Source organism: Mesocricetus auratus, unplaced genomic scaffold (genome assembly GCF_017639785.1).
Source record: "Mesocricetus auratus isolate SY011 unplaced genomic scaffold, BCM_Maur_2.0 Super-Scaffold_100676, whole genome shotgun sequence".
NCBI lineage: Eukaryota > Metazoa > Chordata > Mammalia > Rodentia > Cricetidae > Mesocricetus > Mesocricetus auratus.
The window spans coordinates 110,400,660-110,472,748 of record NW_024429266.1 but is presented as its reverse complement, the minus strand read 5'-3'; the positions used below and the strand labels follow the sequence as shown (position 1 = coordinate 110,472,748).

The 72,089-nt window shown below is 47.3% G+C and overlaps 1 long non-coding RNA gene across 1 annotated transcript; it reads left to right on the top strand.

Annotated features, from left to right (window-relative positions):
• The first annotated feature begins 23,656 nt into the window (after positions 1-23,656).
• Positions 23,657-36,963, top strand: LOC121137232. The gene is made up of 3 exons (XR_005874470.1): positions 23,657-23,763; positions 33,713-33,917; positions 35,741-36,963. It is a non-coding gene; the product is annotated as an uncharacterized LOC121137232 (long non-coding RNA).
• Positions 36,964-72,089: the final 35,126 nt, after the last annotated feature.

Genomic DNA, 72,089 nt, shown 5'->3' with positions numbered 1-72,089 from the left:
AGCTGTGAGAGTCTTTTGTAAGCAGGCCTAGTGAATTTCTGAAGATAGCAGTTGTTTGGCTGGGACAACAGGCACTAATGAAGCATACTAATCTAAATTTCCATGTGTGAGTCTCCATGGGGATATTTGCATTCATTTATCTCAGGTAAATGCCTGGAGTGAGACTCTGCAGTGTGTGTTCAATTTGACACGAGACAGTGTTAGCTCATTTCTAAAGTAGAGCCACCGTGTCCGTGCCCCAGGGAGCAGTGGGAGCTTCCACATGTCAGCAGTTCCACTCGCTAGTGATAGTGGTGACGCCTCAGTATGGGTGAGCTGCAGTTTCTGAATGGGGACTGGCAGTGAGCACTTCCTCGTGGCTAACTGTCTATCTCTATTCTCTTTGGTGAAGTGTCTCTTCAAATCCTTTGTACATCCCTTCTCTTTAAAAAATCAGCTTGTCTTTTATTATATTCTAAGAGTTCTTTATAGATTCTGGCCCAAGCTTCCATCAGATCTGTGTTGTCCAAGAACCTTTTCCCAGTTGGTGGCTGCCCTTTTTATTTTCCTTAATAGCATTTTTTATTTTTTTGAGGAGCAGCAGTTAACGTGAAGTTCAGTGGCCATCTACCCATTGATTCAGTTTTTCACTATTTTCTTGGCACGGGTTCTTTTACAAAAGTTGAGAGTAGCAACAGTCCAGTTTCCTCACTTGCTTGGCATGGTGCAGTATTGTTATTGAACTGAGTACAGTCTCATGGCTTTATTGTCGTTATAACAATACCAACTTAGAACTGTCACTTGGCCCTTTCTCCTCTCCTCTCCCCCCAGTTCACAATGCTTGCAACTTCTAACAGCCAGTCTTCTCTGTAGTTTTAGTCTTTGCTTTGGAAAGAGGCTTAGTCTGTTCACTGTAGCCACTGCTTCCTGTGGTAACCCTGCTCTCCCTGGGCAGGTGAGAACCCTTGCCTTCCCATGCTGTGCCACTTGGAGGGCTTAATGCTACTTTTCTTACAGGAACTCTGGTGGGCTTTAGAATATTCCTCATGTTTTCAGCAGCCCTATTGCATAGAAAAGACTATATATATATTATATAGATATATCCGTATAATAGACAGACACCACCACATTATCTTACTGTGCGCTGTTACTGGAGTCAGCAAGGTGGAGTGTGTGCCTTGCACTCTGGCCACCTGTCTTTCTCCAGGAAATTCCTTGTTTCTGCCCTGATCTGACAGAATTTTCTGTCAGGATCTCTAAAGTTTTTGTTGTTGTTACTGTTTTTTAAAATTGTTTTTTCTTATTGACTTGAATAGAACTGCCAATGAAGTTTTGACTGATAATGATGGTGATGGGCATGGATAATAGTTCTAAAATTAGATGGAGGCACCAGTGAGAGCCTGAAAGTCTGGAAAGGGGCCCTGTGAGACAGCGGAGCTGATGAGTGTGTGCTTTCTCCTTCAGAGTCAGACAGATGCAAGGGCGTGCTTTCTGCTCTACATTGAACTTATTATTGCAACTAAAGTATATATACAGAAAGTTAATGACAATAATTAATAAAATGATACACATAGGGTATAAAGGGTAAATCAGCTTTTCATATTGGCATGATCACCAATGTAAAAAATCCAAAACAATTCCTTAAAATGGATGAGAATTTCTAATGTTTATCAAGTGAGAGTTGGCTACAAGAGCATCCTGTAGGTGTATATTGGTGAGAAGCGTCTGGAAACTGAGGTTAGGATAATGCGACTGGTCAGTCTGTAAGGTACTCACTGTGAAAGAATGAGGACCTGAGTTTGATCCCCAGGAACCGTGTGAAAGAGTTGGGTGTGGTGGCACGGATTTCCAACCCTGGGGTGTGGAGACAGGTGGACACCAGGGCCTTGCTGAGCAGCCGGCCTAGCCTACTTGGTGGTTTACAGGCCAGTAAGAGACCATCTCAGAACAAAGCAAAGAGATGGGTGGAGCCTAAGGTTGTCTTCTGACCTCCACACACACAAGCAAAAATATACATATGCATGCCCCCATCACACATAGACATACCCATGTACTCACACATGCACATGCACATATATATAAACAATGCTGTTTGCATCGGCCAGAACCAGGGTTACACCTAACAGGGTGCATGCATGAATTACATGCATAAACTAGCAAACATACACGAGTTACACCTAGAGTACTCCTACAATAACAATCCCTGCCTATTAAACCATCAAAACCACAGCAAGAAAGAGGTCAGACTGGATTGGTATAACTTTTTTGGAAAATTGATTTTGCAGCTTGTCTCAAGAGCCCTGAAAGAATTCCCACAGCAAGTCTGGAATCATCACTTACACTAGCAAGTGTAACTGGAGTATGCATTCCATGACTGTGGAGACAGGCAGTGTGTGTTTTGACCATGATTGTTAGGCATCATGAAAAGACCCATGCTTGGGCTGACCACTCTGACCCACCTGATCAGGTATCCATAGCCTGTTCCCAGCTCTGCCTTGCCATCAGGTGCTGCCCCAGCCACCGGGCATGTCCTCACAGGCTGCAGCTTCCCCACCTCCCTGTCTTCCCTGTGTGTCTTGAAGATCTCCACAGGCTCCAGCTCCCTGCTGACTAGGCTGGGGTTCTGTGACCTCTGCCTCATACCTGTGCCTGGTAATGCTCCCTCCTGTCCCAGTGCCAGGGAGCCACCCCTGGCCTTTCAAAGGGACACTGTGAACAGCATTAGCCCTTGGGAAACTCAACCCATCCATGAGACCCCTGTTCCCAGACCTGGTGTCTTAGGCAGCTTTCCCAAGGGCTCTTCAGCTGCAGCCTCTGTCTGTACCCAGACCCCTGGCACTATCATTTTCACCACAAAAATGGCAATGTGGATAGAAGGCTGGTGTGAACCACTCCTGCAGCTTTAAATTCCACAGCAGGCACTGTAAATAGTTTCCCACAAAAGTGAAAATTGTTTTGATAACGCAGCCGCCCCCCCCCCCCCCGCCTCCAGGGACCCCCCCAACTCATAACCCAGGACATTACCACCTTGGTGTCCATCTCTACGGAAAGTTAGTACACTTTTTTCTACAGCTCCATCACTCAGGCATGCCCCGCTTCAGCCTGAACTCTCTCAGAAGATCCAAGTTCAGTACTCATCAGTTGCTCCAGAAGGAGCTATTCAAGACAGGCCATGCTGCCCAACCTTTACATCTCAAAGAAGACATGGAGGGCTTTGAGTGTAAACACAGTGTATGGAAGACACAAGCACAGCCCTGTGGCTTGAGAGTGGGATCTGGGGAAGCAGGAGAACATGAGAAAATAGTGAGTTAGAAGAAGAGGAGGCCTAGCAGGGAAGACAAAACAGGAAGTGAAGACACTGCTGGAATGCAGTGGAGAACTCCAGGATGGGTCTCTGTAGAGCAAGGATTCGTGGCATTTAAAACAGTGTCCATCATTTACAAGACTGGGGCTCACTGGGGCCTAGCAGGCAGCTGCAGGTCTGATTTGCACTGTCCCTTCCTTGCCAGCAATGCTTGCCTGCCACTCTGACCCAGAAAACCAAAGGCCACATGGTTTTTGCCTGCAATGGGTGTATTTGTTTCTGCGGACATTCTGCACCCCAGGTCTTGGTCATGTCCCCAGCAGAGGGGTAGACACAGCATTGTGTTTGGTCCCCGTGGCTGCAATGGCAGTGTACACTGTATGACACATGCCTCAGGATATTTTGAAAATATTAAATCAGTTTATGTACAGGGTTTAGACTTGCCAACCTGTAACTCATAAACTATTACCCTATAACGCACATGTAAACTGTCAACATATAACTATGCTCTGAATAAATGTGATTGTTGTCATCACATAGAAACAGCGCTGGAGTCGCTGGAGCCTAGAACAATGCTCTAAAGTCTATGTGCCACAGACTAGAAGAGGCTAGACAAGCCATGGATCTGTTCTCTCAGAGACCCCACTCCCGTAGGTAGATGGTGATAGGGCACAACCAGGGTGACATATGTCTAGAGACTCTTAGAGCTACAGAGACCACGGTAGGGTAAGTCTCCCTGCTCCATGGCTTCGGGGGCCAATCTTTCTCCAGCTTCAGAGTATTGGCTTCCAAACTAGATGCTAGACTCCAGTGCTAGATCTGAGTCCCAGCCCACAGCTCTAGCATGCTCGTAGTCTGAGTATGTCTACAATAAAGCCATTGCAGGCAAGAATACTTTCTGTCTCCAGCTGCTCTGGGTGTAGACACATGGCACCTGTCCTCAGCTGGTGGTGACAATTCAGTGTCTCCTGAACATCTCTCTGTTGCGTGATGCTATTCCTGGGGATATATAAATGAATGCTTACTCACTGCAGATAGAAAACCAAGGACAGACCAAAGTATCAATGGCATCAAATCCAGTTTATGAACTGAGACTTACTTAGCCAACTTTCTTGAAATCCAAAGAGAACTCCGGCCCCCACATGTTAGAATAGCAAGTCATGAGGTTTCATAATATTTTCAAAAAAGTAACTCTGAGCTTGAAGCTCTATGTGTCAGATTCCACCTCTGGGACCTTTTGACCCCAGCCAGTGTGATCCAAGCATGCTCAGGGGCTTGCCTTCCCACCAAGGGATGCCTCTGTCAGCCAGTGGCTTGGGAATCACAGCCACAAATAAGTCTCTCAGTTGTAGAAAAGTCACATTTCAAAATTATGATATAATATGAACACCAAGCTCACATTTCTCCTTTGATTGGTTAAAGGTCAACTGAGGGCTGTCTTTCTTGGGTTAAAGATGAAGGCTGTGGGTTTTCTCTTTAAGGGAAAGAGTTCTGAGCAGGTCACATCCTGGTGTGGGGGGAGTGGGCAGCATCCTTCGGCAGGCTGGCAGCTGCCTTGGCTGCCCGTGGCTGCCCGTGGCTGCCCGTGGCTGCCCGTGGCTGCCTGTGGCCTTTGTTTCCATACCTGTCTGGTGAAGTGACAAGTGATGCAACCTTCCTCTGTGGTGCCTGTGACAGGTGTCCATGCTGGATGCCTTTGGGGCTTTCTAAGCACAGAGTAGCTGTCTGGCAGTCATGGAGACCATTTGTGACTATCTCTTCATTGAGTTCCTGAGTGGGGCTCCCCCTTCGTGTCTTTGCAGTCTCAAAGATGGCCAGGGCTTCCTCACTGAACCTGCTCATACTGTAGTACAGACGCTGGTTTCCTGAGAAACCTGAAAGCCCCTGGACTTCCCAAGCAGCTCACTGGATGGCAGAGAAGTTCCCTGGAGCTGAAGACAGTGAACGAGTATTCAGAACTCTGGCGAACTGTAGGGTTAGGGTTTGAACGTGCTTATCTATACCCAAAGATGTCTGTACCAAGTCCAGGTCAGGATATTGCAGTCCAAATAGGCCGGTATCAGCGGTAGGACTGTGCAGATGACTCAACTTTAAGACTTGGGGATGCCCTTTCCTAAGGCAAATGGTTGAACCCCTGCCTCAAGCCTGTATACAGTAGGGACGCCTGGGCTCTTGTGATGGGAGGGTATAATGAAAGGTCTAAGCTCAGAAGACAGAAGGTCATGGCTGATTGGAATAGCATCCCATCCCATCCTTTGTGCTGGCATTGAACAGTGCTGCTCATGGAAGAACTTGGGGACGGCTACAGTTGGTCATGATGCCACTCTGCCTCAATGACACCCTTCCATGCAGCTCTTCAGAGGTGTGAGCTGTGCCTTGTGTGATAAAGGACCTCACACCCTCCTCCCTGGAAATGTCTCTGCTTGATGTAGATTCTTAGAAGCATGCTCCTTCATTTATGTCTGTGACTGTGACAGCGTTCACTTTTCTTTTTCTTATTCTGGCCATGCTCCTTAGTTTCAGAACACATACAGCATACTAGGCCAGCAGCACAGATTTTACTAATGGTGGAATTTTTTGTTGTTTTTGCTATGGTTAGGCAGAGGCAAGGAAGCCTTCCCCCCATCCTGTTAATTGCTGCGGACAGTTAAAAACAAGCCGGCTCTGGAAGCCGACAAGTCTTCCACCGGTTTCCACATTCCCTGTGATCTGACTTGTGGAAGGCAAGCATTGGTTTAGAGAAGCGGCCCAGCCTCAAAAGGCTTTTCTTCCCATCCTTCACTGTGTCCTGAAAGGCCAGAACAGCTCCCAGGCCCATCAAAGTGTCTGCAAGTATTTCTCCAATTTGCTTTCTGCTTTCAAGACATTAAAGAACACTTTCAAGTTAGGCCTCTCGCAGGACTGTGTGAAAGGAGTCGCCAAAGTGCCATCCTCACTAAGTTGACCGAAGGGATTGTGTGGAAAAGCTTCGTGTTTTCCTTTTCAGTCTGAAAGGGGTTGCAGGGATCTCGGCTGAGGAGTGAGGGGTGGGTCCCTCCCCAATCCAGCTTTCATCATGTGCCCCTTCCCCCACCTCCCTGTTTGTGCTCCTCCCCAGTCCAGGGAGGCCCTGGAATTTTTCTTTAGCTTTTGTTTGCTAAAGGGAGATTCAGGGCTTATGTAAAAATCGGCACCTAAGTCTGACATAGTTTTCTTCAGCCTGAGCAAGAGCGCATGGCCTCTGAGGAGCGAGGTCAGCTTTCAGGCCCGGCCTTAATTGTTGCTCTTGTAATCCCAAGATGTTGAATGCTTTTTTTATTGCAGACACAGGCTGCATAGAGGAGCCTTTTTACAAACTAAGTGCCCTGCTAAGCCGCTGAGTGTTTTCATAAGACACCTCCGGGAATGCTGAACAAGGGTACCTGGAGCCCTTGGTGGCTTCGGAAAATTTGGCTTTGTAAAGACCTTTCCTCTGGCATGAGTCTGTAGACTAGCTGATGGGGATTAACTTTACAACAGAACCCTTTAATACAGGTGACCCCTAGAACATTCTGCTGGAACCTGACACAGCAGTGTTTCCAGAGGGGCAGCTGGCTCCAAAGCGAGCCTTTTAGTGGACAAGGGCAGCATGTCCTGAATCTTATTCTCCACGACCAGCAGACTGGCCAGCTCTGCAGTAAAGAGCAGTGCTGAGCACTATGGTATGGACAGTGAATTATCTTGCAAAATCCTAGGCTGCTACTTGTCCTGGAAGGGCAGCCAGGACAAACCTCCACAGAGAAGGAACTGAAGGGGCAGCTTCAGGGTGAACTCTTTGATTAGGCAACACTGGCCTTGAGTAAAAACTTGGTGATGGCATCTTGTCTGATGGTATCTCAAAGAGTTTTATGGTATGCTGTGGTGTTTCATAGTATCTGATGGTGGCTTGTAGTATCCACTGGTGTGTTGTAGTATCTGATGGTATCTCACAGTGACTCATGGTATCTGTTGGTATCTTATGGTGTCTCATAATGTATATTGGTGTCTGGTGGTATCCCATGTACAGTATGTGATAGTATTGAATGGGTTCCATTCTTACTTTGATATCTCATAATAAGTGTTGGAATCTGACGGCATATCATAGTGTCACCTGATAACATGTTAGTATTTCTTGGTGTCTATTAGTAAGAGGCCTTTTCTGTTGCTCTGATAAAACACCTTGAAAAAAAAGTCAGTTTAAAGAAGAAAGGGCATTATTCTGCCTCATAGGTCAAGGTTCACAGTCCATAATGACAGGAAATCGAAGGCAGTAGGAAGTTGAATCCGTTGGTCATGCTGTGCCCTCAGTCAGGAAGGAGAGAGCAATGGATGACTATGCCCACTTAGCTTCAACCTTTCCATGTCGTCCAGGATGCAAGCTTAGGGGAAAGCACCACCCTGCTTTTTTGTTAGGTTTTCCCACTTTAATTAACTTAATCAAAATAATTCCTCATTGGCACGCCCAGAGACCGAGCTAGCCTATATAACTCCTCACAGGAGTGCCAGGAAGCCAGTCTCTTAGGTAAGCCCAGATGTTTGGTCAAGATGGCCATCAACACCAATGAAGCTGGCTGAGCATGTCACATGCAGCATTGTACTTGAGGAGGAGCTGTCACTATGTGCATCTCTACAGAGGCTTCTGGACCTCCATGTAAACTGATAACTGACATAATGGGAAGTTTTGGCTGTTGAACATTTAGCCAACTATGTAGATGGGGTTATTTTATGACAGGAAATATCACTGTGCTTCCAAGGAGATCTAAGTTCTAATACTAGCTTTTATACAGTTCTGGTTTCTTGAATGTGCAGTTTAGAAAATGCCTTTGTAGCACCTGCTTTGTGAGATGCTTTCTTATTTACTGGGAGAAACAAAACTGTGGGAAAGTCAGTCCAGTTGGATATAGAAACTGCTAATAAGCACAGACAATGAGTAGCTGCCTAAGAAACATGCTTACAAAGCCACATGGTCGGTTACAGGGCAGAGGAAGCTTGCATCTGATCAAGGCCAGAAATGTTTGGGGTCAAGCTGCCTGTTGTTAATTCTGACCAGAAGGCTTGTAGACAGCCTCACAGAGGGTAACCTTTTGAACTGGGCCTTAGAGAGAGAACCCTAAATGGCTCATGACAGCAGAGTGACTGGGATGCCCAGGTGGAGGAAAGTGTGTTGCAAGCATCTCTTCTATGGCTCCAAGCTTCAACTTTCTTTAGGCTTAGTGCTTCCCTAATGGGAGGAACAGACGCTCTGTGATGCAAGGGCATCTGGACTGTAGGGGCAAACATGGAGGGTAACACAGAGGCTAAACCAAATGCTGCTTTTTATAAGAAAATCAGAAACTTGACGGATGGTTTTGGTGGATCTATGTGAGTTTGAGACCAGCCTGGTCTACAAGAGCTAGTTCCAGGACAACCTCCAAAGCCACAGAGAAACCCTGTCTCGAACACTGCCCCCCCAAAAAAGAAAAGTAAATCAGAAACTGGTAAGACTGTTCATGAAGATTCTGCCACTGTGCTGATTCAGAAGTGGTGGTCATGGGCTCATCTGGACAAGTGCCAAGGTCCCACCAGATCTTTGGAATGCAGCCCTCACTTCAAATTCTTAGTCTATTCTTTGAACCACGGGTTACTATGCATAGTCAATTTTAAAATTTGAAAGTGTGTGTGTGCATATGAATAAGTGTGTGTGTGTGAACTTAACTTGAAAATACAACAATTGTCTTTATATTGTGGACAATTGCATTTAGAATCCATGACATAACTGTAGAAGCCCATGGATGAAGAGGGACTCCGTCCCAGTTCACTCTCTGTCACTGTGATAAAACACTCTGAGAAAAAGCATTTTAGGGAGGAAAGGGCTTATCTAAGCTTACCCTTCCAAGTCACAGTTACCCTTGAAGCAGAAACCATGGAAAAATGTTTCCTGCTGACTTTTTCATAGGCTTATGCTTAGATAGTTTCCTTACACAGCCCAGGACCTCCTGCCCAAATGACATATGGCTGTTTTGTTTTGTTCTTGTTTTTTTGGTCAACTTGACATAAGCTAGGGTCATTTGGGAAGAGGAAACCTCAACTGAGAATATCCCTCCATCAGATTGGCCTATGGGGAAGGCACAACCCACTGTTAATGTTGACACCCTAGGTGGCTCTGCGAGGTATGAGAAAGCAGGCTTAGCGTGTCATGGGGAGCAAGCCAGTAAGCAGCATTTCTCCACGGCCAATGCTTCAGATCCTGCCCCCAGGTTCCTGCTTGAGTTCCTGTCCTGCCTTCCCTCAATGATGGAGCGTGACCTGACAATTGTTAGAAGAAATAAATCCTTTCCTCCCCAAGTTGTAACATGTTACAGTAACAAAAGTCAAACTAGAACAAACAGTGTCATCCACTGTGGGCTGAACCTTCGTATCTATTAATAGTCAGTAGTAGTCACAGACATGCCCGTGGACCAATGCGATCTAGGCAGTCCCTCATTTGAGATTCCTTTCTCAAGTGACTCTAGCAAATGAGTTAGGTTAACAGCTAAATCTGACTAGGACAGGGCTTTTCCAAGGTTCTCAAGGTATTTTTTGTGTGTTTACACAGTGACCACTAAATTTGATAATCTGAGTCCCAATCCCCAGTCACATTTTTTGAAATATGTTCAGAAAGCTTCTTTTCATCGGCACGAACTATTTGGTAGCACCCCACCCAGGGCTCTGAAAGTAGCTTGGGCTACCTAGACCCTATCTCAAATACAATGAAAAGCAAATGACTACACATGGAATAGTCCTTTACACTGTGTGAATATGTCACTGTGATTAGTTTAATAGGCAAGTTGACTGATCAATAGCTGAACAGGATAAAGTTAGATGGAAAAACCAAACAGAGAATGCTGGGATGAGAAAGGGCAGAGTCAGGCATCACCAGCCACCTGCAGAAGGACCAGGAGATGAATGTGCCATAATAATAAAGGTACTTACACATGGCAGAGTATAACTAAGTAATATGGGTTAGCTTAAAATGTAAGAGCTAGTTAGTAATAAGCCTGAGCTATTGACCAAGCATCTCCAATTAATATAAGCCTCTGGGTGGTTATTTGGAAGTGGTCCCTGGGACAGGAAAACTCTGCCTACAACTACACGTCAGGGATCAATTGTTTATGGTCCTCTGAAAGGTCACTGAGTCCCCCTTCCTCAGTAGCTATCAAAGCTCTGAGATAAGGTCAAGAGTTAGGGAAGATCTTTAGTGGGAGGAGCCTTCTCACACTGACAGCTGAGAAACAGCCAGATATCATGTGTGAATGGCTTACCCTCCTGATGATGGCATGGCTGGTGGGCTGCTGCTCTCTGCTTTGGTTCAACAATGAGAGATATTGCCAGCCAGAACAATGGCACATTTAGAACTCAGAGTGTGGAACTACAAATTCTTATCACTTTCCTTACCATCATTAAAAAGTTTAAAAAACCGTCACAGGTGGAAGCTGATCTGCCCAAGAGGTGCAGTCCGCCCTGAGCCCCTCCCCCTGGCTAAGGGGAGAATCCGGCACTTCCCTTAAACCAGACACAAAAGAGGTTTGTAAAAGTGCCAAACAATGCTGTTCTCCACAGAAAATTATATATTTTTCAGAGAACATACTATTTTCCAAAAGATACAGTATTTTAAAAATTCACTGGATGTAGTGGTGGGTCTCATAAGTACAATCTACTGAAGTGTCTCAAGTGCCTTAACTGTATTCATTCCCCCTCCTCCTTCCCTTTAACAATCAATTCCCCAGATAGTCCCCACTCTAGTTTCACAACACACGCGTCTGCACACACAGAGACACACCATGTCATCACATGATCTTAGGTATAAAATTTATGACCTGTGTTTGAGAGAATACAATGATAGTTGTCTGACTTGTTTTGCTTAATATAGTACACAGAACAACCCACTAAGCCACTGAGCAGATAGGCAAATGAAATGTCACTCTCTCAAAAGAAGCACAAATGGCCAATGAACATATGAAGAATTCTCAACACCTTTAGCCACCAGAGAAACACAAATCAAAACTACACTGACACTCCATCTCAAACCATGGGAAAGACTATCATGAAAAGCAAAGAGTGCTATTTTAAAATATGTGTAAGTAGCATGTACAGACAACTGATTGGTTCTAGGGGAGGGAAGGTGTCTTAGTTATTTTTCAATTGCTGTGGTAAGACACTATGACCAAGGCATCTTATAGAAAAGATAGTCTATTGGAAGCTTGCAGTTTCAGGGGTGAGTCCATGACCATCGTAGCAGGGAGCATGGCAGAAACAGGTAGGCATGATTCTGGAGCAGTAGCTGTGAGCTTACATCCTAATCCACAAGCCCAAGGCAGAGAAAACTAACTGGGAATGGTGAGAGTTTCCCAGTGGCATGCATCCTCCCATAAGGCCACACCTCCTAATCCTTCCCAAACATTTCCACCAGCTGTGGACCAAACATTCAAATATGTGAGCAATGGGGGCTGTTCTGCCACAGAGAGTCAGTTTTCTTTAAGGGTGTGGCTCCTGGTAGACCCATCCTGCTCTAGTAGATGCATCCATACTCAGGGGTATGTAGACAGCACTGGAATGTGTTATTTTTAAAAAAGACACAAAGTCTAGGGTTATGGTGGATCTGAGAGGTGCTTAAGAAAAGGAGTTCGGGTGAATATGATCAAGATTCACTGAATGAAATTCTCAAAGAAATATGCTAAAAAATACTTGTTTAATTAAAATGTCTCCTTTAGATGGTAAGTTTTAATACCGTGAATGCCAGTCTAGTAACCCCCTTACACACAAACAATGGGGAGGTCCTTGTAGTTTTCCAGACCAGAAAGGAACTGAAACCCAAGTGTTGAAGTAATGCTCGGAGGGTAACCTGTCTGGGACACTTAGCTTAGATTCCAGCCACTCCCGCTACCTCCCCCCCCCGCACCTGACTCTGAATTCTATGTACTTTCCACACTGGCCCTTTCAATTGTATTAATGAAATATTCAAGACAGCAGAGGCCTCAAGGCTCTATCAGGCAGTGCCTTCTCTATGCCCCTTTCTCTCAGCCCGCCTTTGGCTCCCAGGCTGCCTCACAGGCCGTGACAGAACAGGCTTAGGCTGTTGCAGCAGCATCCTGGCAGACACGCTCCATGTCTAGGTCCTTCTAGAGTGTTCATGGGATCTACTCCAACCCTTTGCCACTGCTTTCCTGGGGCTTCAGCGGTCTGTAGAAAGTCACAGTGTCACAGTGCCCTGTGTACCCCGTGCCCCACGTGCTTGGCTTTCATCCTTACAAATGGGGGCAGAGTAAAGTTTGCCCTAGGCAAAGCCCTCCCTTCCTGTGGAAAGCAACGCACTGCCCTGAGCTTTCTCTCTGACACAGACATGTACTTTGCCTCAGCCTCTTTATAAAAGGGCCTGCGAGATCAAAGATCTCCACGCAACACCTGTTCTAACACTCTCCTCAGTGGCTACTGCCCATTCTTTGAGATTTTTATTTTGTGCAGGTGTTTTTCCCCCCTAGTGAGATTATAGCATTAAACCAAACAAAACTATGAGTGTATGTGTTCACGTGGCTCTCCATGTTCACTTACAGTTATATAGCTTTTCCCAGCACGTTTTCAGAGACAGCGGAGTTAAGTCCCCAGCTGCCACCCTACTGACTTACAAATGGTCTTTTTGATAGTCTTTTATTAACAGTAAACTGAATGACTCTAAGGGATTAATGCAAAAAAGGAAGCAAGCGTATTAAGAGACGTCTGTGTCACAAGTGGAGCACACCTGGCACCAGCCCCTGTGCCTGATGGTGCCCTCACACATGGTCAAAGAAAACGTGCAACTTGAATGGATTTCCAAGGCTGAAACGTATCCTAACTGCTATATGAAACATAAAAGTTATACATATGAATGAATACTCCTGGTGCTTCAATACATGTTTTCACTGCACAATGCTTAGACCACATTAAACAGATCACTCTCCTCACAGTGGTCGTTTCTTATTGATAAACACTTACAAATACTTTTTAAAGTTTTTGGAAAGATCAGCCAGGCAGTGGTGGTGTAAGCCTTTAATTCCGGCACTCAGAAGGCAGAAGCAGGAGGATCTCTGTGAGTTTGAGGCCAGCCTGGCCTACACAGAAAAACCCTGTCTTCATGTCTTCAAAAACCATAAAAAAGAAACAGAGAGAGAGAGAGAGAGAGAGACAGAGACAGAGACAGAGAGACAGAGAGACAGAGAGACAGAGACAGAGACAGAGACAGAGAGAGAGAAGTAGTTTTGGAAAGACCCGAACACTAGCGACATCTGCCACAGTACTGCTGGGTTAGGGTTATGGTGCCAGGACTTCTCGCTGTCAGCTCTTTGTAACCCATTGTCACCTTTCTCACACCCTGCTCCCCAGCCTCTGATAACCACCATCTCTCTCTCTACTTCTGTGCCACTGTTTATAGGCTGCACACATAGAGCCTGCCATGCTCCTCTGCCTGTGCCTGGCTTATTCACTTAGCTCAAGGGTCTCTATTTTGTGAACGACAGGATTCTATTTTCTTTTTATGGCTGAACAGTGTTCCATGGCACACATGTACAATGTTGTCTGTGTCCATTTAGCGGCAGATAGACATGGTTTCCATTTCTTTGTTGTTGTGCCACAATAGACATGTCTCTTTGATATAGCATGATCCTTTCCATATATACCTAGCATATATGTATATGCTGGATCATATGATAGCAGTTTTTCCTTTTCCTTTAACCATTATGTTAAGCAGGACCACAGTGAGATACCATTTCACCCCCTTAAGAATGACATTGTCAAAATGACACAAGATATGTCCTGGTGAGCTCTGTACACTGTGGGAAGGGATGTAAATAAGCCTCTATGGAAGCAATCTGGAGGTTCAGAATTCTGAGGCCCTCCAAAGATCCTTGACTAGAGAAAAGTGTAGCAGACTAAATCCAAGGCAAAGGAGGGAGAAGTCACCACGTAAGTATCCCAGCACATAACCCACAAATCAGTGCCTACAACTGTGAGAACAGAAATAAAACATGTGGGTTTTCCAGGTCTGTTTCCATGTTTGTCTCTGCCTGGCTGCCTGGCCAATGGCATCTTTGAGAGGTAGTAAGGGAGCCCTGAATGTCACAGGGAGACACCAAAGACCTGGATAGCCAAAATGACTCTGAATAAAATCAATTCTGGAGACACTTTATTGTCTGCCTTTAAAGTATATTACAAAATGACAGCAATCAAAACAACATATTACCAGTGTTATAGCAGACATAAGGACAAATGGGACAGAATAGGGAGCCCACAAGTCAACCCCCAAACAAGTGTCTTTGGAAAACATGCTGTGTATGTACACAGGAAAATGATAGGCTTCCTAGCAAGCAGTATTTGCAAAACTGACTATCCACATGTTGAATGAAAATAGACCTTCACCTAACATGATACAAAAGTCAATTCAAATTGAAGAGAAGGCTTAGATGTTAGACTTGGATTATAAAATGACCAGATGAAAATGTAGAGACAAAGCCCTTTTGGCATTAGTCTGAGAAGTGACTTTTTAAGTTTGAGCCCCATAGCATTGAAAAATGCACTGTAAGCAACACTTTATTGTGTCTGTACTACCAAAGAAACTTGGAACAGAGTGAAGGTATGACCTGAGGAAATGGGAGATATTTACAAGCCATGCATCTGAGAAGTGTTACCATCCAAAAAAAAAAAAAGTAACCAATGAAGAGCAAAATACAAAGACAAACAAACCCATAACCCAATTAGATGATGGGAAAAGGTCTTGAATACATGTTGCTCCAAAGAAGAGATACAAGTAGTCAACAGGTCTAAGAAACAATGCTCAGTGCCACTAGTCATCCTTGAAATGCAAGCCAGACCATAGGGGAATGTTGTCTCACTGCTATCACCAAGAGGGTGGCTGTCACCAAGAGTGTGCAAGATAAGACATGTTGCCCAGGGTGTGGACAAGAAGGAGAAGCCTTGGCACTATCTTGGCAACAATAGCAGTTAGCTCTGCAGAAACCACAAGCAAAAGCTTTGTGACCCGGGGATCCCACCCCCTGTACACACAGGAGGGAAATGAACCATGAACGATGCACTCCATGTTTATGAAGACACCAGTCATCACATCTTAAGATATGGAAGCAACTTTGTGACCCAGGGATCCCACCCCCTGTACACACAGGAAGGAAATGAACCATGAACGATGCACTCCATGTTTATGAAGACACCAGTCATCACAGCCTAAGATATGGAAGCAACTTTGTGACCCAGGGATCCCACCCCCTGTACACACAGGAAGGAAATGAACCATGAACGATGCACTCCATGTTTATGAAGACACCAATCATCACAGCTTAAGATATGGAAGCAACTTGGTCCCTGCCAATGGATGGATGGATTAAAAAAATGAGACCTAAGTGCACAGAAAGACAACATTTAAAAAATAAGATCTGTCTGCTGTGGCCATAAGGATCAATTCAGAGGACACCCAAGAAAGAATTCATGACATCAGGACGGTGTTATAGGGGAGATATCCCCTCGTTCAGGATGAACAGGAGCTGGGTATCTAGTGCACAGCATGGTGGGTGTCTCTGCAGTGCTGCACTGGGCCCTGGGACAGGGTACAAGAATGCATACATCCTTACTGCTCTCTCTGGGGTGAGGTGGAAATTTGCCATCAGTGCAACTATTTCACCCCACAGAGTCATTGTAAAGTTTAAAGATGGCAGCTTCTAGTTATCGGGTGACTCTTCATTAAGCAGGCAAGATGCTGTGGTTTAGAATAGGGGGAGGGACGGAACAAGAGGCTGCCTTTCCCCAGCAGTGCTTGTGGGAGGGTCTCTTGTGCCCCCTGTGACCTCTTCATGTCTGCGACACAGAGCAGCAGCAGTGACCAAGGAGTTTCTGTCTTGCCACTGCACAGTGTCCTGTGCTGACTCTGCCCCTCCACCAGCCAGCCTGGAGGGGGACCTGGACCACAGTTAGAGAGACTTAGCATTTTACTCCTCTGGTTTCCAAAGAGGGTGAGGATCCTGCCTTGATAATTTCGGGTATGACAGAGGGTTACTGTGGCTCCAGGCTAGAGACCCACCTCCCATTCGGTACTTTAAGGCATCTAGATGGAAAGTAGCCATGGACCCATTTAGTATTCCACACCCCCAATTCCTTTTTCTGACTGGGACACACCAGCAGGGCTTCATTTGTACAAAGGATACTGTCCTGGGGTGCCACTATGTGTTTGGGAACAACAGAATTTTAAAGTCATGATCTGTGTATAAATATGTTTTCCCCATTTCTGCCTTGGAAGCATTTTTGGCCTTTCTGCCAAAGTAGGTGCCTGTTAATCACTTAGCAAAGCACAGCAAAGACCACATGCAAACACTGTAGCTGCAATGTGTTTGCATAAAAAGATACCTAGCAATGCCTCTGAACTGCATCCCCCTAGCCCTTGCTCTTTGGAGACAGGGTCTTCCTGTGTAGCCAAGGCTGGCCTGGAATGCACCAGTCTCCTGCCTCACCCTTCCCAGTGATGGGATTACAGGGGTTTGCCACCCTGCTCAACTGCACTGAGATTGCTCCATGGTAGAATCTGTTAGAGATTCAGCCTCTTATCTCTCCAGGGCCCCTGGGTAATATAAGCACTGAGCGTATAAAAAGAAACAAAATTGATGGATTCTTCTCCCTTTGAGGCAAAGGAGGGGCCCTCAGGAGACCAGCGGGAATAGTAGGGTGAGGGCTGGGGACGGGCATCCCTATGTGTGTGTGAGGGGGTAGATGGGAATGTACCTTCCACCCTGTGTGGAAGGCCAGGGGAGGACATCAGTGTCCCACAGAGCCTCTCTGAGTATTAAGTTCTCTGTTGGGGGTTAGGTTGGCTGTCCAGCAAGCTCCGCCAATCCTCCCTACCCCTCCCATATGCTCCCTCTGCCCCAGCACTGGGGTTACGTGTGTACTCAGCAATGTCCATCTTTTTATACAAGCCTTGGGGATCCAAACTCAGGTCCTCATGCTGAAGCCGTAAATGCTGTTATGCACTGAGCCATTTCCCCAGCCTCCAGGACAGGTCTGCCTACAGGTGACTTGTTGTGCTTATAGGACAGTGCACAAGAGTTGGGGATAATGATACAGATGATGAACAGCTGGATGATGATACAGATGATGAACAGCTGGACGTTTAAGGGACAGCTCAGTCTCTGTGGGCCCCATGAGTGTGAGACCCACTTAATCCAACTTCTGTTGTAAACAACACAACATGCCCCCCAAGAGGAAAGCCATTTCCTCTCTTCTTGTCGTGATTTCCCCAAGTAACTGGGAAGTAAAGGGACAGGGACACTAGGTCCATCAGTGCATTCCTCCTGTCTCTGTCCCCTAGCACTGAAAGAACTGGCATGGCAGAGGAAGGCTGTTCCTCTGAGCTTGACCCTTACCCTGCCTCCAGGTGCCGAGGTCTTCACCTGCTAGCCATGCACGGCTTTTTCCTGTCTGCCCAGGGCCTGGAAGGATGCTCCTACCCAAGGGCAGGCATGGGGGGGGCACTGGGAAAGAGCCCAGGAAAGGGTACCCAGAGTAAGAACAAAGGGCAGCTGAGAGCAAACAGAACACTTTGGAAGGGGTGGATGCCGCTGGTCACGTGTCCCAGATAAGGACTTCTGATTTTACAGGCCTGACAGATAATCAAGGTCTTATTATACTGGGTGTCAGCCAGAGGGTAATATTTTCAGAGGGCAACTACTTAAAAAACAATTTCTGTCACACCGGCTGCCCATGCGTCAGGCGTGCCTGCCTCTGCGCCACTCGGCTGATTTGGAAATAAATTATGCTGATTGCTCCCGATATAAGGGGAATCCATCATCATGGCCCTTTGAATTCATCCGGCCACCCTGTAATCCACCCTCTTCCTCTGGGGTGTTAATGAGACCTCCAGGCCCTCCCCTGCAGACCTCGTGCTGGGCTGCCATGGGGGGCTGGGACCCTGGACTCCCAGGGACCACCCCTCAGCCATCTCTGTGTCTTCCACTTTGCATGTGATTACTTTGAGCTTAGCCCCTTTTCTGAAGTTGGGGAGAGCTGACTGCTGGTTCCTAGTTGGGCCTCTCCATTCTTAGGAAGGCAAAGGTCGTTTTCACTTTCTTTCACCGTATTTGCTGTTTCAAAAACTTCTCTGCTGTGAATGGTTTTGAGCTGGAGAATTAATTGATTGCAAGCTTCTCCTTATGGGCTCCGCCGACCTGCCTTGTCCTTCAAGCTATGCAGCTGTGTTCCCTGTGTTTCTGTCAGTGGCGTTTCCTTCTGTCGCATTTGAGGGTCTTGAATTCAGCCGGAGTGTTAAGTCTCAGTGGGTGAATTCTTATTTCATTTTGAGACAAGGGCAAGATAAAATGACAGACACAAAAGTGTTGGAAGAAGGAAGTCCCCGTGGGCGTCCGTTAGGGATTCTCATCGTGGCTCTGTGCACATGGGCACGGGGCAGAGAGGGTTGATGGCCTTCATCACACTCTCAAGTGGTCTGTGACCACTGAATAACAAATGGGTGAACTAACTAAATGGGTAAATAAAAATAAATCACCAAGTTCTGCAGGCACGCATGGCTGCTGCACTGTCGTTGGCAGCACCGTCAAGGTTGTGTGAATTCAAATGTGAGCTGACAAATGTTCCAATTTTCCTGGTGATCAGAGGCAGGTAGAGGTCAGAACTCAGGTCCTCTCTAATATAGGGCGTTCTTGCCACAAAGCTCCAAAGCATCCTAGTGAAACCCCCACCCCCAACCCCGCTGGTGCTTCATGCTGGCTCAGGCTGAGTGTCCTCTCTTTGCTGGTCCCAGCTCTGACCAGGGATTGTGTGACAACCCTGGGGTCCTCCCTTCCCCTCCTTTTGTTCTCTCCACAGAGCCAGCTCTGATGAGCCCCAGTCACTGGCTTGTGTGCCCGGCCTGGCTCCAGTCTTGGGGCTCTGCTATGACAAGCTATAGATGAGCATGGAAGGGCCCGGGAGACACTGGGCTCTGAGCGCAGTGGCTGAGAGTTGGGTACAGCCCTATTCTGGGGATCCCTGAGGCCACTTCTCAGAGAGGTGAATAGCAGCACCCAGGGTGCAGGATCTGGAAGTCCTTGGACTCCAGGGCAGGACATGGTGTGCCGGTGGAGTACGGCTGTGATGGGGCTAAGGGCAGCCATGAGGGTAAGACTCCAGAACCCATAGGAGGACTTGGTACTTGGCAGGGCGGTACACTCACTTGAATCTAACTACATGGTTTTGTTTTGCCTTCCTCCTCACTGAGGTTCCCTCCATAGATCCGTGGAGTGGTTTTCCCACTACCGCCTTAAGAGAGATGCTGCTTCCCAGAGGCATGCTGTGTGTTAGGTGCTGTGTGTTAGGTGCTGTGTGTTAAGCTTGGCTATGGCCACTCTTTCAGTCTGAGAGTCACTGCTATGCCTGTCCTCCTGCCCAGAATCTCTCTGTCTCTCCTCTCTTTCTCCATCTGTCTGTCTGTGTCTGTTTCTCCCTCCCTCCCTCCCTCCCTCCCTCCCTCCCTCCCTCCCTCCCCTCCCTCCCTCTCTCCCTCTCTCTCTCTCTCTCTGTGTGTGTGTGTGCGCACACGTGCATGTGCATGTGCATATGAGTGTGTGTGCACTTGTATATGTTAATATAGAGGTTAGAGGTTAACATCAGAAGTTTTCCAATGTCTCTCCATCTTACCTTTAGAGAGGCTGAAGCTCCCTGATTTAGCTAAACTGGCAGATAAATGAGCCCAGGGTTGTCTTGTCTATGTCTCCCTAGCTCTGGGATAACAGGTACACACCACATGCTCCAGCTTTCAAATGAGCACTAGGGTCTGAACAGAGATGCTCATGCTTGTCCATCATAGCCTCCATCCTTGGCTCTCACTGCCTGAACTGGGCGTTTCCAAACAGGGGAGCTTCTTTTGAACTTGGTGGACAGTGGGCTCTTTTCCACATGGTGGCCTTAAAGCATTACCTGGATGAGACACAGGGAGGGCAGCAGGAACGTTGGCTTCCCTGGTCCTTCTCTTTTGGTAGGTCTGTGTGTATCTGGGCCTGTGTGCTCTTTTGACATTGTTCTTTATTTAGGAGAGTGACTTCAAAATGAAATTCTTCCACAGTAGCTTCCTACTGGAATTGGAGGCAATAGCGTGCATCTGGCTATCAATGTGTGTGGTGAGGTAACTGGCTTCTGTTTTATTGGACATGTTCTCCTTTCTCCACAGATTCTGATATCCCTAAGCAGTGAGCACCCCAGGCCTAGTTCTTGGTCTCTAAAACTATTCTGTGATATAAGGACAAGTAGACCCTTGGAGAAATGGTTAATTCAAGAGGTGGCTCAGAGAGTAGAGCTCTTGCTACATAAGACTAGCGACATGAATTCTATCCTCTGAACCCACAGGCACGTATGCATGTGAAGTTTGTCATCTCTAATGTTACACATGTAGAGCTGCGTATAGACTTTATAACACAACAGCTACTGACATTGTGATCACACCTCTAATTATTCCCATTTTGATGTCGAGAACATGGAGTGTGTATGGAGGTCAGAGAAGCCAATTCCCTCTTTGCATTTGTGGGTTCAAAGGATAGAAAGCTTTCCTTGTGAGTGTAAGTTTTCTCTATGCTGATGTCTAGAAGAGAAAGAAACAAATGTCATACAGACCCTTCTGTTTGCTTGCCAGAGCCCCCATAACAGGAAGAGACAAGGCAGCTTAGTTCCCAGTTCCAGAGAAATTCAAGTTCAAGGTGTGGCAGGGCTGGCCTATTTGGGGCAGGTGGTAGTCCTGTCTGTCTCCTGATTCATGGCAGCCTTCTTCTGTGCATGTCTGTGTTAGAATCCACCATGCTCAAGTTTCATAGGGCCCACCCTAAAGAACTCATTTCAACTTAATTGGTTTTTAAAGTCCTTATTATCAAACACAGGTTCTGAGGCGCTGGGACTTGGGACTTCAAACGTAAAGCATGAGGGACAGGGGTGGCAGAATCCATCCCATGCACTACACAGTTCACATTCTTCAACCTCTCTAAACTCACTTCTGGCACTGTCCTTGTAGACTCCGTAGAATATTTTAGAAAATGATCATGTCGTGTGGTGACAAATTCTATTTAAGCCCCAATTTTCCAATCTGATTTTTAAAATTTTCTTTTTCTGGCTAATTACACTGGCTGGAATCAAAAGCACATGGCTGAGCAGACCAGGGAGAGCGGGGCTCAGCCACCAGTGCTTCGCTCCTGAATTCAGAGGAAGCATTTAGCCTGTCACATTAAGTCTGATGTCAGCTCAAGTTTCCTCATAAATGCACTTATCAGCTTGAAGAGGTTCGTCTCCCCCTACTTTGATGTGTTTGATTTTTAATCATGAATGATTGTTAAATTTTGTCAGATGCTTTTTCTGTGAGATAATCATATAGTTTGGCTTTTAGTCTGTTAATTAGATGAATTACACATGACTTTTTTTTGGCGGGGTGGGGTGGGAGGGGATAGGGTCTTGCTATGTAGTCCAGGCTGGCCTTGAACTCAGGCCTCCTGAGGGGTAAATGCTTGGTTGACAGATGTACCCCACCACACCCTGCACACATCAGGTTTTTAAACACTAAAGACACATTGCACTCTTGGTACAAACTCACTTTGCATCAGCCTCTTTATATTGTTGGGTTCAGGTAGTAATTTTTGTGCTCTGTGGTGCCAACTGTAGTGACTGTTAGGTTTTCCCTGGTCAGGAGTAGTACCATCTTCGCTCAGTCCTCCTTGGTCTCTTGGTTCGCACAGTGCTGCTCTTGTTTCTTTCAAGACACTTGAGGAAGTTAGGGAGAAGCCTTTTGATCATGGGGTTCACTGTGGAAGGGTTTTCTTAGATTTCAAGTGATTCATAGCATTCATTTATTCTTTACTAAAATCAGATCGTGTCTTTCAAGAGATTCATCTAGTTCGTGCAAGTGTCAAATTATTTGCATAAATCGTGTGATTTGCTGTTACCTGTTGGGTTTCCATAGGCTCTCAACACTGATGTGCCTCTCGTCCACAACCCCCATCCATGTCGTCTGCTGCTGCTCCGCTTTGATCCGTTTTGTTGATTTTATTAAGGAACCAGTTTATTTTACTTATTGTTTTCTACACTGATCTCTATTTGTCTTCACATTTTCTACTTTGCACTTCATTATTAATACTTTACGCTTACATTCTGCTCTGCTTTTTAGTTTATTAAGATCATTACCCTGAGATCTATCCGTTTTCCTTTTTATTTACTCTTTGAAGACTTCGTGTGTAAACATCTTGATCATACCCACCTCTCACTCCTATCTCTAATTGCCTCAAGGACTCCCAGCTACATCCCATGACCTTATTTGTCTATTATTTATTTTAACCCATTGAATCCAGTTAGTACTATCTATATGTGCATGGGCACGTGGCAATCTACTGGGATATGGGGAATCGACCAGTGGCCACAACTTCTGAAGGAAAGTGACCCTTGCTTCCCCAGGTGCCATCAACTCCTGATAGCTCCTCAGCTAGAGGCAGAGACTCTGGACTTGACACCCCCCCTACCCTGTTTCCATGCTGGACTTTTTAGCTAGCTTGACCTTGTGTGTGTGTGTGTGTGTGTGTGTGTGTGTGTGTGTGTGTGTGTGTGTGTGTGTGTGTAGATCTAATGTGGTAACCTTAGCTTTCTCGAGTTCATGGGTACTTCCCCCGCCATGAACACATTTCAGGAGTCTGGTCTTGCACCGTGGGCTCCTGGGATCCAGCTCAGGTCATGGGCCTTGTGCAGCAACTGCTTTTACCCAGGGAGCCATCTCCCTTGCCCTCGCTTTGAGCCTATTGAAGTTCTATTCACAGATCACAGACACTTGAGATGGCTTTGTGCTTTTGATGAATTGCTCATGCATCATTAATGACCCTCGTAAGGCAGACATTCTTGTCAGGACCCCATGATTCCTGCCTCCTGGAGCTCACGTCTTGATGGTAGGCAGGGCCCATGATTTACCTCCAGCCACTAGAGTGGAAAGGTGACAAGAGGAACAGCAGTGTGGCACACGACACAGAAAGTTGTTCCTTAAGATCACAGGGGCCCTCTAGCTTGTTTCATATATCTGTCTCCTTTCCTAGTTGCAGAGTTGCAAGAGGCATGTGGGAAACTCACGCCTCGGGATGGCCCTTTACATAGCTGTGGAAACAATGCTTGCGATATTGTATAGACGCAGCACATTCTGTGCATCTCTTCATCTGTTGATTTGGGTTATTTGCTTGGCGGATATGGAGACTGGTATGCAAATATCTACTTGAGTCCCTGCTATCAGGCCTGGAAGCGTACACGGAAGCATGACTGCAGACTCGGGTAGAAAGTCCACTCTTGGTTTCCCAGGGAGCGGATGAGCGGTTGCCCACAGAGGCTGCACCCTTTCACATTCTCACCAGCAATCTTAACGGCTTCTCATTGTTTCCCGTTGCAGGTTGTTCCATTAACAGTGCCTATGCTAGCACCCCAGCAGCTGTAAAGTAAGTTTCATTACGGTTTGGCATTTGCATTTCCCTGATGATTAGCAATGTATTTATAAGCTGTTTGTGTATCTTTAGAGAAATGTCTATTAAAGTCATTTGCCTATTTTAAACTGAGGATTGTTATTATTATTATTATTGATCTATAAGATGATGATTATTATTATTGAGCTATAAGATTCTTTACTTATTCTGGATGTTAATATCTTGCCAGATGTATAATTTGTAAATATTTTCTCTGTCTCTGTGAGCTGTCTTGTAAATAATTTACCTTTCATGGATCCTAATTTACCTATATTTTCTTTTATTTGGTGTTCTTGGTGTCACATCCAAGAAGTCATTAACAAACCCAATGTTGTGAAGGTTTTTCCCATGTTCTTCTCTTTCACTATTTTTTGTTCAGACTTTGTTCCATGCAAGTTAAGTTTTATGCAGTGCATGGGCAACGGATTGAGTTTAATCTTCTGTGTGTGGATACTTAGTTTTCTCATAACTGTTTGTTCGAGGCTGGCCTCTCCTCACTGAATTGCCTTGTACCTTTATCAACTAGCCGTATATGTCAGAGCTTATTTCTGGCCTCAGTATTCCATCCCATGGTGGACGTTTTCATGTAGTTACTGCCCCTGTGGGTTCTAGTCCTCCATCTCATTTGTTTCGTACGACCCACCTCTACTCTGCACAGTTTTTCTTCCATCTTATGCCTTGTTTGGATTAATCAGGATACTATCATTTTAACCTCAGTTGCTGGCTTTTTACTTGGTTCTCACCAAGTTTCAGCGGTTGCCTGATGGCTCATCTTTGTCTGTCCCTCCTGGATGCCACACTCCTACTGGCACCATTTTCCTCCTGTGCATGTTTGACTTTCATAGTGTCCTCCTCTCAGTGGTATTCCTGGTCAGGTGAAGCTTGTCTAGCATTTTACCCATGCGTTTTCTATGGTGCTGTTCACTTTTTTTGTATAAAGTCTTGCATTGTTTTCCACTTGCAAGAAGAGCTTCGACTAATACTCTAGAACAGTAAGATGAGTTCTTGGCTCCTGGACATGTGAGGAAGCAGCCTGTGTCCTAGACACCATCTCTACACTGTGCCAGCCACCATGTTCCCTGTGCTCTATCCTGATTGGTCCTCTCTTCTCCCTTTAACTTGTGGGCTTTTGTCTTAACCATGGGCCCACTTCACAATCCAGAGAGCATCCTCCTTTGTGTATGGCCCTCTGATGAGCACCCACAACCCCCTTTGCTGGTTTGCGTTTTTTTTTGTGAACCTCTTTTCCTGTGACCCAACAAAATAGATTCTTGGACATGCATGTCTTAGAGGAGGCGAAATTGTTTTCCTGCATTTCAATGGGGCTAAGCAAGATAATGAGACTCCTCAGCAAATACAGAAACCAGGGATTCCTAATTTAATCAAGGGAGAGACCAGCAAGTGATGGGAGGTGATACAGTAAGGGCGAATTCTAGATGACTTTTGAGGGCCTTAGTGATGAGGGAGACAAGAAGTACTGAGAATTAGTATGGTGAGGGAGACTCCAGCTTTGAGACTATCTGCCCTGGTTAGACACTAAAAGTGTCAGGGGTCTTTAGATCTGTGCCTAGGGGGCAGGAGTTTGGAAGCTGGAAAATAATTTTTCAGGGTTAAGAGTGCCAAGTGAGTTCAAGGTGCTGTTTCTGGACCTGTGTCTGTCTGCCTGCTATCACCATGCTAAGCCACCATGAGAATCTTCAGTATCTCAGCCCAACACAAGCAAGAAGCCTGCCTGCTGACAGCCCATCAGCATGGAACTTCCCCCAAAAATGCCTTCTTAGGGAGGGTCCAAGGAATAAGAAAGTGAGTGTCTTTGCTCTCACTACATTTAGGAGGAGTCATACCTTGTATTTAATTGTTCTTTGTCTCTCCTGCCTCTCGCCTTTCTCCAAGTATTCTTTCTTCATCTACAAGTTATCTCAGGTTTTCATGATCCTGGAAAACTCGGTTGTTGTCATTAATGCCAATGACTCTGGTATTCCTGTTCAGTGCCTTTCCCTGAAGAAGGAGAATATCGAATGCCTAGCTTCCTATGTCTCCAAGACCCCTGTTGCTAAGATAGCCTCTTGCCATATTTTCAACTCATTTATCAGGTTTTAGGATGGTTTAAGATGCAATCCACTGTGTTAGTTCTACATGTTAGGTCATCAGGTACTTAGATGAGACAGCATCATTGGCAGCTAAGCCAAAAATGAGTTCACAAATGTTCACCCAAATGGTGATTTCATGTTGGTCTGGGACCAAAGCTACCAGAAGACTGCAGAAATGAGGCCAGGAGAATTGTTGCCATGAGCCGTGACCGAACACTCCAGAGCACTTGCTACTTGCAGTGACTGTGACTGGAGTCAAGATGTTGGCCTTCTCTACTCAGTGCTCCCCTCCCTTCTCTTCTTCCCTCTCCCTCTTTCTGGGAGTCTCAAGCTATAGCCTAAGCTGACCTGGCACTCACTACACTGTAGCCCACGCTGGACCCAAACTCTTAGTGATTCTTCTGACTCAGTCTCCCATGTCCTGGGATTCCAGGTGTATACCTGGATTAGAGTCTTTTCTCTTCCTGGATACAGTTGTGAAGTTGAAAAGATGATTTTTGTGTAATGTGATACCTGACTGAGATAATTACAGCTCTCCCTGAATTCTTAGCAACTGCTTGTCTCTGAGCAGAATAACAACATTTTTTATCACCCCCCCATTTTAAAAGAATGGCACCTGGTAAAGGGAAACCCACTCACAGCTAGACACAAACAGAACCTGGAAATAGGACATGGGAGAGGGAGAGCATGGCCTTCACCTTCCCCCACCCTGTCAGACCTGGGTGAGGTCTCTATGAGGCAGCCTCTACGGTCTTCTCAACCCCACCATCAGCTTCCTGACTTCATAGAGTTGGTGTTCTAGCCTGTGGCCACTCAGGGAAGGAGCTGTGAAAGAAACTTGGTTGGGTGTGTTCCATGTGGAGTGACTCCTTCCTCAGGATGTTCTGTGGCTTGGGGAGCAGAGAACACAGGAGGAAAAGAAAGGAGAGAGAGAATGATACAAATGAAGGAGATATAATTGTCCCTTTTAAGACTTCTACCTAATTTCTACTTCCCAGGAGTATAGAATAAGTAGTTTTTCCTTCTTATTTAAAAAAGAATTAATTTGATTTTTCTAATTGGAACACTTTCTACTCACTGATTGCCAATTGGAGTCAGATCATGAATAAAAGTTTAGAATTACAATTCAAGAGAGTCATGCAGTTAAATAATTAAGTTGTCTGCAAAAGAAAAAAAAAACAAGTCTGGTTGAAAAGGGCAAATGGGGTTGGCTGTGCCTTCTGCCCAAGCCAGTGCAGGGGACACAGGGTGAGATAAGAGTTGATGGGTAAGCAGTCCACAGTGACCAGTGCCACCCGACCCCACTGGGCAGACAGTGGTAGTCATAAGAGGTGGGAGTCAGACCTGGAATATGGGAGCAATCCATGGAGATGGGGTGTTTTTACAATTATGCCTATTTCTCTCCCCTTGCTCTGAGCTCTAGACTATGGTGCCAGGAAAACCACAGAGACAGTCAGAGGAATGTATCTCAGGACAGCTAGAAGTTCTAGGCCTAGCCATTAGTATTGGAGTGAGCTTGTATTGGCCCAACCTTGAATCCCCTCCTGCTCCTTGTCCAGTGTAAGCCAGATCATTTGATCCCAAGCAGACCAGATGGACCAAGAATGGACTCCTTAAGGAATATGAAGGACCAGGAACCAGGTTGTCAGTAAGGGGTACCTTTCCAGTGGCCTCTGTCCACAGTTCAAGAGGATTCACGGACATATCAAAACAGTCTGGGGATGCAGCTCAGATGGTAGGACACTTGTCTAGCATGCGTGGCACACTCGGTTTGATCTCCAGCAGACATAAACCAAGCCTGGTGCTACATGTTTGCAATTCTAGAACTTGGGAGATGGAGGCAGAAGCTAAAAGCCATACTCAGGTACATAGTGAGCTTGAGGCCAGCCTGGCTTATATGAGACACTACCTGTAAACAAACAGAGAAAAAGGGAAGTGGTGGGACAGGGGTGGAGAAATACAGGACCAGCACCAGCAAGGTGATGGTCAATGCGTGCTGCTCAGTAGAGGTGAGCAGGAGAGCCGACTACACACAGTGACGAGAACAATCAGCCCGTTCTAATCTGAAAGGGATGGCACAGCACAGCAGGGACATCAAAGCCACTTCTCAAAGGCCCAGAAAGCCAAGTAGCAGCACCAGGGATAGACGGATACCAATGCAGAACGTCTAGACACGAAGCCTGTCATGTCTGAGATGGAGAGATGCCTGGGAAGGGTCCATTGGTGGAACACATACAGCAGGAGAAAGGACTGGGAACTTGGACACACGGGAGTGGGAACTGTCATGAGGAGACAAACGCGGAATGCTGTTAAGAGCAGAAAAGGGGGATAGAGAGAGATAGCTCAGCGGTTAAGAGTGTTCCCTGATCCTCCTGAGTCCTTGCCTTTGGTCCCCAGCACTCAAATGGCTCACGACCATGTGACTCTAGTTCCAAGGGATCCAATGCCCTGTTCTGGCCTTCTCTGGCACCTACACGCATGTGGCACATTTGCACGCATACAGGCAACATTTTTTTTAAAAGACAAAAGGCAGCTCAAGCAACTGGGAGATGAGAGGAAACTACAAAGAAAGGAGAGTTCCAGAAAAAACAAAGGATAGGAGCAGTTAACTTGATACAGAAAGGAGAAGCCACCCCTCCAGACCCTGACACAAGGAAACAAAGAGTGTTATGAAGAGTAAGACCAAGCCAGGCAAGGCAGAAGAAACTCTGGCACTGGGGGAGGGGGTGGAGACAGGAGGATCAGGAGTTGGCATCTCTGGCTACATTGTGACCATAGAGGCCAGAGTAGGCCACATGAGAACACCTCCAAATAAATCGAAACAATTTATGTGCCCAAGTTTCTACAAGCAGGATGGATAAATTCTTAGACCACTAGAAGGCCATAGATTGACCAAAATGAAATGTAAACCATTTCATAAGTACTAAAGAAATTGAAGAAAACTTCTCTCACATATGCACCTAGAGAATTGTTGGGGTGGTTTGCTATGTTGGAAAATTCTCCCCAGCTACAGTACTTGGGAGCTTCCCACTTGCACCCCGTGCCCCTGAGAAGTTAGCAATCTTCCCTCCTTTGAGAGGGGGACTGAAATACCCTCTGGATCCTTAGGGGGAGAAATGACCCAATAGAGCAGCTCTGGGCACATCTGGCTATACAAACGCTCTTAAGGAGACTGGTAACCTGAGGATCTGCTCAGTATCAATTCTGTGTGCCGGGAACTATTCAGAGCACGGCGCCCAAAGTGCAGGTCCTTTCTGTGCTCTGGGTTCTGAGCTGGCTCGGGAGAATGCGCTGTGCATTTGCGTTTTTCTGAGTACGGTTCTCTGAGCCTCCTACCCTTGTAATGGGACTGAGTCTTCCAAACACAGGTGGGCAGTTCCCAGGTGGACACACCGGGGGAGGAGACCCGCCTTCGGAGCCTCAGAGAGACCCTGCCGTCTGCTGCCCAGGCCTGAGCTGGCATTTGATGTGTACTCTTCCCAGCTGTGTGGGCACTGTTTGGCTGAGGAGCATGACCCCACTTTCTGCAGTGCCCCTGGGTTACCTCCATGGCTGCTGTTCTCCCCAGGCTCTCCACTCCTCAGGGCTCCCCTTGCCTCCTTATAGCACACAATTCCTCCTTTAAAGTTCCAGCAAGGTTCTCTCCAGGTAGACCTCCCCAAGTCCATCTGAAGAGTGGTGCCTTCTCCTAGCAAAGTACACCTTCAGCTCTTCACCGTACCCTGTGAGGGCGTCTCCGTGTTAGATCCACTATGCATTTAAAGGACCTTGGCTCTAACGTTCCGGTTCTGGCCTTTCACACTGACAGTTGTATCAAGAGATACCCCATGCAATCTATGAGTTGCAAATAGGGTAAGAGTGCAGCACTCGAGCCGGGCGGTGGTGGCGCACGCCTTTAATCCCAGCACTGGGGAGGCAGAGGCAGGCAGATCTCTGTGAGTTCGAGGCCAGGCTGGACCGACAGCCTCCAAAACAATACAGAGAAACCCTGTCTCGTAAAACCAAAAAAAAAAAAAAAAGAGTGCAGCACTCCTGGCTACACAAGCTGGTAGCACTCACATCCCACCTGTGGCCGTGCCTCCATGCCCTCACCCTTGTGGAGATGACCTCACGGCTCAGTTTGAAACTGTGGTCTCCAATACCACTCCTCCCCTGGTTATCGTGTGAATCGCATTCATTGACGCTGCGACAAGTTACCAGACAGACGCAGCACAAGGAAGGGTTTCCCTGGGGTTAGAGTCTGCAGGCGTTGGCCATTGTGGGAGGCAGGGGAGATGCAGTGGTCAGGGTGGGAAGCTGGGCGGCCGGTGACATCACGTCCACCGTCGGGAAGGAGAGAGCTGAACGCCGTACTCAGCTCACACGTTCCCTCTTCCCTTTCTGTGCAGCCCCAGTGCACAGATAGTGTCTCCTACATTCAGGGTAGATCTTCCCCTTCCCACCTCAGTTAAACTGCTGGAAAGGTCCTCCAGACACGCCCAGAGCTGTCTTTTGGGTGGTTCTAACCCCATCAAGTGTACATTGCACACAGGTCTGCCTGGAGTGCTTACTGCTCAGGGGTGGGTTTAGGAAGCACCACACTCTCCTCACTAGTAGGGAGCATCTCTCACTGTGTCTGACGCTGACATTAATAATGGCAGAGTAAGACGAACAAGTAGGAAAACATGCAGGTCAGCTCTGAGCAGGATGCAGGCTAGTGTCAAAACAGGTGGATGACAGAGTCACTTTCAAACACCGAGGACTTGAAATTAATTCCAGGGTCATCTTCAGGCTGGCCTGGAGAAACCTACACTTCCTCACCACCTGCTAGGGAATACCTTTTCTCGGTGGGTCTTCAGTTTGAGATTCCAGCTTATGGCTTGGAGAGTGATGTCAGCACGGACGATTACTGTCCTGTTGGTGGGAACTCCCGATGTCAGCAACGTCCTGTTTGCTCACAGGGTATCCTAGCAGTATCAAAGATATCCTTGAGTAAAATAGGTCAACAGTACTTAAGACAAGTGATGCTTTAGTCAGGCTTCAGTAGCTTCTGATAGATAGTGAGTAATGCCACGTTCATGCACGAGTGTGTGTGTGTGGTGTGCATGCATATTCATGTGTGGGGGTGGTGGTGCTGTGTCTATGTGTGTGCATATATATTCACATATGTGTGTGCACATGGAGACCAGAAGTTGATGTCAGGTATCTTCCTCTGAAGTAAGGTCTCTCCTTGAAATCAAAGCTCACTGACATGGTAGTCTAGCAAGCTGGCTTGCTTTGGGGATTCCTTTTCTTTGCCTCCATAGCTCTGATATTACAAGCAGGCTGTCTCACCCACTTGACATTTCTGTGGGTTCTGAGGACCCAAACTCTGGTCTCCATACATTTCTAAATTTCTTTTTAAAGTGGCGTGGACAGCTGAAAACCCAACTGTGTAGATTGCTTTTCAAAGATGTAATTACTCATTTTATCTCTTCCCATTAGATGTGTCTATTAAAACAGGCGTGCTAAGAGTTCTTCTATTTACTGTAATTTTGTTGCTTTGGAGCACCTTGGGAATTCACACAGCCTGCTGTATTTATAGTTGATCCCCCTGTTTCCATGGATCTCAAACTACTAAAGCAACAACAACGGGGCTGGCACTGCATGTTTTTATGCCCAATAAATTCCCTACTTAAACTCACCCCATCTTTTCCTAAGTCCATCATCCAATGCAGACTTTCCCAAAAGATAAAAAGAAGACACACCACTCAAAAATGTAAGGCAATTATGTAATATGTAATGTGAGTCCCAAGACAATCACTTGAATTAACTGTGGGTGTGGGATGGAAGGCAGGTGAGGAGGCACCAGGGCTGTCTGAACAGGAGGTGATGGGGAAAGACAGTACCAGTCCATGCACACATCCCCCACATGCAAACTCGGCTCAACCCCGGTCCACATGAATCCCTAACCCCTGCCTGCTGTCCTTGAGATTTAACTCAGGTCTGACCTGCACAGCCTGGAGATCCTGGGCCACTTTCCTGAGAGGTCGTTGTTGTGATCTGCATCTCCCCTGGACTGTGCTCCACACTCACGTGCGGGCTGTTCCCCCCCCCCCCCCCCCACTGAGACTGTACTTCCAGGTCCCTGCTGACCCTCCTGCTGCACTGAGGTGCAGGGACTCAGAGAGGGCAGGTCCTTCACATCTCTCAGGCTCCATTCAGCCCTCGTCACTCCCTAAGCTCCCTCCTCTACCTCTCCACCTGTGGGTTCTTATCAGACACAGCACATCCCAGTCTCCCTCCTGAAGAGCGTCTCTGCAGGCTGGGTGTCAGCTCACTGAACCTCCCTTTCTGCTGAATGTCAAGCCAGCAATCCAACACTGTGTGGAACACATTTAAATCTGTGGGTCTGTTCTCTGCCCCTGAGTTATTAGTTTCCAAAAGAGGGTATTATTTTTTCTCATTCTTTGTTTCCTCAATTAATTCTGTGCCGTGCATCTTTAAGGAACTCGAAGGTAGTCTGAATAAATCAATAACATTTTATTCCTCTGAACAATTTCTCATTTCAACGACAATAAAAAGTCTTAATAGGAACTGTCATTTCTCCTTCCCTCATTTGTTTTTGTTTATTGAAGCTGTGCTGGATAGCACAGGGCTGGGAGGAAGCTGAGCCCACATTCTGCACACACTTGGGAAGCATGCTCAGTAATGAGTAGGTCGTTATTAAAGACAGATGTGGACATGACGGCCTGAAACTACTGAATGAAGTAGTCCGCAGTAAGCTTCATGCTGGCAGACAAAGTAAGTTCAGGGGCTGTGGCTGCAGCAGTGTGTGTGTGTGTGTGTGTGTGTGTGTGTGTGTGTGTTGGTTTGGAAAGCTTCTAACTTTTTTAACCAATTTATATTCTTAATGACACTGAAATGAAACAAAAAAGAATATTTTATGAGGCCCAACAGGATAGAATTAAAAGCACACCCTCCTAGAGAGAGGAGCTAGATTTCTCCTGAAAAAACTATTGCAGGCGCCCCCCAGGATTGTTCTTTATCGCTTCTGAGTGTAAAAATGCTCAGAGTTCAAGTCCACAGAAAGACTACCATTAGACACATTACAAAGCATTGGTGAGAATACAATAAGTATGAAAAAGAAGCTGAGCTCATTGGGGGAACGGACAGGAAAAGACGTGAGCATTTATGATCTTCTTGCGAGTCACTGTTTCTTGATACAGTGAGTCCAGGACGATGAGTTAGTTCAAAACAGCCAGGAAGAAATTCTTGTGTCCCACAAAGTTACCAGATATGCAACTGATGACATCCTCAGTATTAGTCTCCATTTGTTAAACATAAAACGTATACTCAGGATGATAATTAAAAACTTAAATTTGATGTTACAGAATTGAACAGTAGACCAAGTTGCCTCTTGATGATGAGCTGCAAACACCATCTTCCTGGGAGGGAGGGCAGATTCTGTAACAGGGACACAATTTGCTTTGTGTTTCCAATGTGCAAGCCAACCCTCTCTGGCCAACCAGACGCAATCACATGGTATTTGTGTGTCTATCTGCATACTTTTCAGTTGAGTGTGACTGTGACTTGCAGGACCACAAAGGGACTTAGAGAATCTTTAATTTCATATTCTAACCAGTTGGCCCTATTTGTTTGCTTTGAATCACTCGTTTCAATAAGGCGAAAACGTGTGCTAATCCTCCATTCATCAGGCGCCTGGGTGCGTGTGAAATGGATCATGTGGACAAAATAAACCCCTGCCAGACGCAACCTGCCTTTGTCCCCTAAGCTGCTTCGAGGGGACCCTTCACAGGTACCAAGAAGCCATTCCGGCCACTTCACGTGCTTTTGAAGACCCTTCCCTTTTTCAGGATTCGCACATTACTCAGGCACAGAAGAAAAGCTAAAAGCGGGCGTCAGATGAAGGGAGAGCTGAAGGAGCTGAACTCATTTTCCACACACAGAGATAATTGGCACGGCAGTAATTTTGGAGAGCTGAATTAAATGAATAAGTTGTGACATGGGAAAAACTGAAAAGGACAGCAGTGTTCTGGCTCGCACAGAATCGCTACCTTGGTAAGCGTTTTTCTTGAAGACCAATTGATAAAACAGGACAAAAATGTTTTTCCCCATTAATTGCTTTCAAACACTGTCCCGTTAAACACCCAATTAAAAGGCAGAAGTGTGGTCCTCTGTTTGCCTCTAATGACTGTTTTAAGAGGCTGGGGTGGATGGAGAGGAGGGATGGGAGAGGAGGAAGGGAAATAATGGAAGAGTCTAGCATTCTCTTTCATGGGCTGTAGAATAAAAAGATCAATGAAGAAGGTTTATCACGGCTCCAGTCCACGAGAGCCTCAAACACAACAGAACTGCATACCTCTTCTGAAAGGGGCTTCTTTAGAAATGGCATATCTAAACGCATTTGCACACACAACTGAGAGGCCAGGTTAATGGATGCACAAGAAAGTATTTGGTCAGCTCCAAATATCTGACATCTGACATTTATCAAGCAATTCCAAATTGTGACAGTCTAAACATTGCTTTAGGTTGGAGGTAAAAGAGGCAAAAATTAAAAAGTAAGCAGGATCGGTTGTGTTTGGCTCACAGTAGGAATTTGATAAAAAAAAAAAAAACAGAAGAGGGCTTTAATGTGGCTGCCATTCTGGGAGGGGGCGGCCAGAGTAAGGGAAGAGGAAGGGTCAGTTTACTCTCAGCATAGCCAACCAACACTTACTGCCTCCCGTTCTCTTCCTTCCCGGCTTCCCAACCATGGAATGAGACAAATGAAGACAGTAAATCATGAACTTTATTTTGTAGAGCATCAAATGATTTGGGAATGATGAGAAGGAGTTGAACAAACTTAGTCTGTTTCTATGAATTCTTCGTGATTCAACTCAGAAACGTTACCAGTGCCAAAAAGATCTTAAGAACACGAGATGTCGCATCAAAGTTGTTCTTTAAGGTAGCACCTAGTACTTTAGTGATGAGTGTTCAGGAGTTGGGAGAGGGTGTCCTTAAACCAACAGAGCCTAGACAGTGAGGTCTGTATGTGACATAGTGGCTCAGAGTTGTGCAATGTCCCCTGTAGATTTGAAGTTTTGTTTAGCCAACAAACATCAGTGTTAGTGAAAATGACTAGTGTCTCCTGGATTCTGGCTGCCTGCAGGATTGCTTTAAAGCACATTTCTTTTGTGAGCTCACTGATTCACATAAAGCCTATTGGGGTGTGTATGTGAGCCCTAATGTGATTCTTATCTCATAGCTGAAAAATCTGGAGTCCCAAATATAAAATAGAATGCTCACGCACACAGCCAATTCTTGTTGGATTTTATGACTATCCAAAGATGCTGTGCAAGGTGATCACCTTGTCATTAATTTATTCCTTTAAAATGGTGTGTTTACACAGATGTTGGCTCAGGTCCACTTGGGAAACTTTAGAATACAGTGGATGGGATGGAAAGAAAGATGGCGGGGGCCATTATGTGTCACATATGGGGCACTTGGTCCTAGCTGCCCTCTCCTGAGTTGTCAAAACCAGCATGGTGGCTCATGGAGGCGTTCTCTTCAGGAATTCACCCGAGGGTGTCCTAGATGGCATGGCAGAACTGAACACGGCAGTGTCAGTACACAGGACAAACACCATGCTGCTTTTGAACTGTATCCATAGAAGTTCTGAGAATAGGGGTGAGCATGCCACTGTGTACCAGGACAAATTGGTCAGTTCACAGCATAACCAGTAGTGAAGGCGTGGCTTCACTGGCTCCCAGGTCATTCAGAGAAAAGCAGATGCCAGAAACACGCATGAAGTGTCCTGGCAACGTGACCATGGAAACAGGACGGGGACTGGGGGCCTCTCAGGGTGACATCTTCTGATACCATCCACTTTCTGCTTTAAACAGCTTGGATTTGAGCTCTCTCTCTAATACAGTGTCTGAGGCACCATCTTTGGCTCTGTCTTTACAAGAGGAAGTGGCAAAACAAACACCCACACAGACAAATCTTGGTGAAATCTGAGCCTCCACACAGCTTCAGTGCCACCCACAGCTGGACAGCAAAATGGCAAAGTCTCCAGATTCTGCGAGTAGGCAAATGCAAGGTGCCAGAATCAGGAGTTCTGGAATTTCAGCGTGTCTCTCCTCTTCCAATCCTCAATGTCTGTCAGAAACACAGGAAATGGAGCAAATGTCTGCTTCTGGGACCTCTCACTGGCTTCTTGCAAGGCAGAAGTGAACGTTTTTTGCATGAGCCAGTAAGTGTTCGAGTACAGCCATCCGCAGGCACTGGATCAGGCTGTGCTGATGGGATGCTCCTAGCTGTCCATGCTGGGGTCTGAGACCTCACCATGAAAGCATCACAGCCACAGAGACAGATGAGCGTCTGCCATCCTGAGACATTGCATGATTGAGAGACCAAGAGGAAAAAACTTGCAGTGTTTCATCTGTGACCCTGCGATTCCTGTGTAGGGCAGGGAGAAGGGGTTTCTGGGGACTCTAGGGTAACTGGGTGTGCTCTGGGTTGAAGTCAGGGTCAGAAGTAATGGGTGTTGAGCTGCACACTTTGGATTTGTGCAAACATTTGGCCTTAAGCTAACCCACTACCAGGAAGGCTGGGGGATGGTAGACTCATGCAGGCTGAAACACCACCCCAGGCTCAGTTGCAGCCATCCCTGGCTATATGATGTTATTATGTCACACTGGGGGCATTTGTGCCTGATGCCCCAGAAGAGAGCCAGCACTTTCATGAGTATTTTCCAGACTCCAGGTCCTACCCCTCAAGGACAAAGAGGCTCCAGGGAAGGAAAGTCAAATGCAAAGTGTCTCAGGAGGTGGAGGCCATACAAAGAAGCCATAGGGCCAATACTGGCGGTGAAATGCGGCCCACCAGCATGTGAGAACAAGACAGCAGGAGGACCGGCATGCAGAGAGAACCCTGAGAACTGGGGCTGTGGGGTAACCCTAAGTCTCATCACAGTGACTTGGAGGGTAACAAGGAGGATAACAAGGATAGCTTATTGTTGTGAGTTATGTCTGAAATCATAAATGCGGAGATGGAATGTGTTATTTTTCCCAGATGTGTAAATTTCATATTCAGAATAATTTCTCTGCTTCTTTCTGAATTGAAATACCTTTTTGTTTGTTTGTCGATTGGTTTTAGTGAGAAAGCAAACCAGGCGTGGAAAAGCCAGGCATGGAGGGACACCATAGCTATGCTAGTACCTTGAGGCAGCGGCAGGAAGATCAGAGGTTCAGCTACATGAGTCTGAGGACAGCTGGGTTACACAAAACGGTTGTCAGGGTCGTGAGGTTGAGGTCCCAGCTGACATTCCCACAGCAAGGCTGGAAGCTTCTGTTCCCTGAGCTGTGTTATAGATCCAGAGGGAGGTGGGGCATGCTGGGCTCTGTAGGGCATATGCAGTGGGAAGTAGGGACAGGGAATCTTCCCTCAACCACCTCAAAGACAGAGGCAGCCCATGTTCTCAACTGTCCTGGGGTTGTGCAGATGGAATCTCTTCGGGTTCTGGGCTACATTCTGAGAGGTACACAGGCTTGCAGCTCACCAAACTGGTCAGACTGGGTGCAATGGGGAGACCGAAACTGATACTGAAGGAAAGCATGTCCCTAAGGTGCAGATCCTCACTAAACAATCTCATCAGTGACCTTATTTCCCCAAGAAATCCCAGGCTTTTCATCAAATCACCTGGAATTCCTGTCACACTCAAGATAAACCTTAAGAGCGAGCCATTCAACAACACTTGCATTTAAAAGGACCTCATTAAAACAACTATTTATTAAGGTCCACAGTTCAGAAATAAATTTAGGAACTAAATTAACAGAAAAGAAGATGAGGGGAAGGGATAATTACCACAACACGTCTCAGAGAGCGTTATTTAATTTACCATAATAATAAGAATTATGAGCTCTGCACATTTGCAATTTCTTAGCTATTTAGTTTGCCATGAAACATTAAGAGGAAATAAAAGAGGAGCAAAAAGAATAATTGAGTACAGAACATTATAATGAACTGTTGATGCCCCATTCCCATTACCAAATTGATTGATACTGGAATTCATTGTTCTATCACCTATTTATACACACTTAAAGGGGCCATGCCACTTGCATCATTAAAACTGATAGAGATGCATGGGGTGCAGGAATTCTGGAGGAGGTTCTGGAATGTGGGGACAGGGTGAGGGTGCTGGGTGGGATGTTCCATGAGTTGCTGAGGAGCCTAATCATCACACCATGCTGGCTGGCAACATCTGGCACATGGCATTTCCTATAAACACAATCTCGACTTTGTCCCTGCTTCATTGGCCTTTTGGGGCTGGACCTTTTGGGACCCCAGTATCTGGTGGATCTCATTCTATCTCTGCTTCATGAGCATTGCTTGGGGATAATTGTCTGAGCCCTAATTCACAGGTCAGACCCCTTGATGGGAGATTTACATGGGTCACTTATAAACTTTGGTTCCAAAGTGTGAGGCTGCATGTTATTGTATTAAAAGGTGCTTATAGAAACATGAATCCCTTATTACAAATGATCTGCATTTTAATAATTTATTTGTGATTCAATTATTTTACTTTAAATAATTTCCCCATAAAAGTGGGATTATAAATGCAGAAGAGGCTGTTAGACTATCCTGAGGCTCATTTCAACCAACCATACAGCTACCAACTCCAACAAGGAGTAGAGATGATGGTGACAATATCACTCTTTTTTAAACATAAACATTTAAGCATTAACAACAATGCTCTGAGCTTCAGCTTAGCACCATCACCTTTATCTGGAGATAGTCTAAAAATAGATCACCTCCACAGAGGGGAGGAGGTGGTCACACTTGCTAGGAAGGGAGTTTCCAATCCTAACCAAATCCTTGAGAGCTCCAGGCACGGATTTTTATTCTGTGAAATACATTATGTGTGTGATTTTTTTAAAACCATGTGTCATCTACTGCTAAAAACCAAGCTCTCTTCTTCTTCTATTTGTTACCTCATCACCACTGGGTGCAATTTGTCAGGGATTCCTATATCTCTACTCTTGAAACAAAGTGTCTCATTGGAGATGAACACCTGTTGCTTTACAGACTGTGCTGCCAGCTCCAGAAGCCATCTCTGTGATTGCTGGCTCTGCCACTTCCTGATCAGTTTCTACTTCACAAATCCCTCCAGCCAAACCTGAGCTCCCTTCCAATGATACCCACCTACCTGCAAACATCCCAGAGACACTGCCGCTGGTCCCCTTCGTAGTTACTTGTCTGTTGGACCCTGATTTCCCTTCCTCTGTGGCACTGGCATGGAGTAATACTTTAACAAGTAGTAATGTCCACTAAAACACACATCTGAAGAGGTCTCACCACGCAGAAAGGTATAGTGCATCATTGTCTGGTATACCCATGGCCTCTGTCTCATACTTTTGACCAGCATGCACATGTGAAAGAAACACTAAGAGTGAAAGTGTTTCATAAGGAAATTGTATTAGTGCTTCACCCCCTTCCCAGCCCAAAGATAGCAAACCCCATTTTCAATGCATTTGTTGCCAATTCATTCTCAAATTTTCTGTCAGCCACAATTACTCCATATGATGAGCAAGACAGGGGATCCATCTCTTCCCCTGCCCATCCCTGTCATCTCCAGGAGCCTACCATGTGGAAGGTAGTTTTCCTGTTCCAAAGTCACTCCCAAGTAATCACTCAGAGGCTTATATTAATTGTGAATGCTTGGCCAGTAGCTCTTACATTTTAAGTTAACCCATATTCCTTATGTATGCTCTGCCATGTGGCAGTACCGTTATTAGAGCTCATCTCTTGTTCCCTCTGCATCAGGCCGGCATCTCACTACTCCTTCCCATTATCCTCAGTTTGGTCGTCCCGCCTATACTTCCTTCCTGGCTACTGGCCAATCGGTGTTTCATTATTCCAAGTCAAGTGTACCGTGTACAAGAGGATTATTCCACACATTGCACTGCCACCTGCCCTAGTAGGACTGAAGGGAATAGTTCCCTTGAGCCCAGTCCTTCAGCTGAGAATGTCCTACCATGTGGGTGACCTCCAGTCTATCATGGGTCCAGATCCCTTGACTCTCCTTCCTTGTACTACCCTCTTGTTTCAAGGAATCTTGTCCTCTAGAGTCTTGCCCTGGGCATTTTTGAGGGTTCACATGTCCTTCTCATACGTCACTGGCACGACCACATGACATTTTAGTTTGATAACATATTTCTTGAAGCATTTCTTGAAAGGCTTCCAACCTGCCAGCTCAGCTGCCTCAGGAAATGTGATTCAGGATCTGTGCACGTACTTTTTGTCTCCTGTCTTGAGACTTCATTGTCTTTTCTCACTCCCTCCTGTCCCCTCGGTTCAGTAACAGTCATCTGGAATTTTAGTTTCAAATTTTGTTGTTTGCTTTTTCCATTGTATATTATTTCTTCTTCCTCATCATTCCTCCCCGATAATGAGATTGATGACTACCTTATATGCCATCCTAGAGCCTTCATCCAGTGGCTGATGGAAGCAAGACAAACACCCACAGTTAAACACTGAACTGAACTCCTGGAAACCAGTTGCAGAGAGGAGGAGTGATGAGGAAAGGGGTCTAGAATGGGCAGGTGAAACCCATAGAAACAGCTGACCTGAACAAGGGGGGAGCTCATGGACCCCAGTCTGATGGCTGAGAGGCCAGCATGGGACTGATCCAGACCCCCCTGAACGTGGGTGTCAGTGAGGAGGCCTCGGCAATCTTTGGGGACTCGGATACTAGATCAGTATTTATCCAGGCATCCAAATGGACTTTGGGAGCCCATTCCACATGGAAGGATGCTCTTTCAGCCTGGACACATGGGGGAGGGTCTAGGCCATGCCCCGGATGATATGACAAACTTTGGAGATCCCCCACGAAGGGCCTCACCCTCCCTGGAGAGTGAAGTGGGAATTGGGTGGGGCGTTGGGGAGATTGGTGGGGGCCAGAGGAGGAGGGGAGGGTGAGGGAGCTGGGATTGACATGTGAAGCAAGCTTGTTTCTAATATAAATTTTTAAAAAACTCAAAAAGAACACACACACACATTGAACAGGCATCAAATCCCAGCTCCCAAATATAAACTTTGAATACATTATCTCATGTTCGTTTGTGGACACTGCTAGAAATGAGCTTGGGGACATTCTGATCATGGAGGAACTACAAGCCCGGGATATGAGGTGGACCTAGAATCTCTGAGTTGTGTCTGGTCTGATGCATACAGCATCCCAGGCCTCTCCAGTTGACAAAGAGCCTTTACTTAGATCTGCCTTCTGGTGTGTCTTTGAGCACATCTCCCTGTTAGTTTTGTTCTTTTCTTGTCTTTGATTCTGTTTACATTGTCTTCTGGGAAAGAAACTGCTGTGGTTTAGATGTCCCAAGAGCTTGGTACCCAAGGAAGTGACATGGGAGGCAGAGCCTAGTAGGAGGTAGCCTCAGGGCACTGGGGTGTGCTCTCGCTCCGAAGGAGGGGCTGGGGGCACCCAGCCTCTCTGGGTTTGTGATTTGTAGTGCAATTTCTTCTAGGCACATACTCTTCACCAAGATGCTACCTGACAAAATCCAAGCCAATGAGCCACTTAGTATCTCAGCCCCAGAAACTGTGAGCTCAGCAAACCTTCTTAGCAGCCTTCCTTTGGTATGTCATTATTGTTGGGAAATATTATTTTAAGGTGTGTTGCTTTTGTTTATGCTGCATTTGTTTAACTCTGTGAAGCTGTGTTACTGTGCCTGTCTAAAACAACTGATTGTTACTGAGCTTAACTCAAGAAAGCCAGTAACAGAGAGGGAGGACTGATGACCAAAGGGATTAAGACTGGGCTGGTTTAACCCCCAGAAACAGCTGACCTGACAAAGGTTAACTCTTGAATCCCAGGCATCAGCCTGGGAATCCAGCATGGGACCGATCAAGACCCCCTGAATGTGGGTGTCAGTGAGGAGGCCTAGGGAATCTATTGAGCCTTGGCAGCAGATCAGTACCCATCCCAAGTATACACACGGACTTTGGACTCCCATCCAACAATGTGAGGTGCACTCTCACCCTGAACTCTTGGGGGGAAGGTCTAGGCCCTGCCCTATATGAAATGACAGACTATGGACACCCCCATGGAGGGCCTCACCCTCCCTGGGGAAATGAGGGGATAATGGGGAGGTTGGGGGGGAAGGCATGGGAGGAGGGGAGGGAAAAGGAGAGGTACCTGGAACTGACTTGTGAAGCAACCTTGTTTCTAATCTAAATTTAAACTTAAAAATAAATAATAAAAAAGCAAAAAAATAAAACAACTGATTGTTATAATAAAGAGCTGAACAGTGGATAGTGAGACTGGAGAGAGGGATAGGCAGGCCGGGCAAGCAGAGAGAAGAAATATGAGGAGAACTCTGGAAGAAAAGAGATCGAGTATGTGATAGAAACAGGAGGACTTCAGGGGCCAGCCGCCCAGCCGCCCAGCCACCCAGCCACCCAGCCGCCCAGCCACCCAGCCGCCCAGCCACCCAGCTGCCCAGCTGCCCAGCCGCCCAGCCACCCAGCTGCCTAGCCACCCAGCCACCCAGCCAGACATGGCATAAGGAGGAGAGGAAAGGCATACAGTAATAGAGAAAGATAAAAAGGTCTGAGGTCAAAGCTAGGTGGGATAATTTAAGTTAAGAAAAGTTGGCAAGAAACAAGCCAAGCTAATGCCAGGCAGTCATAACTAAGAATAAACCTCCGTGCATAATTTGTTTGAGATCTGGGTGGTGGACCCCCTCAAAAAGTCAAAAGAGTAAAACATCTCACTACACATTATAGCCGCGGAAAATGGGCTGCTGCCATAGGTCAGGCCTGACCCGGAGTTTACTAGCTCTGCTACTGAAAGCTCCCACTGAGATCTCCTCCCTCTCTGCTCTCACTCACACTTCTGATCCATGAGATTCTTGGTAAATTACTCTTCAGCCAGCTGCGCTTCCGTGGACGAGTAGCCTCTCTCGTCTCTGCATGCCTTGTCAGTAGTGGATTCTCTCTTGGTACCCATTCCGTACTTCCTCTTTGACAGCATCTTTTCCTGGTGCTGTGTTCGGCATCTTCCTTCACATCGTCGTTTTGTTCTCAAGTGTGGAGTCGTTCTCGCCCTCGGAGGAGACCAGCTTTCTAGCTGCGTTGTGGACAGGTAAGGGCGTTTCTTCATCACATGGGATTGGACTCCTCTTGGGGACAGGGTGAGACTCTGGCTGTGCTTGACAGGAGCAGCTTCAGTCCCCACAGGCTCATGTGTTTAGACACCTGGTGCCTAGCTGGTGACGCTGTTTGGAGAGGGTGTGGGTCTGGTCGCTGGGGCTGGTGTGGTCCTAGTTTCACTGCATGCAAGCATAAGGCTGCCCCCACACCACACCCTCCCTGTGTGATACACTGTGTTCCTCTGAACAGAAATAGCAACCCAAAACAAATCCCTCCTCCTAAGACACTTCTGTCAGAAATTTCGTTACAATGACAGACAAAGGGTAACTAATGTTGCCATCAAAAACAGGGAGATCCGGGAGTGAGTTCCTGCTGCTCTGAGTGTGGAACCGCTGCAGGTAACAATGTGTTACTGTACAGAGAACTACACGAGAAAAGTCAAGGGTTACCAGAAGCAAATAAGTGGTTCAGGAAATGGAGATGCCAATTAGCTTGACTTACTCATGATACACAGTGTGCAAGCTCTGAGGGTCTTGCCGGGCTCTGTGTGGATGGATAATTAGCATGTGTCAAATTAAAGACAGTAAAAGTTTTTCTTCAGTCCCCTTCCTTGTGAACTCCCTTGACTGATTCTCTGTGCAGGTTGGTAGAGGTTGGCTCTCCCCATCCTGGTGTCACGGAACGCTGCCTTGATACCTCACAGACTTCTTTCCTACTCTGAGGGAGACAGCTGCTTCCAAGAGCTGCAGTGACCACCCTGCTTGTGCCTCTGCCTTGTGAGTGCAAAACTGAAGGCGAATTGTTTAGTAGTGAATATGTTGAATCAAATGCTATTCAGTTTCAGACTTTACAAAGCTGATGGAATTCCCTCTTAGTGCTGCTTCACCATACAGGCCAGTTTAAACACAAATTCCAGGTTCAGTGGACCACCATGTCACAAAAGGTAAGGCAGAGAGCAGCAGAAGACAGTCCAGTTCCTCCTCTGGCCTAGAGAGTACATACACAGAGTGGGATGCATACCACCCCCCATACACACATGCACCCAAGCATCTTCTCTCCATACAAAAGAGATTTAAAGTACTTCCACCTGAAGCCTGCATGTGAATACTCTATATATAGTGGGTGTAGTTTGCATGCATACGAAGGTTTGAATTGCTGAGGCTTTTTTTTTTTTTTTGGTTTTTTGATACAGGGCTTCTTTCTCTGTGGCTTTGGAGGCTGTCCTGGTAGAACTAGCTCTTGTAAACCAGGCTGGTTGCGAACTCACAAAGATCCACCTGCCTCTGCCTCCCAAGTGCTGGGATTAAGGGTGTGCACCACCACCACCTGGCTGCTAAGTATTTTTAAGATTTGAATTTTATTTGTGTGCATATGTACTATGTGTGTGCATGCACACACACACCCACAAACACACACACGTGTGTCATGTGAGTGGGTACCCAAGAAGGCCTGAAGAGGACACCAGATACTCTGGAGCTGGAATGAAATGCAGCTGTGAGCCATCTGTGGATGCTGGGAACTGAACACAGGTCCTCTGCAAGAGCAGCCAATGCTCTCATCTCCTGAGCCCTCTCCAGCTCCACTGCTGAGATTTTAATCTTCATCAGTCCCTGAGGTAAATTTTTTATGTTTAACTTAAAAGAATATATTTGACCGTCTTCAGAAAAATGGGGAGAGGGTGGTGACTCCAGTTATCCACAAACCCAAACCTGGTGATTAGATTGAACTTTGACATCTGTTTCGTGTGAGCACTGGTGATATCCATGACATCTCCTCCTCTGGACCTCAAAGATGGGAATTTACCTTCAGCCTACTCTGTCCCTGATGGACTGTTACAGGGCTTTGAACAGCAGAATAGGAAGGACAACAGCAACATCTCACTATAAAATCCCTTTCTACAGATATTCGAAAGGAGTTTGGCCCATATCCTGTGTGGGTGAATTTCTGAGCGGCTTGATTTACGCATGCCAAGGACAGAACACAGGGAGTTCAGTGGAGAAGCTGCATGGAGAAGTGGGCAGCCTTGTCTCAGCAAACAATGCAGAAAGGACAGCAAGCTCAAGCAGGCTTCGTGTCACTTGGGTGATTGACATTGTCGCTCCCCTCTCTTCATTTAATTTTAAAGGGGAACTCTAGGGTGATCAGAAAACATCCTTAATTGTTTTAGCTCCTGTGTCATCACAGGCAAACATTTACAGTTGTAGGAGGACCTAAGGAAACAGAGAGACCGTGTGGCTTGAGGACACTGGAGGCTGCAGACAGGAGACCGGCACTTCTCACATACACAAGGAATGCGGGGAGGGCGGGGAGGTGAAGGTGTGGTGCTGGCCTTTGAGGGTGGGCCACTGGAAGAGAGACCACATCTGCACCCTAACATCTCGTACAGGTCTTTGCATCTTGAGACTGGCCTCAGTGTCTCAGTCCATCAGTTTCTATTGCAGAGTAGCACAGTCCAGATGTCTTGGAAATGATAGGCACACATGTTTCAGAGCTGTAGATGCTGCTGACCAAGATTCTGGTGAGGTCTTTTAAAAAGCACCAGTCCCATTCATGAGGCCCCCCCCACCATTGTGACTTCACCGTCCCTCAAAGGCTCTCCCCCAGCACCATCCCCTGGGCTATCAATTTGGGAGCACACAAATGTTCATATGGAACATCTAAGTCTTGTGCCCATAAATCCTGCAGACCACTGTCACTGGGGGAAGATGGGAACCAGGAGCAAGTATGCTGGCAACTCCCTGATCTGCATTTAGAAGGAGATAGGGAAATCTCTGGGGAGACAGAAATTCCTGTGCCTAAGAGAGACAATGCCACCATTCTGGAACCTTCTTTGTATTACAGGTCATGTGGTAGCTTCATGGGTTTCACTTAGTGACTTCAGGCAGTGTTGTGTATTTGGGACTCAGTGTCTTCCACTCTAAAGTGAACCCCAGCATGCCAGCTCCTCAGAACACAAAGAAGAGCAGCGGGGTGAGGCTGGGGGGGGGGGAGCAGTAGCTCGTGGCCTGTCCTGTGTCATTCTGGTTGTTAGATTCTTCTTCTGCCTCTGCCTGCCTCCCTCTGCACAAGCCAGCATCAACTGTTCCCACAGGAAGCCACATGCCTCAAGAGGTCTTCTGTTTCTGATTACAAACTGCTTTCCCCCTCTCGTACACACCTGTATTTCTAAGCTGTCCATGGGTTAGAAGTCATAGTCATAAAGCTTAGGACCTATTGGGGGAGTAGAGTGTGGCTGGCACACCCCTTGCAAGTTTTAGAAAGATGGCTGAGCTGCTAGAGGCACCACCTTTAATCCCAGCACCCAGGAGGCAGAGGCAGGTCTGATCCACAGAGAGAGAGTTCCAGGACTTTGACAGCAGGTGCCGATCCATCACAGGAAGACAGAAACCAGCTCCTCACCTGTGCCTTTCTTGGACCTAGGATTGGGAGGAGGAGATCCGGCACAAGGAGAGAGGATTTGCGACTTGGATTCCTGCAGCAGGTGCTTAGGAGCGAGACGAGGCCACAGAGCAGAGAATGAACTCCACAGGAAGCTAGAAACCACCTGCAAGGTACACTCAAATCCCCTGGTGTGGGTGTGAAGTGGTTTCCAGGGACCCAGGAGTGCGGAGAGGGTAGCAATTATTTTCTACTTCTCTCTCCTTTAAACTTTGTGTTCAGTACTTGCTGATATGTTTTTATACAACCAAACTGGGTGATCTCAACATTTGATCTAGTAGGCGTGTTTAAAGGGCATTGTGGTACAGGAGCATATAAGGCACTTGAAACAGGAGCATCCATCGCACAATGTTCGCAACAGTGGAAAGTAAAGCTCATTTGCGTACGGGTTTCTAAGAACCCAGACAACATACAAAACTATTAGCACTTGAATCAAGACTGGAGTAGCTGAGAACCTGCTCTCTGCATGTTTGGGGACAGCTTCACTTGTCTTCCTGGGTTGGCTAATCACATCCCAGTGGTGCTGTGAGAAGTTATATCCCTGAGCTCAGACACATGGAAATGCTTCCCTCCTTTGGGATGTGACAGCATCCAGCCAGCATAGATATTAGTTAAGCATTCAACACACATTAAATTACATATTTTCTTATAAATTAACTTTTATTTTAAATTGCCCTCAGGAAAATAGAATTAAATACTTTTAAAGATATATATGTAGGTAGATTTAATTATGTATTTCATTTAAGACTATAACAAGGACACATGCAAATATTTCTCAGATAGAGGGATAGTGAAGTTGGCTGTGGTAATGGGCATCCTTTTGAGTGTGGGTTACCAACTGATTTGTGACATCAAAGTTTTACATTGTTGCTCTAACCTCTAGTACCTTAGAACTGACATTTCTTGGAAATAGGGCCATTGGAAAGTGGCAAGTTAAATTAGTATGGGGTCATTAGCACGAGCTGGACCAGTGTGATGGTGTGTTTCTTTGTTAATTGCTTTTCTATTGCTGTGATAAAACACTATGACCAAGGAAACTTAAAGGAGGAAGGGTTCATTTGGTTTACAGTTCCAGAGGGATAGGAGTCCCTTACTATCACAGCAGGGAAGAGGGACAGCAGGCAGGCATGGTGACCAGAACAGCAAGTTGGGAGCTCACATCTTTAACAACAAGCACCAACCATGGAGAGTAAACTTGAGATGGTGACAGTCTTTAAACTCTCAAAGCCCTCTCCGAGTGATAGACTTCCTTCAGCAAGGGCACACCTCCTGAGCCTCCCCGAACAGAGCCATTGACCTGGGATCAAGTGTTTAAAGGCCCAAGAATATGGGGGACATTGTATTCAAACCAACACATCTCCCGAGGAAACCTTAGACACAGGTGAACAAATGGGGACAACACCATATGACAGTGAAGACAGGGACTGGGTGAGCACCAGGAGCTGCCAGGTGACACATCATCTAGTGATCCAGAGGCAGATGCACCTTCACAGCCTCAGCTGGAGCTGGCCTGCCGCCCTTGGAGCTGAATCCCTGCCTTCAGAAGTTGTTATCACCCAGTGCCTCAGCCACTCTTGGAGGCCAGTGCTAGCCAGTGTAGCTCTCTGTGGCTTGCTTCCACAGCTTCCTGGGGGCACAGGGAATGGAGGGTGCTGGGAATGCAGCCTCAAGCTGTATCAGTCTCCCAGGTGTGCCTGGCCCAGAATCTCCTTCATATCAGCCCGCCTTCCATCCCCATTGCCCTGCCTGGGATCCCTCATTCTTCATTAGTTAGCATGTTTGTCTGTGAGGTTCAGGTTGCAAACCAGGCTTTCTTTCAGTCATTTCCCCCTAGTTTCTGGTATCCTCGCTGACCTCCCCCTGCAAGCAGCAGATGCATGACCTCTGTATCTCCCCCCTCCCCTGCCCCAGACTCTCTCTCTCCTACTCCTGCTCTCCACCAGTTACTCCTCCACAGATACCTGTCCCGGCAGACAGCAGCGGTCTCTTGTACTTTGCTGGGTTTCTGCAAGGTCTGGGTCAATGCTTATGCTTGCTGCCTTTGGGCTGCTAACTTGAATAGGATTTTTGGCTTCTCCGAAGTCTGTCTGATACTCTTAATAGTGCATGGATCCTCCTGCTCATTCAGCCCTGCTGAGGCACTCTGGCTACTTCCAGGCTGAGAGGTCTGTAGTTCCTGTGTGACACCATCTTTGATCGCCATTGTGGACCGTAGCACAACATACAATCACTCCCATCCTCCTCCTCCCTGTATTTGAAGGCTACTTGGTAGTTTAGAACTGGAATCAAGTCCGTTAAAGCCCAAACCACAGGCAAGCCTTAGGGAAAAAAGAGGCACAGTAGAGACTTTGAAGGTCTTCACCCAGGCTGGGAGGGCAGCTTGTGTGGGTATAGACACTGAAGGTCTTCATCTGGGATGGTCCATAGTGAAGACGAAACTGGCTGTCATATCATCACACTTTTTTTGTTAACTACAGCATAGCTAACCAATAGAAGAACTAATTAATTCGAGTTTTCCTAATTTTCTATCCTTGTTTTAGCTTAGCTTCTACAGTTTAAGATGACTTCTGTTATTTGGATGTTATGGAAAGATGGAGGCATGCCTTATTTTAAGCCTTTCAGGTGAATTACAACACTTTTCTCAATAGTATTGTAAAAGCTGAATCAAAAGGACCTTGTAGGAAAGCCAGTCCTCCTGGTGTTAGAGACACCTGTGGCCTCTGCTAAGGTGCCTTCCGTGCCAGAGCGGGTGGCATGACAATCCACTGTGGCATGACAACCCTAATGTGTTGAAAGCCCCACTCTGAGAGAGGTGCTTGACGCTGCCACACGAACATGGCCTTAGCATCAGATAAAAATGAGCCTGTGTGTTCACTTTCTACAGCAACGTAACAAATGATTGCAAATACCATGCTGAAGACAGCGCACCTCTGCCCTGTCACCGTCTCTGCATGCCAGCAGATCCCAGCAGGATGAGCTGTTTCCCTGCTGGGACCCCAGGAATCACACAACCAAGGGTGTGGCCCAGCCTGTGTGCCTATCAGCAGAGCGCATCTTCTCCCAGCTGTAAAACTCATGGCCTTGCCTCTTGGCAGCCAGTGAGAGAATCCCAGGCTGTGTCTGGCCTCACCTGGAGAGGCTGGCGCCCCCAGGCAGTCTGCACTTGCACTGATGAAAGTCTGTTCACTGGGGACTCCAATTACATCTTTGAAATCCCTTAGCTTGCTGCAGACACAACCTAATTTTGAGAAGAGTTTTATTCCTAGTTTGGGAAGTGGTGCTGCATAGGTCTGTAGTCCCGAGGACGGTGACGTGGGCCCTCGTTGCATCCTGACAGCCACACCTGCTCTCAGGCTCCAGCTCTGGAGGGTGGGTTTACTAAATAGAGACAGGCGAGCAGCCTTCCCAAACTGTGAGTGGCGAGCTTCAGCCCAGTTCTATGTTGGTGGAGTTTGTTTGGGTCTACCTATGATTCTGCTGAACCTTTCTGCTTAGCCTATCCGAATCACCGGATTTAGGCTTCTCCTTCTGCAGCCCTGGGGTTGTCGTGTCTGGCCAGCTCTGGTCTCTGAAGTGTTTGCTATGGGATGCTCATGCATGTTCTGCAGATCTGACACAATATGAAGACTGGCGTGCACAGCACCCTGAGAGAGAAGTGCTTTAGGTTCCTTGATTTGGGCTCTGTGGCAAGGGTAGAGGTGTGTGAGGTCTGTGGAGTCATGCCCCTGAATTTTACTGTGTGGGGCCTGCTAAAAACCAGATATTGTTCAAGTGAGTAACTTAGTGTCTTCTTCAGACTCCAGGCAGGTCATTGCAAGGTTCTGAGAATACAAAAGAAGATGCCTCAGATGACAGAGGACAAGGAACAAGGAAGGATACCTTTCCGATGGGTGACGGAGGTAGACAAGGCAGGATGCTTGTGTTCCTTCAGTGACCCTGTAGTACTGTGAGACACCAGGATTTGGAGAACGATGCTGATTTGATTTCCCAGATCTCATGGAGCACAGACTGTGTCTAGCTCTAGAGGCCCTGGAGAGCAGCTGGGCATGCTCATCTTTGAGAAAGGAAAGGGGGCCTCAGAGTGAGGCAGTGCTGGCTCGGGCTGGGGACGGGACGTGGGGAACAGGGCAGTGTGTGCTAGCTGTCAGGGAGGCCTCTTTTATAGGATTCTGGATGTTTCCTTTACCTTGAGGAATAGTATTGCAAGTCCCTGTACAAAGGCAGAAAGCTCTGGTTGCCATGGCAATAGCCAATCTAAGGAAGCTGTGACCTACATCATGACTGAGAAAAATAGTACCTTGTCTGTGTCATCACAGCCACTGCTTCCCGGATCAGGCGAGGCCGAGTCCGTCACCTAGAGTGAACCCTCTCACCTCAGGAGGAGGGAAGCAACGCTGCCTACTGCAGAAACTTCAGGGGACATCACAGGTCATGGAAACTACTGCTGCAGAATTGCAGACCCTGTGGAGTCAGCTGGGCTCAGGGTTCTGCAGAGACCCCAGCCTCTCCTCCAGACATGGAGAGGGCTGCTGGGAAGGGGGACCTGAAACACATGGCCTGGGTTGCTGCAAGCCACCTCTGCCGGGTCATTCTCTCACAGTATGCCTGATGCACACAGTACATAGTGCACATGCCACCCACATGCTATACACCATGCACACAACACATATGTATACATACCCCATGCAGACACCATGCACACTATATATATACTATATGCCATCTACTACCATACACACCAGGCATACACATGCATACATACCAGGCACATACATCACATATCACATATAGATACTTACTGATGATGAACGTACACCACACACATTGTACATAAAACACACACTGGACATAACACACATCATCACTATCTTACATATATATATATATTGTACATCATCTCATACATATGTACAAATTATGCACGCTACTCACTTTGTACAATTTCATAAACACATATCATACATGCGACACATAGCTTAAATGGTCTAATATAACAGTGCCTATACGTACACACTACTTCTGTGTGCGCATACTGAACACACACACACACACACACACACACACACTTTTCCTCTTTGGAAAGCTTTGTTATTACAGTGATGAAGTGACATGTGTCTGTCAGTTCTAGTTAAGTTCTCAACAGAATGATTAGATATTATTCCATTTTCTGCTCTAGCCAGAAATGCTGGGTGGGGGAAGATGCCAACATGCCAAGAAAGCTGTCTGTGAGTGTGGCCTCCGGCAGGTCTGCCAGTGTGCAGTGGGAATGGCGGGGAAGGGAACCAGGCTGACTCTTTCCCTCCCGGCATCCTCACATCTGTGTGTGTGGTTGCTACTCTGGCAGCTTGAACCTATATCCTCCTTATAAAGAGTCCCATGACATCTCCTTGGCTTTAAGTGGTAGCCTCCTCCAGTGGCCGAGGTTTGGAAACAGCACAGAAGCACAATAATGCATTGGGAAATGGATGTGTCCCCAGTTGCCTTTGCTATCCCCTTTCTTCCTCATCTGGGACATCCAGGTGTCTGGGGACAATTGAGGACAGGCGAGGAATCAAGGTTGCTGTCTGCCACCATCAGGGACACTGACGGAAGCTTGATGCCTTTGAGAGGCAATGCTAAAATTGTTGGCCTCTGGAGGCCACCTGGTCTCTCTTACATCTGCTGGGAGTCTGGCTCTGAGTCTCGGCAGCGCTGGCAATTCACACCGGACTCGGTGCATTGTCAACATTAGTGACATGGCAGCTCTGGCAGTCCCTGAGGCTCTATGAACATCCCATCAGCCAGGACGCCTGCCTCCATCCTCAGAAGGTTGCCCGGGACCCAGGTCCTTAAGAGGATCAAGTCACAGTACCTGGTTCTGTCTTCAGCCCAAGTGTGGTCTCCATGACCATCGGAAGCAGCACTTAACCCAGCATATTGTGCTTGGGGCTGATGCTCTGAACCTACACAGCTGCTTCCCTCCCTTTTATTTCTCTCCTCAAACAGCAGGCCGGGATGCTTGGGACTGGGTGTAAAAATAGAAACACTGTCTCCAATTATTTTCTTGTTATTTCTAAAGTAATGAGAGCCTGGATTTAGTTTTTCCACCTAGCCAGTTTGGAGCAGGTGTAGCTTTCCACTGGACTGCCATACTGCCTCTGCCCAGCCCCGCCACAGCAGCCCCCGCCCCCCACCCCGCCCCCCCACCCCACCCTGTCTGTCTTTTTTTTTTTTCTTTAGCAGGTGAGAACACTGGTCTGACCATTCTTTCTCCCTTGCTGGAGGCTTACCTGTCCAGTGCTCTGCCCTTCAGAGTTCCTCAGAGACAGGGCTAACATCAAAGTCTCCCATCATCCAGTCTCATGCATGTTCGGGCTAAGGAAATACACATTGTATCACAGGCTTGGCAATATTCCTTTTGGTGTTGGGGGATGGGAGGTAGGAAGCAGAACGGTGGACTCTGCTCTTGCCTCCTCTGGCTGACTGACCAGGGTTCCTTCTTACCCTGGCGGTTGGCGTCCACCCACTGTCCAGAGAGGCTGGCCTCCAGCAGACTCATGGGAGGTGGTCATCCCCGAGGGGCCCATTCGTCTGGGATGTCACCACTAAAACTGTCAAGAGAGAATGTCAAAGACTAGGAAACGATGAGCCCTATGGATTTTTCTGCTGGGGCATGCTATCAAGACTTTAACTTCTTTTTTTTAACTTTTTTACATTTTATAGACATAACACAAACACACTCAAGCTGTCTAGCCCAGTGAGTCCACTATGTCAGCACTGGGGGCTGTGCTGGCGTGCCGTCTGCTAGAGCTCTGACAATATGTCCCCCTACATGGGACAGTGGGGTTCTACAAATGAGGAAGTGTTGGAAAAGTCTAAGCCTGCTTCACGTGAGGTCGGCATGAGAGGGGGGAGCCTGAGAGACTGACCCACTGCAGGAAAGGATAAGGCTATGAAGCTGTCACCCACACTAGTTCAGTGGTGATCATGGTGGGTCCTTCTGTCACTGGAGTGGTCACCCTGGGCATAGTGGATCTGGGGAAAGTGATGAGAGGCTTCACCTCCAGTCTGGTTTCTGCCACCAAGATGGCGAGGGCTCTGACCACTGAGATCAGTGACACAAGGAGACTCCTAGCAGTGTGACTAGGGCAGTTTGCATGACAGATGACAGATGTGACCCCCCCAGGGCTCTTATGGGATGGAATGCTTTCATAGTGAAGGCATATGGAACCTGATCCAACACCCAGCCAGGACTGTGCAAGTGGTGCTGTAGGCAGGAGTGTGATCTAGTGCTCGTTGGCAGAGTTAGTCTCAGCATCCATCAGTATTACTATGGCTTCCAGCTGTGGCCGTGCTACTGAGTCAGAATGGGTGTTAGCATCTGTGTTCTGGTCTTGTGAAAGCCAGATGAGTGGTGGGGCAGGTGGAGATATTCTTGGTCTATTGTTTTCATTAGCATCTAGTCATCACAGACGTTACGGAGGGCAGTGGCACCCCCATCCTGTGTCTCTCCAGCCCTGTTACCTGCTGTGGCATCCTGTCTCTTTCTTTCTGTGCAGGTCCCTCCTAGAAATTCTTCTGAAGGTTCTCACTCATCCCAGGTTCCTGAGTATGTTATGGGATGAGTGTCTTGGATGTCTGTGTAGTAATAGGGGTTCCCCTAGATTCTTAGCAACACATTGCTTCTGGTGACTGCCACTTCTTGGACTCATCCAGATACAGGGGCTACGTCTCTGGGCACATATTGCCAGGTCCCATACAGACCTGCTTTAAGGATGAAGCCTCCTCCCAGTGGGTGTCCCTGTTGCCAGATGCTGTGTGGCCATCCGGGAAGGCCTGAGCCCTACACACATAGCCCTCTCCGGCTGTCTGTCTATTCTTCCCAGGCTTTGTGGTTAGGACGATCTGTGTAACACGTGCCGGCCAGTAGTTGTCATTCTGATTCAGTTTGTAATCAGGCTGTGGCTTCACTCATTACTGGCTCTTGAAGGGATTCTTCAGACTCAGCAACAACAGTCCCACTGTCAGATGACAGCCCACCCCTCCCACTCTGTCCGGCAGCCCAGCAACAGGGAAGCGACCATTTGCATCCTGGCGCCTGAGACAGCAGCCAACTGTCACTCGGCTCCACCTTCCCAAATTCCCCTGTTCCTCTAAGCTGGTGGCACCTCCCTGCATCTGAGTGTCTGAGCCCAGGAGCTCTAAAAGATATTGAGCACTGTCATCCTAGTCTGCCTTTGTAACGTAGGCTGTAGTCAGAGAAAAGACCGAGAATGAGAAGAGCTACATGCAGTTACATAATTTAAACCCATGGGTGGTGGAGAGGATGTGTCACAATTCAGTTAGAAACACTGAAGTGTGTGTGCACGTGTGCGGGGTCTATGGATGCATGTGTAGTGCATGCATGCGTGTGTGTGTGCATGTGTGAGTGTGTGTGTGTGTGTGTATACACACACATGGATCCAGCCAAAGAAACACATTCAGTACTGTAAAGAGACACTGGAAGAACAGGTGGGGTAAAAAACAAGTTCTGCAGAGTCTTCCATGAGTTTTCAAAAATATAATATTTTATCTTATGTGCATGGGTGTTTTGCTTGCATGTATGTCTGTCTACCACATGTGAACTTAGTATGCTCAGAGGCCAGAAGAGAGATTTGCATACCCTGGAACTGGAGTTACAGATAGTTGTGAGTTGCCATATGGGTACAGGGAATTGAACCCAGGTCCTCTGAAAGCCCATCCAGTGCTCTTAGCCGTTGGCCCAAACTATACCAGGAAAATACTTCAAAAGCCTTAGTACTGAATGTTGCTTGTCTTGATGGGTCTTATCTCTGCCTTCCAAATTCTTTTTCCTTCTCCAGCCCCCACCCCTCTTGGCCTCAAACTCACTATATAGCCAAGGGTGACTTTGAACTTCTGACCCACTTGCTTCGAACGCCTGTGTTCCGGGATTGCAGGTGTGCAGCATTATGCCCAGTTCATGCAGTACTAGGAACCAAACACAGGGCTTCCCGAGATCTAGGAAAGCATCCCACAAACTGCTCTGCATTCCCAGCCCTACCAGTTTCTCCACTTCTGAACAGAAAGTCAATCCTATTTTAGAAGTATATAACTGATTTGCTTTCACAGCTGGGGTGAAATTTACTCCATTACACATGGAGTTCCTTCCTATCTCAGTCAACCTGGTATTTAAATAAGACTGGTGACTTGAAAAACTGTTCCTAGGGCACACTTAATACTTCAAACGAGCACATTTTGCATGCGAGAAGGACATGAATTTTGGGGGATCCAAGGAAAAATGCTGCAGCTCAAAGTTCAGGTGCTGAAATCTGGTTCCCAGCATGCTAAGACAAAGAGATGGGCTTCTGAGTAGTGTCTGGGTCACAGGATGGGGCCCTCGTGCATGAGGTTAGTGCCCTTCTGAAGGGAAACAGGAGTACTCACTTGTGTCCATTCTCCTCAGTCTCTCCTTCCTGGCTCCCATCTGAAGCAGCTCCCTTCAGATGCACAAGGCCTTTCTCCCCTGGGCACAGGCAGATGTCACTGTAAGACCCCCGGTGTCTAGGGCTGCACATTGTCTGGACTCCTAGTCCCTTGTACATATGACATGCTCTGAGATCCTGATACAGCAGAGCCTGAGCCCCATCCCTCTGTTCCTCTCTGCTTCTGCTGTCTCCCCCTTGCCTCAAACTTTGGGCCCCACGTTCTACCCTTGAGGGACCATGAGAGCAAATGGAAAGACCATGTAACTTATCCAGTCTCAGGGCAGAACTGGCTTGTCTCATTTGTCTTCTCTGTCAGTGCTGACAGATGTCCACTGACCCCATCACTATACCGCCACTCTGTCCTGCGCAAGCCCTTCCCCCCTGGTTCTTCTGCTGCTGTCGAAGTGTGTGTGTGTGTGTGTGTGTGTGTGTGTGTGTGTGTGTGTGTGTGTCCGTCCTGGGAGGGGCTTGCCTCCCTGATTCAGGCCATACAGCCTACATTTTTTATTATCAGCAGGCCTCAAAGGCTGGCACTGTTTAGACAATTCTTCAGGGATGATTGGCACTTGGAGTCCCTCCAGTGCCAACACTTGACAATGGCTATGCACAAGCCTTATTACTATGCTCATCTGCGCTGTTTTTAAGTAACTTCCAGGCAAGTCCACGTGTAGCCCTGATTTGAGAATGGAGAAGCAAAGGCCGGCATCTCCTCCTCCAGCAGGCATGACTCTCGGTGGGCAGGACCCTCTTAGCGCATAGGACAGTCCTCAGCATTGCAGACAGGACTGCCTCAGGTTTCCTGTGGTAATGTGCTGCCTGCCCCATTTCTCCAACCTCTCCGCAGTCTCTTTGCTTCTTTAGGATGCTTATCTGACTTTTGATTTTGTTTATTTTGGTTTTTGCTTTTTTCTGAGAAGGGGCTCATGGATACCAGGCTGGCCTTAACTTGCTGTGTAGAAAATTAAATTCATTGTCTGCAACCACTTAACCTCCAGAGTACTGATATTATAAGAGTTCACCACCAGGTTCAGCTTCAGGTAGTGCTGGGCATTGAACCCAGTTCTTCCTAAATGCAAGGCCAGCACTCTGCCACCTGAGCCGCATCCCCAGGCTCTAGATGACTTTGTCATATATTTTCCTGACACTCCAAAGGAATATCCTGGCCTTTGTCAGGGATCTGAGACCGGACGTTTGAGCTGAGCGTTTTATCCCTGCTTCTCAAGCTGCTGCTCACATGGAGTAGGGATCACTTGCCAGCAGGTTCCACGTGAGACCACAGAAGCCTGAAACCAACTGGCTGGTGCCCTGTGAAATCCAAGCCTTGCCTCGGCAGGCAAACTGGATGACCTACAGTATACACAGAACAGAGCTATGCGTTTCCTCATCTTCTCCAGTGCATGGAAACGAGCACATTTCTTCTTATGGCTCACGCATCTCAGGAGCCTGGTAGCTGTGTTTAAGAAATAGGCCCGCCACAGTCCCCAGTGTTACTTAGCTAGGCTAATAATCTGTAATAGCAAGTGCCCACAGTATGTTTCTGGGGATCAATGTTCAGGCATTGCTTGGCTGGTTTTGGTTTGGAGTCTTACAAGCCTTTCATCAGGTGTCTCTAGGCTCAGCTGGTGAAGGATCTGGCTGCCAGTGCTGTCCTGTGGCCATCAGGAGACTGTGTTCCTCATGGCTGACATCTAAAGCTACCCTGGACTGTAGTTCCTGAGAACTTTCCCAGCATTACATCCCACCCTTCAGGGAGCACTGGCCACCAAGTCAATAGAAAGGGAATGCCACCAATGAGCAGTCAGCCTGGCCCATGTGACCAAGTCCCTGCAGTGAGAGCCTCCAGCTTTGCCATGCTTTATTTCTTAAAGCAAGTCACTAGGTGTCATTTCTACTCAGAACAGAGATGCACAAAGGTGACCCACAGAGGTCTGTGTGAGAGAGCTGCTGGCACCGTGAGCTCTGGTACATTTTGTCCCCAAGGAAGATGATGGCAGCACCTTCAGGCCTGTGGCTCTTCAGCAGCTCCTTCTGTATCCAGCTGCCCTTGTCCTTCCAGGCTCTTCTGCCCAGAAGCAGTTAGGACAAGGAAACAAGCCTAGGAGCTTTAGGCAAGCTGGGAATACTGTTCACCATCAGAGACTCTGTAGCTTCCAGACAACACTGGGGCCTTAGCACCTGGCTGCATTGTATGCACCCCCATAATCCCTATAAAGCCCCATATCTTTAATTATGCAGCCACAGAAACTCTTAAAATGGGTGATGAGGTGGAGATAATTAGTGACTTCACACACCCACTCATTTGCCCCTGAAATCATTGGCCAGCAGTCGCCAAGTGCTCCTGCAGGCTGCAGACTGCCTGAGAGTCTGCCCAGGCTGGGAACCTCCAGGCTCCGGAGCCCTGGCTCTGCCACCTGTCCCTTGCCTGTGTGGTGCCTCAGGGCCTGCTGTCTCTGGGAAAGGCGCTGGAGCATCTTCAGAGGGACACGATCATCACTCAGCTGACAGTCAAAAACTTGCCCAGGAGTGGACGTGGACACAGGCTACTACCATGAACAGCCATGGTGAAGGTTGAAGGTCAGGGCTTGTCAGAGAGCCTTGTGTCCTCACAACCGTAAAATGTCATAAAGTTTTTATATAGTCGGTAACCTTGTTTTAGTACTTGAGAGCATTGTCAGTGAAAACTCCAGCCAATTCCTTACCTAGCCAGAAAGTTTGAGGGAGAGTGTGTGAGCATATTTTGCATCAAAAGGGAGTGTGTGAGGGAATGAGTGTGTGTCTGTGGGAGTGTGTACAGGGTGTGTATGAGAAAGAGTGTGTGAAGCAGTGTGAGTGTGTGAGACTATGAGAGAATGTGTCTGGGAGTGCATAGGGTGTGTGTGTGTGTGTGTGTGTGTGTGTGTGTGTGTGTGTGTGTGGTAGTGTGTGAGTGAATGTGCCTGTGTGAGTCTAGGAGAAAACATGTCTGAGTGTACAGGGAGTGTGTGTGTGTATATGAGCGTGTGTGTATGAGCGTGTGAAAGGTGTGTGTGTATGTGTGCGTGAGTCTATGGGAGAGTGAATATATCTGTGGACGAGTGTACAAGGGAATGCGTATGTGTGTGACTGAGAGCTGTGAGGCAGTGTGGGTCTCTGAGGGTGTAGAAGGGAGCATGTGTGTTTGCACAAGAGAATACCTGTGTGTTGGTGAGAGTATACAGGGATTGTGGGAGTCTAAGAGCGTGTGTGTCTGTGAGAGTACACAAGGGAGGATGTGTGCGGAGTGAGACGGTGTGTGAAGGAAGAGGAAGGAGTAGTGTACAAAGGAGACAGTGTGTAAGGGAGTGAGAGGGGATGAATGAGTGTGTGTGTGTGTGTGTGTGTGAGGAACGGAGGGCATACATGTAAGTGTGTGTGTGTGTGTGTGTGAGGAACGGAGGGCATACATGTAAGTGTGTGTGTGTGTGTGTGTGAGGAACGGAGGGCATGCATGTGAGTGTGTGTGTGTGTGTGAGTGTGTATGAGACCAAGAGAAAAATATATGTAGAAATGGACAGTCAATTCCTCAACCAGTAGAAATACCCAAGAACAAGGCAATAGGGGAGAGTGGTGGGAAGGAGGAGAAATAAAATTTACATGTGCTGGCATTCTCTGCTCTGACCTGCCTCAAAATCACCCAGCAGGACTCGGCTGCTGCCCGACCGCTGACAGCATGGAGCCTCGTGGTTCCTCCGGTGTTAGCTGCTGGGAGTTAACAGGTTCCAAACTAGACAGTTACAACAAAGCAAGGGAGTGTGCCACTCCTACAGTTAAAAATGGGTGCGGCAGTAGAAGAAAAAGGGCCAGGCCCACAGCACTCCTCCTGCCTCAGCCCCCTGAGCACTGTGATTACAGGTATGTCCCATCACATCCGTTTGTTTTTATCTCTAGTTGTTGGCATGAATGGACCCTTAAGCTTGGTGCTTGGAAGCCAAGAAGGTCTGAAGGCCTCACTTGAGTGGCTGGTGAGCACATGGCACTCTAGTCACCTTTTGCCAGCAGGTGCAAGGGCCCTGGACACTTCCCATGACCTGTGGTTGCTGACTGGACAGCCCAGCCATGATCTGCAGACTCTAACTTAATTGGGATTTTAATGTGCCTTATGTTACATTCCTGCTCAGCCTTCATTCTGCACTTCAAAAAGCCACACCACAGCTGGCACAACTGCCCCTTTCCAGTAGTTAAACTGGCCAATTGTGCCTCTGGTGTTTGAAACATAGTCTACATCACGTAGCTTTGCTCTGCCACTGTGGTCTCAGGACTCTGAACCATCAGGAACTGGACGGACCCCGTTACCTGGATCCCATTACCCTGTCACTTCAGGACCCTGCTTGTAACAAGCATGTTGCGAGCAGAGAGAAGCCCACTCAGCAGGTTGCATGACTCTTTCTTTCTGCTCACACTTGCTCTGTTGCAGATAGACATGGAGGTCTGTGTCAAAGACTGATTCTGGAACCATCGATGCTCCCAGGGCATATCCACCATGGAACCTGGGGAGGTGAGGCTGGCTGCCCTTGAAGTGGAAGGGAGGCAGAGTCTGCTCATGGCTGCCTCTGCAGCCCAAGCACCAGCTGTGTGCAAGCTAGAGACAGTAGGTCTCTGCCCTCGGAGAGTCTAGTAATCAGGGAACTCCATATCATGGGCAAGGGTGTTATTTGGACATATTGTTGGGCTTGGAGCTGGCTCTTCTCTGGGTGAGTGTTTAAAAAGGGTCATTAACTGGGTGTAGGAGTCAGTGCGGGCTCCGTGACCCAGGACCGCAGACTGGGTGGTACTTAGCAGTGAAGGTCTCGTGTCTCCTGGTCTTGAAAGGAAGCCCAAAGCCAAGGTGTCACAGATCTGGCTCCTCTGGGACCTCTCTCGTTGGCTTGTGTCTTCTCCCCCTGCTCTTACATGGGTGGTCTTCTTTGTGGACCCTGACTCCCTCTGCTTAGAAGCGGACAGTGGTCAGGCTGTATTGAGACTCCCCTCACCGCACCAGCTTCTATCAAGGCCCTCTTTTTCAGTGCGGTTACTTCAGCATCCTGGGAGTTAGTCTGCAGTGTGGGAGTTCAGAGTAGGGGTGAGATCCAGCTCTGCCCGTAACACCACACTGCCAAACTGAGTGGTGTTTTACCGGCAGGGGAGAGGTGGTGTTTATGGAGTAACAAGAAACAGGAAGGATAGAAGCAAGACCAGCCATCCATGAGGTGCCTTGCTACCTGGCAAGCACGGCTGCCCCACTCAGATCCTGAACCCCACTGTAGCTAAGGAAGGCTTGAGCCTGGGCCTCTGATAAGGAAGGAGGGTTTCCTTTTGCAACCAAGGCATCTTTCAGAGGAAAGCTTAATAAATAGGTTCAACCCAGTTTGATACCCATTTATGAAAACATACTAAAACAAAAATTAAAGGTAAAACATTTATTATATCAACATGTAATCTGTTTACCTTGGAGACTAATGACAGTCTTCAAACCTGTCATTTTTTAGGCCAAAGTCAATATCAACATTAAAGAGGGAGGAAAATGATCAATCCAGGTGTTTCCTCCCATGGGATGAGCTCAGCAGGGCCCATCCAACATCTCAAGGTGTTTAGGGAATGCCCCAGTGGGGACTCCAAGTCTGCTGTGTGGGTTGGGTGATCTGAGGAACCCTGAGAGCTGTCTGCCATGCTTGAACTTCTTACAGCTCACCCTCCTGTGACACAAGCATACCTTTTAATTTTAAAACTCCTGAGCAGATTTGGAGCATGGCAGGGGAGGGGAGAGGGAGCCAAGAAAAAGACAGGGGGAGAAGAGGAGGGGAGAGGAGGACATGGGGGAGCAGGAAGGTTGAGTTGGGGGAAGAATAGAGGAGAGCAGGATAAGAGATACAATAATAAAGGGAGTCATTCTAGGTTTGAGGACAGATCTGGCACTAGTGAGATCTCCAGAGATCTACAAGGATGACACCAACTGGCAAACTAAGCAATAGTGGAGAGACTACCTTAAATGCCCTTCCTTGATAATGCTTTTGACGACTATCTTATATACCATCCTAGAACCTCCATCCAGTGACAGACAGAAGCAGAGGCAGACACCCACAGCTAAACTCTGGACTGAACTCCTGGAACCCAGTGACAGAGAGGGAGGAGTGATGAGCAAATGGGTCAAGACTGGGAGGGTGAAACCCATAGAAACAGCTGACCTGAACAAGGGGGAGCTCATGGACCCCAGACTGATGGCTGAGAGGCCAGCATGGGACTGATCCAGACCCCCTGAACGTGGGTGTCAGTGAGGAGACCTAGGCAATCTATGGGGCTTTGGGTAATGGATCAGTATTTATCCCTGGCACACAAATGGACTTTGGGCGCCCATCCCACAATGAGGGATGCTCTCTCAATCTGGACACTTGGGGGAGGGCCTAGGCACTCCCTGGAATGAAATGATAGACTCTAGATATCCCCCATGGAGAGGGCCTTACCCTCCCTGGGGAACGGAGTGGGAACTGGGTGCTGGGTGGGGAGGGGTGCTGGTGGGGGGAGTGGGTGTGGAGGGGAGGGAGAAGGAGCTGGAACTGACATGGGAAGGAAGCTTGTTTCTAATTTAAATATATAATAAGAAAAGAATAGTCTCTAGAAAAAAAAACAGTATGTATCTACAGCATTGAAAATAGTCCCAACCCATAGTAAACATCTAATAAATATAATTTTCTGATTAAAAAATACAAAAATGTGTGAACAGCTTACACCTTCAACAACTATGTGACCCCGGAAAATACAGAAGATGAATGTGTCAAGCATGTGGATGGGCAGGAGAGCAAGTGGAGCCCTGTCTCTCAAGGTGATGTCTTCTTCCCATTGAGCTCTGAAGAAACGCGGTTGCTCAGTGTACCACATGTGTGTCATATGCTGTGGGTATGTGCACTGCTCACATCGGGTGTACGCATTGTCACACATCTGTGTATGTCGCTGCATAGAATTACAGAGCTCCTCTGCTAGAGGGGGGCGAAGAGAGGACAAAGAGGGAGGGCAGAGCAAGGGAGAGAGAGAGAGGACAGAGAGGAGAGAGAGATAGGGAAAGAGAGAAAGGGGGAAAGAGGGAAGACAGAGACAGACAGAGAGAGAGAGAGAGAGAGAGAGAGAGAGAGAGGACCGAGAGAGAGAGAGAGAACCGAGAGAGAGAGAGAGAGAGAGAGAGAGAGAGAGAGAGAAAGAGAGAGAGAACAGAGAGAGATGAGAGAGAGGACAGAGAGGAGAGAGAGGACCGAGAGGGAGAGAGAGAAAGGGGGAAAGAGGGAAGACAGAGAGAGAGAGAGAGAACAGAGAGAGATGAGAGAGAGGACAGAGAGGAGAGAGAGGACAGAGAGGGAGAGAGAGAAAGGGGGGAAAGAGGGAAGACAGAGAGAGAGAGAGAGAACAGAGAGAGATGAGAGAGAGGACAGAGAGGAGAGAGAGGACTGAGAGGGAGAGAGAAAGGGAGGAAAGAGAGAAGACAGACAGAGGGATAGAGAGAACAGAGAGAGATGAGAGAGAGGACAGAGAGAGATGAGAGAGAGAGGACAGAGAGGAGAGAGAGGACAGAGAGGGAGAGAGAGAAAGGGGGGAAAGAGGGAAGACAGAGAGAGAGAGAGAGAGAGAGAACAGAGAGAGATGAGAGAGAGGACAGAGAGGAGAGAGAGGACTGAGAGGGAGAGAGAAAGGGAGGAAAGAGAGAAGACAGACAGAGGGATAGAGAGAACAGAGAGAGATGAGAGAGAGGACAGAGAGGGAGAGAGAGAGGGAAGAGAAAGAGAGAGAGAGGGAGGAGGGAGAGAGAGAGGAGTGTCTGGATTCTAGGTTATCATGGCCCCATTTCTCCTGGAGCTGAAATGACTGTGGTTGGAATGTCAAAGCTCTGATCTGTGGAGCTAGTCTCGATGCACACATCACCTGCCTGTTTTGACAGATTCGCACTGTTAACAGTGATTAATGGAGACAGCACAGGATTGACGTGTCTCACTTTTACCCCATCCTCTGCAGCTAACGGCCCCAGCACATGACAGCCTCAATGTGTGGCTCCCTGAGAACTAGCAACTGATCCTAACAGTGTTGGGGCCTGATGTCAGGTCCTGCCTAGGACCCGTGCAGGCTGAAGATCCCACACAGGTGGCCTAGGTGGGAGGCAGCTGAGCTGCAGGATCAGCACTGGAGGGGGTGGGAAACAGGATGGAGGAGAGGGAGAAAGTCTACGGGAGAATAAGCAGTAGACCAGAGGCAGCCAGGAAAGAAACTCAGAGAACAGGAAAGCAGGTGCCAGGAGCAGTCAGAAGCCATTTGTGAACTGCAAGGGAGGCCAGAGCTATAATGCAAATGAGGTCACAGCCAGACTCTTCTGGAGACTTACAATGGGCATGTGCCCTTGTAGCCAGCCCCTCAGAGTCCCTTGTCTACCTATTATACAGTTGTCTTCTCTGCTGCCAGGGCCCTTGGCTGCCAGTTAAAGAAGCTTGCACACTCAGGAGACAGAGGCCTCCTGTGGGCATTGTTCCTTCAATTGTCTTTAATCCCCATCAATTTGTCTCCAAGTTAAGGCCACAAAAGATAGACAGACAGAATCCCAAAAACCGGGGGGTTCACTCACCCTGAAGAACACTAGGGCAGCAGTTAACAATGGTCTTGAAGGAAACCCAGGGGGATGCTGCATCCTGTAATGTGGGGGCTGGGTGAACCCACCAGATGCCTGGCACAGACTTAGAGACACAAATGAGTGTACTCACAAGACTGGGCAAAATGGAAGCCAAAAACCTCAATTTGAAAACCAATCCCCTGATCATAACCCATGTGAACTTAGCAAACCTCAGATCTCCACAGTCACTAAGAAACAGGTGGTACTTACTGTCCATTCCGTGTTTCCAAAAGTCATGAGTAGTGTGAACACACTCTGTCCAACTCAGTGTTGCTCAGTACATTGCTACTGAAATTTGAGGATATTGAAAACCAGATAAAATGATGACATCAGGCACTATTGATTTGCTGCTAGACACTGCCTTTCTAGTGTGTACCTGAAGCTGGAGAATATTTATCAAATATGCAAATGATGCAAAATTAGCATATCTTATATTTAATTCAGTCTCAACAAGATTTTAAGAACTTTAAAGACTGCTATGTCTTTATGCACAAATTCTACTTTAAACAGTTTATACTGAGGAATAGTCAGAGATTCCCAAAGTGCCTTGTGAAGCTAAGTACTTGCTGTCTGCAAACAGGGCAGAGGTGGCCCATCCACCCAGCAGGAAGGGTGTGCTTAAACATGTCACCCTATGTTTCTAGACCAAAACAAGACATTCTGTGATAAGGTTTGAGAGGAGGGAGAGAGAAACTTAGACATCAGAGTCTTGAGGGAGAGCTGTTATCCTATGAGCTATGGAGACTGTTTGCAGTTCTTTGGTTTTACCATTTTAATTTCCATTCTGAACAGAGGGGAAGTCCCAGAGTCAGCCCATGCAGAACTCTGCAGCTGGGTCCAGTAACAGTGGTTCAGTAAGAAAGAAAACAGGAGGAAAACAGTTTGTAAAAATTATCTTCCAAGGGTTTTTTTTTGTCTTAGCAGCCCGTTGACTTCCATATGAACTATCAAGAAGACATATTGCCCAAGTTGTTTTTCAGATCTTCCTCTCTTCTGTTTATCTTGATGACCCTGGAAGTTGAGGACATGTCTCAACGTTTGCCTTGTCTCTGGTCCTAGCTTGAGGAAGGCACTGATGATGGTGGCTGTGATGGTGGACAGGTGCCCTGAAAGGGAGAGCCATGTAGCATGTGATAGTGCCCTCCCATGATTGCAGGGTTCCCCTGTGCTTGGCTGAAGGACCAAGCTTCTTACATAAGACTCCAGTGGGAAGAAGAGAGATGGGAGGAAAGTACCATGGGGCAACTCGCTCACAATGCCAGGAGCAGCTGGTGCCCACCCATCAGGGAGAGGGGCTTGATCCTTCTCCTAGAGGTGTGTGGTTACTTTCTACACCTCTCTCCCAGTGTCAATTAGTATCTAGACCCCTCATCATCTTTACCACATCAAATGACTGTCTGCATTATCCCAGCACACTTGCTTCCTGACTTCCCAGCTTAGCCGGTGGCAGCCTAACTACAGGTACATAGCCGGAGAGGGGTGTGAAGAGTCACCCGCACCAGAAACCACACTGAAGGCTCTGATCACTCATGCGCAGATGACCTTGGGTTAAATTCACCTTGAATTAGTGAGCAGAGTGAGTGCAGTTAGAACAGAAACCAACATTTGACAGAAACTGTTGATCAGTTTATTGTTCAGGAAACATATAAAACTAACATATGAAATGCGTTTTTTTTCTTGTTAGTGAAGCTGTGATGGTAACTATATGTCAGTTTGCATCTCTGTGTGTGTATGATATTGGAGGGCAGCATAGAGCAGGTGTGCTAGTCAGAGGATAACCCTGATGCTGGTCCTCTACTTGCACTTTGTTTGAGACGTGGTCTCTTGTTTGCCACTGCATACACCAGGCTAGCTGATCTCTGTGCTCTTGGCGATTTTCCTGTTTCCAACGTCCATCTCCCATAGGAACAGTGAGACATGGTCTGACCTTACATGGGTGCTGAATGTCCATCCTTAGGGTACCATGCTTGTATGCAAGTGGTTTACTCACCGAGCCATCTCTTCAGCACCCCCTTTTTTCTGTTTTACTACTCAGTGATGAAGCCTCCATCGGGTACATTGGCCCTCACTCAAGCAAGTGGCCCACACTCATGCAGGTAACCCTAATTAAATGTAGTAGTCTCATACGTATACACACATCTGCTGTGAAAGTAGGGAGGGGATTTGGGAAAAGAGGGAAGAAAAAGATCTGATGAGACAGAAAAGAGGAAAGGATAAAGGGAGAATTTGATCAAGGTATGTTTTCACACACACACACACGCACACACACACATGCACACACACACACTCAATTGTAAAATAACAAATTAATCAAATTATTTGTGTCATGCTGTTCCTGAAAAAAGTCAGATAGTAGCCAAGACAGCATCCTCTACTTCCATTAGAATTTAACACCATCAAAACAGGATCATTTTCCAGCAAGCTAAAACAGAAAATTCGAGAGTAGCAAGAGACGTTCTTTGGTTCTCGAAAGACTCTGTATTCCCCATTCTCTTGTGATCCATGTTTCAGATCTTCACCCCTGAGGTGGTGACAGCTCAAACTCTGCCCAGTCCTCACAGGCCAAGCATGCTTGAGAGTTTAGGGTGTGTCTCTCTCCTTCACTCCTTCTGTTGACTTGAAAGCCACCCGAATCTGTCCCATATTTTCAAGGTCCCTTCGGGACCGATTCCTGATTCATTGGCTCTGTGTTCCTGGATGTGTGCAGCATCGAACCTTCACTCAGTGGTTGTTGTTGTTTGCTGCTGTGTACAGTAGGCTGGCTAGTCCTGGGGGCTTCTGGGCATGCTCCTGTCTCTGACACCAAGATTACAGACCGGGCCACCAGGTCTGTATTTACATGGATTCTAGATATCAAAACTAAGGTCCTCATGCCTGCATAGAAAGTGCTTTGTTTATTTTTCTCAATGCCATTTATGTGTGCATACTCATATGAAAACACACACATGTATAATCTACTTTGACCAAAGGTCTCCCTGCCTCATGGACCGAATAGTGGAGACTAAATTTTATAAGCATGACTCACAAGAACACTTTGATTCTGTATGTGTTTTCCCCATATGAAATCTCACACTGGAAAGAGCTCAGACACAAGCATAGGGTCATCAAAATAGTTTGTCCCTCATCAGATTATACTCCCAACAGGACAGACATTCCTTGGGCTTGGACAGATGGAACCCTAGGGGAACTTCATTCTGTCCATGAGGGAGGTACAGACAGCAACTCTTCTGTTTGAGAGGCTCAGTGGACTGAGAGAAACTCAGGAGGGGCTGCAGGGCACATAGTTTATGCAACAGACCCAGGCACTGAGTAGCAGCCCTCGGCATCCAGCTCTAGAGCCCTTCTGCAAGGAGACATGAATATTCACACTAAGAGGAATAAATAAAGGCTAAAAATAGCCTCGTGTCAGCTCAGGACAGGATTCGCACACCAAATAAGCAAGGAAAATGTTTGGTGCTTAGAACATCTTAGGTCTGAAGTTGGGTTTGGGAGTGAGGTCAGTGGACTGACCGACTGCATGCCATAGCATTAGATGACAATAAATGAGAGATAGTGGGTCTATTTCTACTTAAGCATCTGGCAGGGGGACTTGTGCCCAAAGCCAGGGCTTCTTTCTGACCTCCTGCCTTCAGTGAGCTATGAGAGCCTTAGGGACATAGCCAACACCACTTGCATCCTGCAGCTGGTGCTCAGGAGTACCCTAGGGAGTCATAGACATGACTTCCAGGTAGCTGTGGGGTCGCTTAGAAAAAATAAACCTCGTACATCTATTTTAGTTTTAATGTGAGAATGTTTCTTAATCTCTGATTTCTTGTGGGGCTTAGCACAAAATGCTAAGTGACACTGTATTTATTGGCAGACATTTTTGGATGGCACAGTTAGCTGCATAAGAGAGGCCAAGGAGAGTTTTAATGCAGAATGCTTCTTGCTGCATGAAGACTTCTTATGCCATAACCTAGAGATGAAATAAATAGGAGAATGCTGAAGTATGGTGTCTGAATCAATAAGAATGCCTTGTTTTAAACAGAGAGTGGGATGCTAGGGGCTCTCGGGGTGTGGGTATCGACTCTCAGCAAGCCTTCTTCCAGTCACCTAGGCCATCCTCAGACACCTGTCTGAGAAGCGTGGTCATGGGTGGTCTTCCTCTGTGCTTGGAAAAGGGCCTGGACTGAGGCAGGAAGGTCATGCATACTTGTTTGCTGATCTGGTGTATGATCTTCCCTCCACAGCCAGTATGACCTCCAAGGAAGGTGGCATAGTTCTGCATGCTGAACTACCATGTAGTTAGTACTCTCTCGGGCATCCTAGAAGGCCTTCAATTTTGGACTGGCCAACTAGATGAGCCACTCCCTGGATCCAAACCTTTACATCATAATAGTCAAATGAAGTTTTGGGCTGAGTTTAGTTGCCCAGGTTGACTCTGATTCTGCTGACCAAACACTTACTATGAAAAGGAATGGATGAACATCATCACCAATGACAGCCACGATGGCCAAACTCACATTGCAGTTTCACAGATGAGAGAAGGGTGTGTGTGTGTGTGTGTGTGTGTGTGTGTGTGTCTGTGTGTCTGTGTGTCTGTGTGTCTGTGTGTCTGTGTGTCTGTGTGTGTCTGTGTGCATGCGAAAGCTAGGGGTCATCCTTGAGTGTTCTTCAGAGCTGTCTACCTTGTTTTTCAAGACAGAGCTTCCCACTGGCTTGGAGCTTGCCAAGTCAGATAAGGTGCCTGGCTAGCCAGCCCCAGTAATCTGCTTGTCTTTGCCTCCCCAGTGCCAAGATTACAGGTATCCCGCAGGTTGTTCTGTTTGCTGTGGCATTTTATCCACCTGCCCAAGAGGAAATTCCTGCACCCTTGCCTGTGACTTCTCCCTGCTGATTGCCAGTTACGGTCCCACTCTATGGGAGCCAGACACCACGCCCGTGATCTAGAAAGCGGCTCCCACTGTACCGTACCCTGCTCTTCTACCTTCTTCATCCTACGTGCGAGCTTCAGAACCTGTTTCCCACTGCCATTGCTCCTGTCATCGGCTTCCATCCTTCTGTGCAGTAGGAGGGTCAGGGCTGCAACATAGTGAGGCTGTGGAAAGATTGCATAGGGGCAAAAGTGGGCTTTCATCGTCGTAGAGAGGTTGGCATCACTGTGTTATCACGGAGAAGTCTAGTTTCCATTCGTAATGTACCGTGGAGCAATCCAGTTCTGACAATGGCGAAATGTGACTATTTCAAGATGGCTGCTCACTGATAAGTCACAGATAGCATTTTGTTTCCCTTTTAGAGGAGAAAGGGTTTATTGTAGCTCACAGTTCCAGGTCACAGTCCATCATTATGGGGGAGGCCGTGATGGCAGGAGCCTGAGACAGCAGGTGGCATCACATCCACAGTCAGGAGCAGAGGGAGGATGCTTGCTTGCATACATCTCACTTCCCTGGTAACAACCCAGGACCCACGCCTACATCAGCTAATATAATTCAAAACAATCCCTTGCAGACATGCCCACAGGCCAACCTAATCTAGACAACTCCTCATTGAGATCCCCTTCCCAGGTTATCCCAGGGCACAGCTAACCCTTACAACTCTACTTCTTACTAACTGATGCAAACACATCGCTCTAAGCCATGACCTTCCATCCTTTGTCTCAAAAATATCACATTTAGCTCATAATGTAAGAATACACTCAGTGACACTTTAAAACTTCGAAGTCCCTTAATTGGGAGCTTCCCATAAAATAAGAAACGAGTTGTATGCTTTCGGCACATAATGGCACAGAATGTATTCTGACTTCCAAAGGAGGACGAGACCTCATCAAATGAGCAGTTACACTTCAGCAAAATCATAATCTTCAGAGGAACAATTTCTGTGAGACCATGTCCAGTACCTGGCACTGATGAGGAAATCAGCTGGGCTCCAAAAGGCCTGGGCGGGCTCGTCCCTCTGGCTCTGCCACCTGCAGCAGTATGCCTCATCTCAGCCACTAGGGCAGCTTCACTCCATCCACGTCCATGGCTGTCCTCGGCAGGCACCCCACAGTTCCAGCATCTCCAACAGCCCAGTGTCCCCAGTGCAACTGAGGCTTCGCCTTCATAGCTTCTTGCAAAGGCCTCTTTGGGCTGAAATCTACGTGGTAAGATGTGTCACAGCAGCAATCCTACTTCTGGTGCCAATTTCTCTCCCAATTTTGTTTCCTGGTGCTGTTATTAGAAATACAGGGAGAAAGGTTTACTTTTGCACACATTTTGAGGTTATTGTCTATGATTGTGGGAGTCCTGGCAGTGGGAGCTTCAGACTGCTGATAACATCATATCTACAAACAAGAAGAGAGAGAATGCATGCAGGTTTCTAAGTTGTGGATGACTTTTAACCAAATAATTTAAGTCTACTGAGAGCTGGTATATAAGTTCAGACTTAACCTAGGAGTTAGGGTATAGTATAGATTGGTGCTAAATTCAAAAAAGAAGTAAGAAATGTAATAAAATATTAATCTCTCTGCCTTATTTTCAATTGTTCAGGTAAAAGTCACTTCCAGCTCATCCTTAGGAATTTTTTCTGGAAGAGAATTAGTAATATATGTCATCTACAAGCAAAGCATGTGTGTGTTGTATGTTACAGACTAGCTGCCTTCGTATGCCATAACAGCAATTACAGTTATCCCCACATCCATGCGGGATGCATCCCAAGAACTCCAACACGCACATGCCTGAAACCACAGAGCCAAACACTACATACACTCTGTGTATTTACAATAAAGATACCCATAAATTAGGCACAGTAAAGAGTGGGCAACAGTGACTGCCCATTACAGAGCACTGTAACAACCATGGTGTCCCTCTTCCCCAAATAAGGCCATGTACTGAAGAGTGGGGGGTGGAACGTCGGTGTGATGGGATGGAGTGACTTCAGTGCCTGGACACTGTGACTCTGAGGATGTGTCAGCTGATTGCTGTGACTGCTAGTGCAGAAAGCGGAACCACAGGTGAGGGTGGACCACTGCACTGAGGGTGGACCACTGCACTGAGGGTGGACCACTGCACTGAGGGTGGACCACTGCACTGAGGGTGGACCACTGCACTGAGGGTGGACCACTGCACTGAGGGTGGACCACTGCACTGCCATCCTAGCTGGTCACCAGTGTGGAGGCATAAAGAGATGTATAGGTGCTTCTCCACACAGTGCCACCACGATGTGTACAGGGCTCGTGGTGTCTAAAGCAACAGGTCTGACGCGTAAACAAACACGCAGCTCTGCCTCACTGTGCAAACTGCCCAGGCATGCCAAACTCACACAAGGGAGCCTGGAGCCTTGGCCGGCCACACAGGCTAGCTCCTGAGGCATAGGATGCTGCATGGACACACCTGAGAGCCTGAGGGGAGGCAGGTAGACAGCAGCCTTTCACCTCTCCTGGTCCATCTCAGCTACTGACAGTGGTCCTGGGAGTGGGGGTGGGGGAGCAATGTGGCTTCTTGTCCTCCATCTGATGAGTATAGACAGAACTTAGCTAAGATAAAGCAAAGGAGGACACTTGCAATGGAACTGTCTGTGAGTCTGTCCTGG